The following is a 72,089-nucleotide window of genomic DNA, read 5'->3' as shown; positions in this document are numbered from 1 at the left end:
AATAATTTCTGAAAAGTCTCCCTTAATAAAGAAAAATCAAAAAAAAAAAAATTCCGACCTACCTACCCTAATTTTTTGAGCATGTTACAGGAAACAAAGAATTTTTTAGGCCTTAGTAATAAACAAGCATTTTGTCCAGTGCAACACACCACAAATTATGCAATGATTTGAAAACGTAATGAATAGTGTATTCTTAGTATGTTCTTAGAATTTAATTCCTCGATAATTGTTGCAATACAGAAAGTATAGAAAATATGGTACGGAATTTTATATTTCCACAATGTAACCTATTAAACGCAGATCAGCTCGATGCATTGTAGCGCTAATGTGCTCGTATGTAGGGAGATACGAATATTAATGTCAGAAAATATATGAACAGGCAATGTATTGTGTAAAATAAATACACCTAAATTAAACACAAATCGGACTACTTTTTGAAAACTAACGATTTAACTAGTATGAATGATATGTGCAATGTAAATGGTTTGGAATTTCTAATAATATTTATAGCTGTTGTCTGTAATTATGTTGCTTGTATATATATTACGCATATGACTGATGGTGTATGGGACGGAGGCCTGGATTATATTAAAGATCCAGAGGAGACGAAAAAGACGATGAAAACCCTGTATTTATTTAAGAATTCTAGCATAAAACTGCTGTTATCGTCACTTTTCGGTGGTGTTTTAACAGGAGAGAAAACGTGTGTTAACAGAGAGATTCTCGCGCTCACGTGCTGTTTTAACACCTTTTTATATATGCGAGTTCCGTGGCAAAGCGTAAACGTCATTCGGCCCCAAAACGGATAATTCAGAACGAAATGACATCAACGTAAAAAACAACTCAGACATTCCCACGCATTCATTGGAAATTTAATGACGTTGAGGTAGAATGTATTCATTTATTAGTTTTTTCCGCGTTTTATGCTAGAATAGCGTTAGCGCATGTTCATTTCGTTTATAACACGAAAAAACATGCGTTATCCCTACATTAGTATATAGAAAACCGTGTTTTAACGTAATAAACACACGGAAAGAGGTTAGACGTCCGAGGAATGATTTCAAGAGGGCTTAGTCCGAGTTAATTTTGAGTGTATTAATTTAGGTAAAACACGATTTTGCTGTACATTATTTCTATCCTAATATGCAATTAATCTAAAACAATAGATAAAATATAGAAGCGCTAGCGCTCTTTCTCGGTCGTAACGAAACATTGACGTCATCGCACATTAACGTGACGTCATTTTAGCGTAAGCGTGTTTAAGGTAGTTCTGCACGTTTGATAAACCGGAACTCATGGCGTAACGTCATTTATCCGGAAAACGTAGAATAATGTCTGAATTCGGCGTACGGAAACGAAAATCATTTTATGAATTAATGGCAAACAGTGAGTAAATTTATTAAAATGGTACTGTTAATATCTTTATAAAGTTAAAATATGATATTAAAACATCTGACACTTTAAATTATTCAAAATAATGTCTTAAAATTAGCTTAAAATAGGCGATTCACTTTAATCACAGCCAAATATCTCAAAAATAAGCACACGGACCTATACATTTTATTTCACCATATTATAGGCCATACATTAATTTACGACTGTGAGAAGTTTCATTAAAATCTACATTGTTGAAAAATTTCTATTTGCGAAAATGCTACGAAACTTGCGATTTTCCCATAGACTCCCATTATGAAAACTTGCATGAGGTCGAAATATTTCAAATCAGTCTAGCAAAAAATCAAGCACACGACCCTACCTTTTTTATTTGCTGAATTTTCTTAGTATATTCCGAAGTTTTAAAAAGTCAGAGTTTAATCAAATTCTACATTGTAGAAAAAATTTCGATCCTAACATGCAGAACTACCTTAAACAGAAACAAATATATTAGAATGTATTGTTGAAGACACATTCAGATAAAAAATGGTTTGTTTAGCAAAGCTGTTTCAATAGACTTTTTAGAAAAAAAGGTCAGATAATGAAAACTGACTTTTTTCCGATCATACAATTGTTCGTCTCAGGTGGCAACGTTCTGCTACTAAATATTAACCTTATAAGGGAAAATTTGTAAGAAGACTGCCTTTTAACCGTGAAGTGTTTTTAAAGCTGTAAGTATAGCCATGTATAGTGGTTTTGAAACACGCATGCATTTTAGATGTAAACATGTAAATGGAACTCATCTCTGACTTAATGTGATAACCTTAAGGTATATAAAAGACATTTATCTGTCAGTTATATTGTAGTGTGTGCATTTATGTGATAAAAAGAAAAATAGAGATGTTCTAAATAATTTCATCACTGCTCTTGTCGATCGGTTTAGACGTATATAAAATTCCATGTGATCGGAAAATAAACATGTGTGGTTTAGGGTTAGTAGGTCAATGGTAAAGGGCACATTAACCTCGAAACAATGGTTTCCAGTCAATACCTGAACAACGGTAAGGTTTACAGCAGGTAACGTATGCAGATATTTACGTGTGATTAGTTTTAATTGCAATTTTGTAGTGTTTTTTTTTTCAGTGGATTAAATGTCAGTCATACAGGCCATGAAACGAAAACCAGTTTTCGACGAATTATTATTATTATTATTATTATATTGTTTCGGGGTCAGTACTTAAAATGCTATCGTTAAGAAGAACTTGGAACTAAATTCAAATTACGTACTCCGATTTTATAATCATGTGGGGGTGTATGTACTGCATATTTTGTATGTTTTATATATTATATGTAAAATGCACAAACTGTTCTACTGTATTGTGATAAAATTCTTAAAAAAACGCATTCGTTCTTGTTTTTCCTTTACAATGACGTATCATTTTTATACGCCCGAAGGGGGCTTATTATGTTATGACGCCGGTCGTCCGTCTGTCCGTTAGCAATTTAGTATCCGCTATGTATTTCTTGAACCTCTGGAAGGATTTCAAAGAAACTTAACACAAATGTTCACCACATCAAGATGACGTGCAAGGCACATATTTTCAATGCCTTGCTTCAAGGTCAAGGTCACACTTAAGTGTCAAAGGTCATATCTTCGGGCGTATATTGCTCCGCATTGCGATGCTCTTGTTAAGTATAAAGCGTTATTTGCTTTTCCCACCAATGGTTTGTTGTACTGTACGACTGAAGTATTTCTACATTCCCACTAAACGCCCGATGCACGTTATGAGATAAATGTTTCTCACATTCTACTAAGTGTCTGATAGGCCTTAGAGTATTACAAAGCGAATTAGTACATACTGGTTCGAGACGTAAATTCGGCCAGGTCGTAAATATTCGGCCACCCACTTTAAAGCTTTTTTTCGAGCCAGATGCTCGAGAACGCATCTGTGTCATCACAAGTATTTGCGTTAGCAACAAAGTCGGCAAAAAACAACAAGTTGAGGTGAGTCGAAAAAAAGTTGTCCTTCCCTAAAGTTGTGTAAAGTTGTGGCAAATATTTTGTCTCGCGGGTCGCGTGACGTAATAGCACGCGCTCGTTTATGCTGAGGCCCGGCAAGGGTTAATTCAAATCTAAACTTTATAACACGACAAGAACATGCGCTAACTAGCATAAAACGCGTTTAAAACAAAGTAAATGAATATATAGTCCTTCAACGTCATTGAATTTCCATGTCTACGTTGTTTTTTCAAGTTGACGTCATTTCCTTTTGAATGATCCATTTCGGGTCCGTAATACGTTTATGCTTTGCCACGGAACGCGCATATATAAAAAGGTGTTATAACAGCACATGAGCGCGAGAATCTCTTTACTCTCCTAATAAAACACCCCCGAAAAGTTACAAGAACAGCAGTTTTATGCTAGAATTTGTGATAAACAGTGACGTAAAAATTGAACTACGTCATGCTGCTGTGAGAAGGATGACAGGCGTTTTTTAAATCTCTGATGGCAAATATTTCCCACGAGGTATGCTTTTGAAAATTGATTGCAGTTTGTTGAAAAAAGAACGATTTTGGCAGTAGCATCGAGTTATTTCCAAGACAATGTTGAAAATATAACTAACTTTATGTTTAAAAAGTAGCCGAATATTTACAACCTCTAGAAGGTAAAATATGGAGGCTAAACCCGTCCGTTATTTTAAGCGCTATTTTATCGTTTACCATGCTGTAAAAGGCCGTTAATGATAACAATCAATGTTGCTTGTATTAAAGCACATACGGTAGAAATTTTGAACAAATCAATTGTATAAAGAAAGGAATGTTTATGAAAAACCGCAAAAAGTGGCCGAATTTACGACTCGAACCAGTAGTTAAAAAAACATTAATTTTCCCAATATACGCCTGACAAACTTGTGGTATTTAAATGCATAAATGTTTTTCGTAAGTTTGCAATATCGAATCTTAACCGTTTTCTTTGTAACTTTTTCTGCAGCAGAACTGGAAGAAGGCAAATTTGTATTTTGAAGTTGATACGCTATGAGTTAACTGTGCATTGGTGACATCCATTATGTGTCCAGTTACCATTATCAGTCTGATGTTCTTTAAACGTCCGAGAACTGCTAAGAGTCAGTCGGTTTTTATCAGTGTGTGATTATTAACATTTGGTAGTCATTGTAAGTCCTACACAACGTCATTTTGGTAATCGTAAAGTATCTGACTTCCGTTTTACGTCTGGTGGCAATTAAGCCTCTGACGGACAGTTTGTGTCTGGTTACCGTAAAGTATATGACGGTCATTTTGAGTCTTATGGCCATTAAGCCTCTAATAGTCATTTTATGTCTGGTTGCAATTAAATATATGACGGCCATTTTATGTCTGGTTGCAATGAAGCCTCTAATGGCTATTTTGTTCTGTCGGCCGTTAAGCATATGACGGCCTTTACATGTCAGGTTGAAATTAAATATATGAGAGCCTTTTTGCGTCTGGCGGCCATTAAGTACATGAAGCTAGGGATGCAATTAAACCTCGGATGGCCATTTTGTGTCTGGTTGCCGTGAAGCCTAGAGTAGCCATTTTGTGTCTATTTGCCTTGAAGCCTTTTATGGCTATTTTATGTCTGGTGGCCATTAAGTAAATGATGGTCATTTTGCGTCTGATGGCCATAAATACCTAATGGTATTTTGCGTGTGGCGGCTATTCAGCATCTGTTAGCCGTTTTATGTCATTCAACCTTTTTCTCTAGTAGCCTTCTTTCGTTCGATTACCAATTTTCGTCTGGTAGTACATCTACATCTGACAACAATTAATGTGTCAAACACCTAATAAACATCTGACACGTATTGTACTAAGAAGTTTGAAACTGAGTAACATATTTTAAAGTGATTAGTTTGAATAAAATAGAACTCTTCTCTGTGAGACCATATCGCGTATGGCAACGGTCAATGCCATACATTCAGTTTAGCTATGCCGTGTGTTTTCCTTGATCACGGTGAGGATGCGTACACCGGCTATTACCATTTTGTGATAAAGTGATTGCTTTTTGTCAACAAGGTAAATAAAAACCCAGTGTGCTACTAAAAAGGAACCAACTTATACAGTGGGCCCATATCCAAAAGAAAGCTCCTTCAAAAAGAAACTGAAACTGAATAATTTGATTAAACGCCTATTTCTGTACAATGACATATTTAATGGCGTTGTACATAATAATAGTAATAACAGTAATAATAACGGCAGTGATAATAATAACAATCATAACAGCCGTATTTAAACACAAAGCCATGATCGCACCCTTCCCTCTGAGGTTATTTTACCCCTATTGCAAATACCAGTGCTTAAAGCCTTACATTGTACGCCCAGACGGGCTGAATATAGAGGTTCAAACCCCCTGGTTAATGGTGCCATCACAGACTATTTGAAAAATAAAACAAATACTATACTCTACTCCACTCCACCTATAGAGCATGTACCAAGAATAACGTTAAACTAAACAAACAAACGGCAGTTCATTCCAAATTTTTGGACCAATAGTACCTTCAATGATACACAGAGCTCAATTCCATGAAAAGAAGAGGTTGTAAAAGAATTCAAACTGTTATACAGTCTTTGAAAGAAAGTACTCGTACATGAATACACGGCCTTTAATCAACTTGTTTGCCGAGGAAAGTTTCCTTGATATAGATTATGTCCCCGAACGTTGGGACATTAAAATCGCACTGTCCGTCCGTCCGTGCTTGCGCCCATATAAATTCTTGTACGGGCTGTAACTTTGCCATCCATCAAGGGTTTTTGAAATAACTTGGCACAAATGTTCCCTACAATGAGACGACGTGTCATGTGCATAACCCGGACCACTAGCTCCAAGGTCAAGGCCACAGAGGTCAAAGGGTAACAGGGTCTGTTTCGTGTCCGGTTCATTACTCTGTCATCTATAAAGGGATTTTGAAATAACTTGCCATAAATGTTTACCATGATAAAATGACGCATCATGCGCAAGACCCAGACCCCTAGTTCAAAGGTCAAGGTCACACTAAGAAGTTAAAGGTTAACAGGGCCTGTTCGTTGTCCGGTTCACGACTATACCATTCATCAAGGGATTAGGAAATTACTTGGCATAAATGTTTTCCGTGATGAGATTACGTGTCATGCGCATGATCTAGACCCAATTAGCTCTAAGACCACGACCACACTTAGTGATTGAAGGTATACATGGTCTATTTCTTGTCCAGTCCATGACACTGTCATCAACGAAGGGATTTTATAATTACTTGACATGAATGCTGCTCCCTATAAGGTGACGTGTCTTGCGCAAGACCCAGTCCCCTAGCTCCAAGGTCAAGGTGGTCACACATAGAAGTCAAAGGTTAACATGATCTGTTTCTTGTCTGGTCCATAACTGCCATTTATCAAAGGATTTGAAAATGCTTTGACACAAATGTTAACCATATTTTGAAGGTGTGTCGGGCTTATTATCCGAGTCTCCCAGCTCAAGGTCAAGATCAAAAAATGATTCATTATCTTAAGTTTTCTGGCATATTTTGCGCAGAAAAATGTAGCATTCTTGGGCACGCTTCGGTGGCATTTGTCGCTAATAGTGACATCTCTTGTTCTGTTATGTCCTAACGTTGCTAGATGTTTCTCATCGACTTGGCTACTATGCGGTATAGTGAAGAATGCAAGTTGCTAGAAGAACCGGCTTATAACTCTTCCGAGGAACAAAAAAATATACTATTTCCTGCATAACAGACACAACATTTCTTACGCTAAATTACGAGGAAAGAGAAAAGCCAGACAGACGAAGACTGATTGACATTTAAAGAAACAGCTAATTACTACATAAATGTGATGAGAGTAACTCCCACATAAAATACTCGACAAAGATACTGAAACAGGTTATGTTCTGACAGATTTATTTCACTAATCAGTATTTGACAAGTAATATTTTAAAATGGAATCTCCACAGGTCGCTCAGCACAACAAAAACGAAAATGCTACAGGATCGGTTTGATTGAGTCCGTTCATGGACGGTAGTGGAAATGGATGCTACCATCCACGATCTCTAGCCCCGGGGTGAGCGGAACTGAAAATTTACAAATGCTACAAGTACAAAAACAATTTAGAGACATCTGCAGATGTGTTCTTACGGCGGTGAACAAGGAACATTCAATGATGCACTAGTGTGTAATCTATCTACCTGCCGTTGACGTCAAACCCCTTGCGGGAACGTAGACTTTTTGCGCGTCAAAATCAAAAAGAGAAAGAATATAGTGATAAAAATTTAGAGTGGAAGAAACTAAAAATAACTTTGGTGATATAAAAAGGTTAAAACTTGAGGATAACTAGGGCGAGACATGTTCAAGGCTGCAAACTGCAGCACTGAACTGCTCTAGGGTAGGGAGGTGGACGACAATGGTGGGAAGTTGGTTCCAATGGTACACTGTTCTCGGAAAATAAGAAAACTTGTAATAGTCAGTGGTTGCAGTAATTAACCTATAACTTAGGGAATGGCCATAGCGGACACAACGTGTCATTGGGGTCAGGTAATCTACAATTGGGATAGCAACCAGATAATGATGAATCTTATAGAATAGTGATAACCTAGAATCTATACGCCTTAAATCCAGTGGACGAAGGTTTAGGGAGTGTAGCATAACTGTTACACTGGAAGTACGGCCGTAGTCGGTCTTGATCCAACGGGCGGCTCTCCTTTGGACGCTTTCCGTATGGTCAATTTGAGTTTGGGTGTGGGGCGACCATACCTCGGAGGCATATTCGAGCTGGGGTCGGACTAGAGTCTGGTAAGCAATGGTCTTAATGGGTTGGGATTTGACCTTAATGTTTCTTCGTAAGAACCCTAGGGTTTGGTTAGCTTTCTTGGTTGACCTGTTTATGTGATTGTTCCATGATAGGTCATTTGAGATATCCACGCCTAGGTATTTAGCTGAGCTGACAGATTCAAGTTGGACTCCATGTAGGTAATACTGGGTAGGAACAGGATGTTTCCTTCTAGTGGCGTAGATCACTTGACACTTGGATGGGTTAAACTCCATATCCCACTCCAACTCCCACTTTTCTAGAAGTTTTAGGTCATTTTGGAGAGTGACAGATTGGTCTGCAGATGACAGAGTTATCTAACAAGCCTTTGATCCATCTTAGTGTTTTACCTCTGACTCCGTATTGGTGCATTTTTAGAAGGACTTTCTCATAGCTAACCTTGTCGAAAGCCTTACTAAAATCTAGTAGTATAAGATCTACTTGTTTCTTATTGTAGACTGAAGTGACCAGATCATTTACTAACATAACTAACTGAGTAACGCACGATCTTTTTCCCCTAAATCCATGCTGTAGGTCATACAGAATACCAAGGTTGGTGAAGTGCTTAACAATAGATGAGGAAACAATGTGTTCAAGAACTTTGCATAGGACATATGTTAATGAAATTGGCCTATAATTTACTGGATTTGACCTATCATCTTTTTTTAAAAATGGGGGCAACATATGCGGATTTACACTGGGATGGAAGTGATACTTCCTCAAGGGAATATGACCTCAAGGATGGGGGATAGTTCTACAGAGAGTGTTTTAAGTATTATAGGCTTGATTTTGTCAGGACCACTGGCCTTATGGGGATTCAGGTTGCTGAGACGTTTCTCAATACCATTGGTGCCTATCCTAATATCTGGCATAGTAGGGACTGATTTACAATCTGGAGTTAGTTTCATTTTGCTGAGCGAGGCAAGGTTTAGTGGTGATTTGGGGCTAAAAACAGACTGAAACTGTTTGTTCAGTACTGTTGCTTTAGCTTGATCATCCAGATGTAGTTTTTTTAAACTTAAGGGGAGGGATAAGGGAAGATTCCTGTCTCGAGTGTTTAATAAGCGAGTACAGTTTCTTAGTATTGGATTATTTGGGAGTGAGGCATCAGTGTTGTCCAAGTTTAGGATGTGCTCAAGATACTGGCTGTAAGCCTCTTTTTCCGCACTAGATGCTTTAAGTCTAGAAATTTCTTTCGATCAGAAGATGAGTTAGTTTTCTTAACCTTTATAAAAGCTCTGTTCCTCCTTCTGATTAGTTTCTTAATGTCCTGATTGACCCATGGAAGGTGATCTGTTGTAGTTACTATAACTTATAGTTACTCTTATAGTTATAGTAATCCCATGGTACCCAGTTAAAATAATGGGTTTGCCCTAATTTAGAAATCGATGGGCAGAACTAAAAGAACCGGATCTGATTTAATGGAGCCTGCATATCAAAGGAACTGCCAAACGACAAAATTAAAAAGTAGGCACCATATCCAAACGGTGATTATACAATACCCACAGCTATAAAAGCGGGAATACTGGAACCACCCAGGCCGAAATGTTCAAGCTGATCAACTAACCAATACCAATAACACGACATAAAAGTCGGCTGAACGATCTGAGAAGATCGAAATATAACAGCCCTCAGCCCTGATTGAATGCACGGGGAGACTTTTAAGGCCGCCAAACGGCACAAACAATGCTGCTGTGATAATAAAGTAGAAAAAGTGGAAACTCCAAGGGTCGCTTAACACGACAAAAACGAAAACGTTTCAGGCTCGGTTTGATTGAGCCTGTTCATGGACGGTAGTGGAAATGCATGCTACCGTCCACGCCCTCTAGTCCCGGGTTGAGCAGAACTCAACATTTCCGCATGCTGCAAGTACAGAAACAATTTAGAGACATCCGCAGATGTGTTCATACGGCCTTCAATGATACACTATTGTGTAATTCCATGAAAAGCGGTGTATGGTCCTCAGTTAAAATAATGGCTTTGTCCTAAATGAGAAAACAATAAAAAGAACTAAACAGACTGGAATTAAAAAAATGAAGCCAAGTTTTACTTTGATAAAGAACAAGTAGACTACTAGTCATGTTCATTAAAATGTATCTAACAAACTTAAAACGTTAACACAAATTCATAAAATAACAAAGATCATAAACATTTTGCATTCAACAGTATAAATACATGCATAAATTTCGGACTGATTTTCAAGCCAGTTCTTGATCATTTAGATAATTGTTATTGTTTTTGTTCAAAGTTCATAACATTCTTACCTTGACAAAAATATACTATTTTGACCAACAGGGAAGTTGATCACATAAAAGTAATAACATAGAAATGACATCTTGTAGCTGATTTGTGTAAAATATAGCATTATTGCACTACTTATAAAGACAATTGCTCAATGCATTAGACATCTATTTTCTTTCGTATGTAGCAAGCTGAAATTTGCACATGTTTTCTTTGTATGTAACTGAATAAATCATACTATTCAGAGTTGTCCCCCATTGCAAATAGATGACGACATCGGGAGAAATGTGTTCACGGCATGCATTTATCAAATGATAAAGTTGTCATGTTATCACAATTTTTAGTGTTTCTACTTAAGATTGACCCATTTTACGCTTGTCTGGTATCTGGTTATTAAAAGTAATGCCCTTTTCTTCTGTAGTAGATGTATTTAGCGGAGCCTGTTCTAAAGAAATATAATGTAGTCTATATAGACTTTGTCCGAGGACTGAGGAATCACATTTTTGAAGTTGCTTTATTTCTCTCACTCGACGTTAAACGTCAAAACGTGATGTAATCAGATATCATCTTTAATTAAACGATACAAATTCTTAATAAACACCTCAAACATACTTATCGCGCCAACATTAATTCGCCCCTATTGGATATACACGTATTGAGTGCACAATATACTGGCTACAGGTTAGGGTTAGGTTTAACATAGGTTATCAAGAAGGGAATATCTCTAAAAACCCTGATATCGATATCTTTCCTTAGATACCCCCGGTATTAAAAAATATAAACCTAGGTCTCATGACATTTATTAATAGACACAATGGTAATATTTAAGCGCAAATCAAAAGTCAATATATCTGTTGATATGTTGCAGATCTCGATTCTCTGCTCTGTCGTCTCACATATTTATCTGTTCAGTCTCTTAAAAAACTAGACGAGGAAGTTGAAGAGTACGTTATTCAAACAAATCCGTTTTACACTGAATCATACCTTATTCTAAGTTACACACAACACGTTCTCCGTCCACATATTGACACTCAATCTGATCATGACAGACATCATGTACTAGTATTTCATGAATAAAGGTGTTTACTTCATCGATGCACACAGTATATTTCGTGAAAGACGTCTCATTGATTCTGTGCCTTAATATTTCAGAAAGTTCTGATTATCTGTTATAAATATAAAACACCTGTAAGAAATGCTTTATTTAATTACAATAAAATTGTTTCCGACCTAGATGTTCAAACAAATACCCTTCTTACTATGAATGTAAAAACTCAAAATTTTGCTTTTCAGATGCCGGTCTTGTCATCACTGGTAATTTTGATATTATTAACGACAGGCGTATTCGAAATTTATTCTTTAAAGGACCTAAATACAGAATTCCTTCAATTATTGATTTTGATGCTTGTCGTGGTCGATTGCGGAATCTATAAAAACTTTGTGTGTTAAATGGTGCCGTCGTTAGAAGCTTTAACGTCTTGGAAAGGAAATATTTTAAGGTATTAGAAGCGTAATAGAGTACCTCCTTTTCGAAGAGTATTCAATTCCTACCATAAACCTACGTTTACTGCAATTCTCACGGGGGCGTAGGTTCAAGCCCTACTGGGACCAATTTTTTTCCTTATTTTCCTTTCTTTCTAGTAAGTTTTTACTGCTTTCAAGACTTATAATTGATTTATTATACAAAAATGGAAAAAAAAGATAATTTGATAAGCGATTTCTTGCTGTAAAAGTGAATTTACTATTTAAACAGAAGGGGTAGAGTTACACATCTTTAAAAATATTGAGTTATATGCGATAAAAGTTCTTTATTTTGCTTTCACTCTTTAGATTACATATCGTGGAAGAAATTTAGATAGGTTTTACGTCTGCCCCAAGGTTATTTTTTAATGAAGTAAGCAAAATTCAAAACAGAAACACAGGATTCGACCTTATTTTTTCAATGTTGAAGTTAGAATTCTGTCTCATTAAATCCGTTTACTTGAGGCACCCTAGAAAAAATGATATTGACATTTTAATTTTGTTTTTTTATAGTTGTTTACCAATAGTTTGATGTTCCTTTTTTTAAAGTCAATGGTGAAATGAGTTCTCTGCAAACGTTTTGGATAGTGGACATCACTTTGAAATTTGTCTCTACTTGAGCTCGAGGAGATACCATAAGTTATACAAAATTTATAAAAAAAACGGCACAGTAAAAGTTGTTTAAAATTTGCAAAACAGTGAGAAACACGGTCACCTTTTAGAATATACCAAGCAAATGCCATTTTGTAAACATTACTATAAGGCATCTAATACATTAACATTGTCGATTCTCGTATAAAATGTAAAGAATGGCGACGTAACGTCTATAAAGAATCGTGTATCCGAGCGTCGCGATCTCCAGATTCCCGTCTTGGAAAATACAAAAAACTCCGATAACTCTATCTAACACAATCGTTTAAGAGTAGCATAATACTAATGTAACTTATACTTACATTCATTTTGATTAAGAAATAAGCCACGGTTTAGTAATTTACATTTGGATATAATAGATATATGGGTCCGTTTAGTTTGTGGTCTGTGGGCCAGTTTCTGTAAGTCCTCTATTTTTTCAATTTTGTAACCCAGAAATTCGGCAAAGGTTCATCCACATCAGCCATTAATGCATTCATTTAGACCGGATGTCGCTTTCTACCGTATGTCAAACAAACAGTATACTCATTAGAGTAAACCTTGTGCATGAAAAATGCGGTATTCTCTCTCTTTGGAAGTATTATTTGCTACACATGAGTATTTAGTAGATTGTTTCAATACTGACTTTAAGATATTAGCTTTTTGCTTATGTGACTGTTCTAAATCAATTAAAAGCCAACTGTAACAATTTATTCCAAATTTTGACGATATCTACCAAAATTTAGGGGTTAAAATACCCCACCCACCCGATCTACATTGTTGCCATTTTTAATAACTTATGAAATTATCAAAATTACTGTATTTTTTAATAAAACATATTCAAATAATTGTGTTAAGATTCACAATCTTATATATTTTCATGAGAAATATTTTTTACATTCATTCAAAAGAAATACAGAACATGAACGTATTTAAGAATCAAATATACGTTACCTAGGTTCTAAAGGTCACCTATTCAATTTCATATTTTGTATATTGATATTCCAGGCTAATGCATGAATCATGTTTATTAGTATTGCAAAGCACCTTCTCAGTCAGCTTTAACAACATTACAAAGATGAAATGAAACATACTTTATGAAACATACGTTACCAAGATTAAACATCAACACAATTAAGTAACTTTAAAGCTAGGATAGGTTTTGGTTCGATGGACTGTGGTGGTTTCAAGAAGAGGTTTTCATATTTTCGTTGTTTTGATATTTATGGAATGTAAAATTGTATTCATTACTGAACTTGTCGGTTTATATGCGTTGTACGTTCAAAGTTGCTGATGTAATTCCTAATATAAATACATGCAAAGATGCATATGTTTATACTAACAGAGTCTGCACCATTTGTTTGGAACACGCCAGTGGTGCATTGGTGTCTTTATGACATATTTTTACAAATATAAAAACTCTTTTTAGTTCAGTGCTTTATTCCCTAGTAATATCATTTAGCTACATCATAAAATGGATTAAAACATACGTTACTCTAAATATTAATTACAACAAAACACTTTAATTTAGTATTACTCATACGACCAAACAACAAACAAATACGATACACGACTTCTTGATTCCAGAACTTGCTCAATTTAACGCTGTGAAGCTATGTACTGTAGGGATAACGCATGTTCTTTTCGTGTTATAACATCTTCAGAATCCCTCGGAATCGTTGGTACCCTCGCCCTAACGGGCTCGGGTGCCAACCAATCCCTCGGGATTCTGCAGATGTTATAACACGAAAAAACATGCGCTAACGCTATTCTAGCACAAAACGCGTTAAAACAGGAAAATGAATATATTGTCCCTCAACGTCATTGAATTTCCTTGAAATGCGCGGTAAAGTCTACGTTGTTTGTCACGTTGACGTCATTTCATTTTGTATTATCCGTTTTGGGGCCATAATGCGTTTACGCTCTGCCATGGAACGTGCATAGATAAAAAGGTGTTATAACAGCACGTGAGGGCGAGCATCTCTCTGTTAACACACGTTTTCTCTCCTGTTAAAACACCCCCAAAAAGTGACAAAAACAGCAGTTTTATGCTAGAATACCTGTTCAAATGTTTGATTTATGACGTCTTTATATTCTTTTTTTCTAGTTAGTTTTTACTTTTTCAAGACTTATTATTGATTTATTGTATAAAAGCGGAAGTTTTTCATTTGATAAGTGATTTCTTGCTGTTCAAAGTGAATTTCCCTCTGACACAGAAGGGAACAGAGTAAGACATCTTTAAAAATACCATGTTAAAAGTTCTCTATTTCGCCTTTACTCTTTAGATTACATATTGTGGAAGAAATGTAGGTATATAGAGAATAATAGGTTAGTGCCGTAGATGAGAAAGTTTATCTGGCGAGGTGGAGGAGGTTATCGGGTGAGCCGAAGGCGAACCTGATAACGTCCGGAGCCGAGCCAGATACTTTCTCCATCTTAGGCACTAACCTATTATTCTATTTATCTTGTCATTACTTCATTTTCCGATATTTGGCAATTTATTTTACAAAAATAAGTGTGCGACAACCGCTTTAATGACGTCATATTCGTAATGACGTCACTTATATAATGACGTGATTACCGGCAAAATCGCAATAACTTCTTCGTTTTTTAATAAAAACTCATTATTTGACCACTCATTTTCTTACTTCGGACATTTCCAACACAATGATGATGGTTTCGTTGCAAAATTTCTTATGACAACAATATCGATCATAAGGTCACATGATCAACTGACCGTATATCACTGAACATGATCAACTGACGGTATATCAAGAAAGATATACGGCACCCTGATATCGGGTCGAAAATATTACAAGTGACAGGATAAATAGAGAATAATAGGTTAGTGCCGTAGATGAGAAAGTTTATCTGGCGAGGCGGAGGAGGTTATCGGGTGAGCCGAAGGCGAACCTGATAACGTCCGGAGCCGAGCCAGATAAACTTTCTCCATCTTAGGCACTAACCTATTATTCTATTTATCTTGTCATTACTTCATTTTCCGATATTTGGCAATTTATTTTACAAAAATAAGTGTGCGACAACCGCTTTAATGACGTCATATTCGTAATGACGTCACTTATATAATGACGTGATTACCGGCAAAATTGCAATAACTTCTTCGTTTTTGAATAAAAACTCATTATTTGACCACTCATTTTCTTACTTCGGACATTTCCAACACAATGATGATGGTTTCGTTGCAAAATTTCTTATGACAACAATATCGATCATAAGGTCACATGATCAACTGACCGTATATCACTGGTCACATGATCAACTGACGGTATATCAAGAAAGATATACGGCACCCTGATATCGGGTCGAAAATACTGCAAGTGACAAGATAAATAGAGAATAATAGATTAGTGCCGTAGATGAGAAAGTTTATCTGGCGAGGTGGAGGAGGTTATCGGGTGAGCCGAAGGCGAACCTGATAACGTCCGGAGCCGAGCCAGATAAACTTTCTCCATCTTAGGCACTAACCTATTATTCTATTTATCTTGTCATTACTTCATTTCCCGATATTTGGCAATTTATTTTACAAAAATAAGTGTGCGACAGCCGCTTTAATGACGTTATATTCGTAATGACGTCACTTATATCATGACGTGATTACCGGCAAAATCGCAATAACTTCTTCGTTTTTGAATAAAAACTCATTATTTGACCACTCATTTTCTTAGTTCGGACATTTCCAACACAATGATGATGGTTTCGTTGCAAAATTTCTTATGACAACAATATCGATCATAAGGTCACATGATCAACTGACCGTATATCACTGGTCACATGATCAACTGACGGTATATCCATAGACACTTGGGTGTCAGAAGCTGTCCCCCCTCCCAATCCGCCCCTGCCAACCTTTAGCCAATATATTTTCGCCTTTTAAATCAAACTGGGCACATTTCCGTGAGCGCCAAATTCAAAATCTTATCGTATCGGTTGTGATCGGGGAGTTTATGATGTATTTACCAATAACATTATATTTCAAACTTGTACGTTTCATGTAAATCTTAAATAAACAATAAATTCTGTTTGTTCAATTTCGTACTCAATTTATTCGACCCACATTTTTGTACGTTATAAATAAAGATATTTGCGCAAGTATTCTAGATACAAAATATATAAGTCTATGTTTATTATTTGAGTACTCGTATAATCTTGGAAAAACATCACTATAGTCACTCTAGTTAAATATGTCCCTTTGAATTATATTTTGGCAGCATTGCGAAATAAAATGTACGTATTTATTTGAAGGTTACAAGAGCGGTTTTAAGTGACAGACTCTTCTGAAATCCGTCTAACTGATATCTATCAAAGATACCAAAAGGAAGGGGGTTCTCTTAAAAGCCTTTCGGTTGGAAAATTTGTGAATCGTGTTTTCCTGCAGGTAAAGTCCATCCGACGATTCAACTCTGCTACATCAAAGGAGGAAAAAATATATTTAGGTCTTTCAGAAAAAATCCGAATCTCTTCAAAATTAGCAGAAAATTTCAGTGATATAAAGAAGTGGATCCCGTTACCTTTTTTTGTAAATTTTGAAAATGAGCAAGAAGTCCATATTTCAATGATCACTGATACTTTAATTAATGGTAATCCAATCATTAAAAAGGTAGTTTTTAAAGTAAATAACACATGGGAGTTATTAATTGGTCAAACGGTGATAGATCTTGACGAATGCAATATTGAAAAGTCATTCGTTCTTACAAGAGAATGCATTCAAAATATTTGTAGTCTAGCATACAAGGTAAAGTTGTGTAACGGTAAACAGAAAGAAAATATTGAAAATTTAAAATTGAACAGCCATGTCACAGAGTATCTAGGTACAGACAAGACAGCAATATATAGAAGTTTTAAGTGTAGTCGGGCTTTACCATTACTCTATATTGGAGATTCTTGTCGTTTTTGCTCTAAATTCAGAAGATGCCATCCATCCTCAATTTCAAATCCGTCCAAAATGATAAAATTCCAAAGTGACACTCTTAAATCTTTTTCAAGTAAATCCAGTTATTTAGGTAAAAAAAACTCCATCCAGTACCGATAACGAAAATACAAATGCTTCTGACGATCTTGTTCTAAAAAAGAGTAATGATGAAGATATGAGAAAAATACTTGAGGAGGTCCTTCCTAAAGCAAGTGGGGAAATGTTAGATTTACTAGTTGATCAAAAGAAAAAAATTGACAAGAAACCCTTATGGTAGACGCTGGGACAAGAAGACTATCAGTCTTTGTTTATCTCTTTGGTGTAGAAGCAAAAAAAACTATGCTATCCTTAAGGAGAGCAAAGTATTAATCCTTCCATCAAGTGATACCCTGCGTCTTAATAAAGGTTCTGTAGATCAGAAAGCAGGTTTTAATAAAGATGTTTTAAAGTGGATGGCTGATTCTGCTAAGGAGTTTAAGTCTAAAGATGGTATGTGTGGTGGCATAGCAATTGATGAAATGAGCATACAAGAAGACCTTTGTATGAAACATAGCAATGGGGAGGTAAGACTAATAGGTTTTGTTGATATGGGAGACGAGGCCGACTCTTTTGAAAAGATTTGCTCCGGTAAATCTGAGAAAAAATTAGCAACTCATGTTCTGCAGTTTTTATATATTGGGCTGAATGGTTTCCGTTTCCCATTTGCCTGTTTTTCCGTTACACAAACCAAAGCAGGAAATCTCCATTTTCTTTTTTGGAAAGCTGTACAATATCTAAATAACTATGGTTTTAAAGTCTGTTTTGTCTCTATGGATGGAGCACAAACAAACAGGGACTTCATGAGAATGTTTTTCAACGAATCTTCTCCTGAAGCTGAAAACTTTTCAATAAAAAATATATGGTTTCCAGAAAACCCCCCAATTATATTTATAATGGACTATTCTCACGTAATTAAACGTATTAGAAACAATATTTTAAAAAGCGGCAAAGATAATAAGCGCCAGTTAACATATCGTAATCCAATACTGTGGGAACATTGGATCAATGCCTTCAAGTGGGATAGAGACACTAACAGTTTTCCAATACATCATAAACTGACTAATGAGCACCTTTTTTTAACTCAAGAGTCAAAAATGCGAAACAAATTGGCAGAAGATGTAATGGATAAAGAAATGCTTAATTTAATGCAATCATTTAAAACCTTCCTTGGCGAAACTGGGGACATTCTTGATGATACTATAAATTTATTAAGGGCTACTAGCACTATGGTTTCCGTTTTTATGGATAAAAGACCTATTGTGGATATCGAGGACATTCGCCTTGAACAACTGCAAGGTACATTAACATGGTTTGGGGATTGGGAAAATTTTGTAATGCACAGGGATGATATTCCATCAGGGAAAAAAGACAAACTGTTGATTTCTTATCAAACTAGAGAAGACATTCGCTTGTGCCTAACTGGATTTATAACACTTTGCAAATGTACGTTAACACGAAATAGGAGCACACTAGTAACTGCTCGGATAAATAGCGACGTGATTGAAAATATATTTTGTCAGCGAAGGGGAATTATAAATGGGAACAACACCAATCCTACCTTTTATCAATACGTAAAAAATATCAATTCTGTTATAATCGGTCAAAATGCTATATCAAAATCGTCCAATACTGGTTCAGGTCAATTTAAACCCGTGGATATTTTAAGTTCTAAAACATATGGAAAAAAGAATTCTGCAGCTTCAAGAACTCCTCTGAAAACTATTAATATCTAAATTAAAAATGCTTCTTTTTGGCAGACTGAACAATGCGCGTGTGGACTGGCCGTACCGCTTGTTCTTTCTGTAAATTATATGTATAACAGATGTAAATGACCGGAGATAATCAATTGTCTTGCTTTGCGGTACTTTTCTGTTTTATCATTATTAAAGGAATTATGTAAATAAAACCAAATCACGTGTTTTTCTATGCCACACATGCATACCATCTTCAGAAGTTACAATACCACATGGCTCATTTAGAGTGACTGGGCCTACATGCATTTTTCTCCGATTTAACTTTTGCAAATACAAATGAGCCGCGCCATGAGAAAACCAACATATTTCCTTTGCAACAAGCATGGATCCAGACATGCCTGCGCAGTCTGGTCAGGGTCCATGTTGTTCGCTTTCAAAGAAAGTATGTTGGTTTTCTCATGGCGCGGCTCAAATGATTTCACGCATTAATATTTTCATAAGATTGTTACTTTTACGCGTGCATGTTGTCGTACATTTGTGACATAATTTACTTTTCCATACCAAGGCTCTATTATCCTGTTCCGTTTAATATTTAGAATGGTTTCAACACATTCACTTTGAATCAACTAAATTTCTTTTAAGAATCAATTAAGCAGTGTCTTCAGAATCAGAGGATTAGGTAGACTGGGCTAAGTGCGTGTGGACTGGCCGTACCGCTTGCTCTTTCTACATACATTGAACTGGTAAGGCTTAGTTATTTTCATTCTCTAAATGTAAAAATTACGTTCACTTTCATATCTTAATAAAAGATCTTCAGTATATTATCTCTGTCTGATGCTGATAGCTACCCTTTTAATGAGTGGACCCTTCAAAACGAGTTTTTCATACCCATCGTGACTGTTTAATATTTTGGTTTGTATCTGGTAACGTAAAACCAAAGTTGAATACAATGATGGATGCTTACCTACTAATAATCTGGAGGATACTTTTCTACCTGTCAACGGCGTGAAGTCATCCGACGAGTATTACTCTCTCTGTTACATCAGCAAGAAAACGTACATACTATGAAACAAGTTCAAACAACCATGTTCAGTCATCAGACAAAACATCACCATTCTTGTGAAACCGCAGTTCTGGCTCTGCAAGGACCATTTGACAAACGATTAAATGTCAATAAAGAAAACTATTTGAGATGTTATACACTAAAAGTGTTAATATTATATCTGAATTATCATTAAAATTCAAGCTGTATCAAATGTGTTGAGCAAATTATGACCAAAATAGAAATTGAGCCGCGCCATGAGAAAACCAACATAGTGTGTTTGCGACCAGCATGGATCAAGTCAGGATCCATGTTATTCACTTTCAAAGCCTAATGCAATTAAGAAACTGTTAGCGAACAGCATGGATCCTGACCAGACTGCGCGGATGCGCAGGCTGGTCTGGATCGATGCTGGTCGCAAACCAACTATGTTGGTTTTCTCATGGCGCGGCTCAATTAGTTATGTTTTTGTTCACACTCATAGAAACATTATTTAAAAATAATTTGTAATTTATGATATGAAATAAAAAGTTTATATGTTATGTTAACAGAGCCTTCTACAATTGTTTATATGTACTTTTACTTAATAATTAAATTACTGAGGAAATTTGTTAAATTTTTTCCAGTTTTTCATTGCAAAGATTGCAACAGTCCATGATACACCATGATGTATCATGGACAGTCTCAGACACCTTACAAGTGTAAAAAAAGAGGTACTGACATACCTTTTGTAACACTGTGCACTCTCATGCCGTTTATCCCATCGAAGCACTCCAATAATCTTTGTTATACATGTAGATGATTCTTGGGATTTTTTTTGTGTATGTTGAAAGATTTTTAATTTCAGATCGAACAAAAATATTTTTATATTTTTAACAAACATGGGGAAAATATTCCAGAAATCGTCGAAATAAATGTACACAAGTTAAAAGTAATGATAGAAGGTGAAATATTTTAAAGCAGTTACTGACAGAAAAAGAACTATCTCTGCTTTATGCATGCAGTAAATATACAGAAAAGTGAAAAAAAATCAAAGGAAACAATTTGGGCATGACTGTAGTATCCTGTACTGCAGTTAACCTAAATAGATTAATTTTCCGTAGCAATGACATAACTTGGATAAAATTAGCTTGCATGCAGGAGAACTGAAAATACAAAACCAAAGTAGCCGGTAACTAACCAGTACTACGTTCCTAGCATCTCGTGCAAACCATGAACTTTTTGCATTAAGGCATAAAAAATATGCAGAATTGCTGTAACGGTCAGCTGTTTTTAAACAGAAATATGTAAATATGAACTCACTTTTAGCTCTGAGGAAAGTATGACATTTGTTTGTGGTGAAAATTGTGAAAAAGTAGACGATTTCTAAGAAATGATAAAACTGACAGAATTTCACAAGCTGAAATATGTTGAGAAAAAAGAGAACACCCGTAGATATGCGTGGAAGTACGAACATGGGAAAACAGCTAGCAATTTATGAAAATGAAAAAAAGAGAAACATTTTCAGACGGTTACACGCATGACTGTGTTGTCATGAATAGCAGGTAACACAGATAGCTATCATTTCCATTGCATTGATATAGTGTGGAAATGATTGGGACTGCAAACGGTGTTTATTCAACAAAATCCCTAGAATAAAGAGAGGTTAGCATAAGTTTCTAGATAAGATTTTCAGCAATATACACAATAAAAGGTGACTGTAGTGTAACGATGGTTGAGGATATGTCTTATAGCCTCAAAATAATAATCTCTACAAGTTGATGGACCTCTGTGGCCGAAAAGTTAAGGTCGCTGACATGAAATCACTTGGCCCTCATCAATGCGGGTTCGAGTCTCACTCAGGGCGCTGAATTCTTCGTGCGAGGAAGCCATCCGGGCGGCTTACGGAAGGTCGCTAGTTAACGAGTAGGTGCCGTGTTGTGAGATGAAAAACACCGATGACTAGGCTTTGTTTGGAAAATTGCTCATGGCTGTCCATTGCATGTGTGTCTATTTAATGTTATAAATGATGCAAAAAAATTAGATTAAATGAATTAATGTAGAATTTCAAACGAAGAGGTTCTGATACATATGAAGTCCATGTATTTCTTGTGAAATATGGTTTCGTAAGCGGTACGGCCAGTCCACACGCGCATTACTAACCATGACATACTTGAAACTATCATATAATCAGAACTCTGTGACTTTGTCGAGTAGTGTAAAATACTACAAGAGAAGTAACTTTAACAAAGTTCGCTAACTCTGTAAAAACAGAAATCAGGAAAGAAATTAAAACGACCAGAAACATTTCCTGATATCTACCTCTGTAATGAACAAATGTGTGAAATTACCCTTTGGTTAATTATGACAGAACAAAATATTTTTAAGTACCAGCTATGACTCTCGTGAAACTAGAGCATCTGGTGTTCACTCGTAAAAGATATTTCAATCTTACACTGAAACAAACAAATATTCTCTATATGAATTAAAGTTGCACATTTCATTACCTCTCATGAACAGGCTGAAATCAAACCTTGAACTTTAGAGGGATCACCAAACTAAACCTCGTGATACTGACTTAATGATTTGATACAGCCATTTCTGGGCTGCACAATCCAAAGGATGGATACCGTCGATAAAGAGATCACTGGTTAGGAATGACTTTTGTGTTTTACCCTTTTTCCTAAATTTCATGGTGTCACAAATAAATTCCGGAGAAACATAATTAAGCTGTTGATTGATCTGTCGGATGTGGTCATTTGCTTTTTCAATTTGATCGTTGATAAAGGAGTCCTCAAAGCATCCCCAGTCTGGATCATTCTTACTTCTATTCCAGATGGATGGAAATACTGGGGGTGCTTCGAGGAAACCAATATCAAACCCATTTTGATTGTGCAGCCCGATAAGTTGATCTAAACTTGGTTGAAGGGTGGCTAAATATGCCTCACCCGAGTCATAGGCCGGTCTTAAAAAACGTTGTGGACGTAACAAATTTGTTACGTCACATGTAGTATGCCAAAATAAAACAATTGATCTGGCATCGTGTTTCAGCAAAGGACAGCCGTGAGCAATTTTCTCTTCAAGAAATTTTACACCTTCAACTGTTGTCCTCTCACCCCGGTACCAGAACTTTAGTTTTGAGGTGTCGGCGTAATTGCTGACAGTATTAACCTCATTTTGAAGATATCTACCTTTACTGTCAGATAATAGAATGATGTTGTTATACTCAGGTTCAAGTTTGGCCTCACCTTTTAAGTTATCTAAAAAAATTTGAACACGCCTTATTTGAGAAGTTTCACCAGGATTAGAAGCCTCGGCCATATCTGGAATATTACAAAAATCGTGCGAAACGAAAAAAAAAAGTACTTTGAAATGGGATAAAGGTTGATTTTCTCAACGTATTCCAGAAAACTGAAAACAAAATATCCAAAGACTATATACAAAAATATGAATGTGATTCACATTTGGTCAGGGTGGCTGCTAAAGCAAGAAAAAATTAATGAGTTTTTTTTTAAACTTAAGATTTCAAGCATTTTCACAATGAATAAAGTAAGAAAAATAATAACAACAAAATCAATGGAGTACTTATAATACATGTATAACCCTTTAAAATAGTGCAGTAAGTACGAATATGAGGTTCTGGGGGTATAACACGTTAAAAAGGTAAACACCGTTAATAAGTCGTACAAAAAAGACACCATAGTTATATAATATAAAAGACGCCATATAATAGGTAACTTACAATATTTCTATAGTTCGGTAATGTTTGTTTAAAAAAGGTAAATATTTAAGAAAAACAACAAATGATTAATAAATCAATCTCATTGACTTGTCAGATATAGTTCTGCGGTACGGCCAGTCCACACGCGCAAGAACTAACTGACGTAACCCTTAATGTCATTGACAGATTCTGCTACTATTTTGCTTGGTTGCATCATATGTCTGTAAAACCCTAAACCTATGTTGCATTAGAAATTATGTCTGTAAAAAGATGATACGTCAATTTTTACACAAACACTTGGGGCCAGCATCCCCCACCTCTCCCAATCCGCCCATGCTTACCTTCCGTAAATATATTTTCGCCGTTTAAAATAAAAGGTGAAAATATACTGGCTGAATGTTGACAGGGGCGGATTGGGAGGGGGAAAGGGTGCTGACCCCCAAGTGTATGTGTAAAAGGTTTTAATCTATTCACAAAATTGACAAATTGAACATTTTCATCTTCATATTGATTCCATTGTTCTGGAGTAGTAAATCCTACACACGTTCCATGACCCCATTCGTTGCAAGAGTCGCATTGAATCCAGTCTGGGCTGTCGTCATACTTTCCAGAACATATTGGACACCCTTTTTCGTCTTCATCGTCTTCATTCTTTGTTGTTTTCTTCTTCTTACCCTTTCTTTTTCTTGTTGCAACTGACGACCTTTTACCTTTGCCCTTTCCTTTTCCTATTTTTACATTTGTGCAAGTAGTTACTGGATCAATTTCACTTGATGTTGCTGGTCGGTCCGTAATTTCTGTCGTTGTCTGATCTTGTAATTCTTGAAGTTCTTCAGTGTCTTGTGCAGAATTGAAAACAGCAGGCGTTAACATTGTATCACAGTTTTGGATAATGGTAATTAGATGGTCGTTCATGTACTTTTTGTTATGTTTTGACAATGTTGGAATTTCATAAGCTGCGCATAAAGTTTAAAATTGTTTTTTGGTATAAAATTTATGGTTGAAAAATTCAGGATCACTCAAAACACCAGCTTTTAGTTTTAAATGGGAAACAACTTTTCCTTCTGATTTATCATTTCTAATTTCATCTACTGACAATTTTTTCACGTTCTTATTATCTTTTTTCTCCATAATTTTTTTCTATGAGCTTTCGATTTTTCGGTTTTCATACTGAGTAAAAAATCTTTTCTAAAACGTGAGGCTGATACATTTAAAAACTTTGAAAGAACTTCCGAAAACAGTTCAAGTACATATTTATCTGTGTTGAAAATGAATAGACTTTGCCATTTATCTAACAATTCGCTGTCACTTAATATTTGACTTTTTATGAATTCGATAGTTCTTTCACCATATGTGTAAAGATTACCAAATGTTTTTAAATGTCTCAGTTTTGAATCTAAACTCTGAAAAAATAAATAGGCAGGATCAGTTATGTTTTTTAATCATTCCCTTAAATTCTGTTTTCTTGCTGTGGTTTTAATTGTGTTTCTTGATATGAAGAAGAAGTAGAGAGATCGCTATAAGAAGAAACAATTTGAGATAAAAGATCTACTTTTTCGCGGCTGTTTTCAAGAATGGACTCTTTGTTAGGATTAAATAAAGAATTCTGGACCTTTTTTTTGATGTTTGAATTTTATTTTTGCAATGCAATAACCACCAACGTAACGTATGTTACCCTTACCTTCCTCAAATTTTTCTGTTGGGACGGTTCTTTCTGTAACTTTGGAAGTAGAAACATCTTCTGACTTTTTTTTGATAATGATGCTTTGAATTTTAAAAGCTGTTGCTGTGAACAGACTGAAGCCTAGGTCAGATTTGTAATTTTCAATTTCTGACATGACATTTTTGCAGGCATCAAAATACGCGTCACTCATTAAATAAGAGTTGACTTTTGCGCAAAAATGTGTAACATGTTTCTGTTGGGACAGATCACCATCTAGAAATGTGTCGCAACTTATTTTATACAAATGTAAAAATATACTTGAAAGCCAAACGGAAAATGGGTAAATGTTTTTCTTAACATATTCCATTACGTAAACCATAGATTCTTCAAGTGGAGTTTCCATGTATTCTTCTTTTATTTCGTTCAGGATTTGTTCAGGATTAATGTAATCAGGGATAGGAGAAGCAGTATGTTCTTTACCCACGTTATGGTCTACAGCCGGACTATCACCTTTAGTAGTATCATCATCATCATCATCATCATCATCAAAATCTTCATTGCCATAGTCAAAAGAGAGGTTAGAGAGGGTTTCATCATCATCGTCATCATCAGCATCGTTTTCATTTGTGTTTTGTTCAATATCAAAAATTGTATCTGTATATAAATTGTCCCAGTCGGTAGGGATGAAAAGATTACTTATTGTTTCAGCCGAAATGAACTCATTTTTGCAACAACTGCAATCTGGTAAAAAAATCTTTCGAGCTACATTTATAAAAAAGATTTACTTGACGTGGATGTTCTTTAACTAAATGCGGTCTAAAATTTTAAACCTGTAGCTGCTTTGCATTAATTGCACGACCAAGTGCTACTCCAAGTTGGCCAGGTATATTTGCATCCTCGCAGTCCACAACAACAGATTCAAGTGACATGCCCTGTGATTTATGTATAGTTATACCAAATGAAAGAATTAAAGGGAACTGTAACCTTTTAGCTAATGTTTTTCTTGACACATGATCAATTTTAGTAAATTCATAATGATTCAAAGTGATGGTAAGATTTGGTTTTTGAAAATGAACAATAATTCTGTCATCAAAAAGCTGTTGAACTTTACCTGTGGAACCATTTACAAGAGTGTCGCTTAAATTTACAACAAGCATCCAACTTTCAAACCCAGCCTTTTAGGTGCTTGGAACCGGTGAAGGTAAAAAATATCCCCCTCATCCTTTGACTCATATACTTTTAAATTTCCTGGAAAAACTTTCAGTTTGTCATGGTTAAATAAATTTGTCTTATAATGTCGGGAAAAAAGGTACATTGTGTTTTCATTGATTGGTATATCTCTTCCAAGGCTTTTGATGTAGTTGATGTTTTTTTTCATCAACAATTCCATTTTCAAGGGAGTTCACACATGAAATTAAATCGTTGTCACTTTGTCGAAATATAGTTTCCAGGTTAATGTGATGCGGTAAAGCACTACTGAAATGATCAGATTCAAAGCAGTATTTTCCAGCTTCTCCATACAGTTCATCTGGGACTGGGGGAAGCTGGAAAAAATCACCTGAAAATATTACTTGTATACCCCCAAAATACCTCTTATTTCGTCTTACTGACCTACACAACAAATCTACAGTTTCAAACATTTTTTTACTTATCATGGAGCATTCATCGACAATCAGGATATCACAGGAGGTAATGCGCTGCCTTGCCTGTGCATATCTCTCATCACTACAGACAAGCTTAACGAGCTCTTTTGTCTGAATGCCACCATCCCCTAATCCACACCATCTATGCAGTGTCATTGCAGTACGATAGTGAGTTGCAGCAATACCTGTACTGCACGTAACTGAAACAATTTTACCACGCTTTCTCATATCATCCGCAAACTTTGAAAGAACAAATGATTTGCCAGTGCCACCCTGACCAGTTAAAACAACATTATGGCCATTGGATGCGGCCGCATCAAAAAACAACCTTGACATGCACTAAACATTATCAATTCAAAAATATAACTTAACACTTACTGTATAAAAATTACTCTGACAGGAGTGCTTCGACAACAGCAGCGACTGTAGCGAAAATGAAAACGCGGGAAATGACCGTCCGGTGCAGCATTTTATTTCGTTAGCATATTACACCAATTGTTTCCCGGCTAAATGAGCAGCGCAACGCAGGGCCCAGAACCATTCTCCAATTGCCTGGCCAAGTCGAGATAAAATAAATAATTGCTGATTATATCCTCGTATTGAAGATTTTTAATATTGACTCTTATTCCGTTCGAAAGGGAATTTAATTGCCTATTGATTGACCAAAGAAACTTACGGTAAGTGTTTATTAGATAGTTAAAATCGATGTGGAATTGTTTTGTTTACATTGCGAAGTAAGTTGTCTTTAGTATTTCTGAGCATTGATAGTATATGGGAGATTTTTTAAACATATTGAAATGGTAACAAAAGTTGTTGTATGATCGAGACATGTGCCCAGTTTGATTTAAAAGGCGAAAATATATTGGCTAAAGGTTGGCAGGGGCGGATTGGGATGGGGGACAGCTTCTGACACCCAAGTGTCTGTGGGTATATCAAGAAAGATATACGGCACCCTGATATCGGGTCGAAAATACTGCAAGTGACAGGATAAATATTACGTCTGCCCCAAGGTTATTTTTTAATGAAGTGAGTGAGTCCCATAGAAATCGACCTTAATTTTTCAATACTGGAGTTCAAATTCTGTCTCATTAAATCCTTTTACTTGAAGCACACTAGAAAAAATGGTATTGACATTTTTCTTTTATGTTTTATAATTACTAATCAATAGTTTGACGTTTCTTTCATCAAAATTAATGGTATATTGAATTCTGCAAACGTTCTGGACAGAGGCCATGACTTTTGAAATTTGTTTCTTTTTTAGCTTGAGGAAATATCATATAATTAAACAAAATTTATACATAAAAAACAGCACGGTAAAAGTTGTTTAAAATTGCAACACCGTGCGAAACAAGACCAACATTATGAATATATCAAGCGGATATGCCATTTTTTTAAACATTACCATTAGGATGTAATACCTTAAATATTTGGTTAAAGCATGTAGAAAAATAGTTTTTTAATATATCATATCCAAAGAGGTCTCAGATGGTTGAATGATTTAGAAAAATAGGTCTCTTTCTTTAAAACAAATTCCATCACACATTTTTGTAAACTTTTTAACCATTTGAGCCGCGCCATGACAAAATCAACATAGTGGGTTTGCGACCAGCATGGATCCAGACCGGTCAGGATCCATGCTGTTCGCTTTCAAAGTCTATTGGAATTAGAGATACTGTTAGTGAACAGCATGGATCCTGACCAGACTGCGCGGATGCACAGGCTGGTCTGGATCCATGCTGGCCGCAAAGCCACTATGTTGGTTTTCTCATGGCACGGCTCATTTAAAGGTATACTAGACCCTAATTTCGTATTTGAAAACGTGACAAATACTACCACATAAAATTAACACGTTTATATGTATTATTAGGTGACAGAATAGTACATGCTCTATACATGTATAACTGAACTCATGATAATGTGTACTACCACAAAAAACTTGAAGTGTTTTAAACGATCAACTGTGAAGTACTGCGTAACATTAAATTATGAATAAAGTACGAAAGACCGGTGGTGACATTTCAGTTTCAAGAATTCATGATTTTTGATTATGAATTCGTGAATTTCACGCAAAATTCATGTCAGAAATTCAATATTTCAATATTTCAATTATTCAATAATTCAATATTTCAGTAATTCACAATTTCAAAAAATTCTCGATTTCAATTATTCAAGATTTCAATAATGCAGAATTTCACAAATTCAAGATTTCAATTATTCAATATTTCACAACTTCATAAATTCACCATTTCCATATTTCATGTCAAAAATTCAAGAATTCATTTATCACGATTTCACGAATACCACTTCAAGAATTCTCGATTTCATTTAAATACTTCATGATTTCTACTTCACGAATTCATACTCAGAAATCGTGAATTCTTGAAATGGAAATGTCACCACCGGTCTTTCGTGATAAAGCTCTACATACACATTTGATTTAGATATCTAGTAAGGTGAGGATTTTCTACACTTTAAAGGTACTGAACTCCAGAATTTGGCTAAAATGATCTTTCTTAAGAATTGAAGTTTGGTCATATTATGAACATTAGAATATCTGTTTCTGTATCTAAACTATCTTAAAATGCCACATCAAGAAACAAAGATGCCCGCGTCGGGAATCAAACGCGGGCCACCTCGGCAATAAAAGTTTTCACTGTCTTAGCCTATTCCGTCACGGAAGACTATGGGTTAAGTTAAGGCAGGTTACCTCAAGTAAAGCTTTACAGGTGCTTTTCGATTTTCAGTGTAACATTAGTAAAAACAACTTATTCTCATGTGTTTCCATGATATGTAGCCTGTCAGTAATTAATTTTTTATGGTGTTATTGTTGTTGTCGAACAATCTGGATGCCAGTGCCTTTGAAGCAAATATCAAAATACAAAAGATGATAGCCATTAAATATTTGTAAAGTCTGAATGAGTGTTTTAAAGGCCATAAAGTTGGTAGATCCCTGTAGCAATTAACGTGTAAACAATATTTCTAGAACAATAGATTGAATCATGAATAATTGAAATATATAGCTATTGAAATGATAGAAATTGAAAGGTAGAAATTATATCGAACTTCCTCTAATCGATGTAACATTTTGATTTATGTAAACAACATCAGAAACAAACCTATTCAAATATTGCTTAAACCAACTAAACATTGTCCTAAATCACTTATGGCCAGTTTTTCAACTATTTAGTAATGACTTAAGCTCCAACTTAAGCCGTGTCGGATATATTTACAACGCTTAAGTCAGCACGTGAATAACGGGGCTAGACAAAAGTTAAACCTTCGATTGGATTTTTCTACTTTGAGCGGTGTCAGCAACGGCTTATCTTTTTTATTGTTATTTAAAACCTGTGGCATAGGTGGTTTAAGAAAAGATGGCGGCGGAATATCTACACATGAATTTAAATTTCCAAAATGATACAGAACATGTGAATATCTTTTAATGTAAATAATATAAAACCGAATTTTAAAATACAAAACAGTGTATTAACAGGAGCTGTCAGCTCGGTCGACTTTTCTCAGTGCTTGACTGAATAAAAGCTTGCAAGTAACAGTTTATAAAACATTACCAAAAAATTCTTGTTATAAAGGGGCAAAACTCTGTCAAATAAGAGTTATTGGGATTGTCCTCCTGATGTAGACTTTGATAGTACATAACTATGTTAAGTTTCAAGTCATAGTTTTGATAGTAACACAGATATTTGACTTAATAAAAAACTATAACTAAAAATTCTAAGTTAAACTGGGGCATAACTAGGTCAAAATTCAAATCAGAGTTATGGGGATTGTTTCTCCTGTTGTAGACTTTGATAGTACATAATTACTTTAAGTTCAAAGCCAACAGCTTTAGTAGTATTAGAGATGTTTTACTTTATCAAAAACTTTAACCAACGGCGACGCAGACGCCGGCGCTGGGGCGAGTGCAATAGCTTTATTTTTCTGCGAAAAGTCGAGCTAAAAATGTAACAGATTCAACATTTCACTTTTTTTTAGAATCACTGTGTTTTTACACGTTTCAACATATACGCGCAGGCATAAATATATAAGTACATGTGAATACTTATAATTATATGTAACGCATAAATATGTAGGTGAACACATATATGAATACACGTCTACTTTCAATGACGTGTGGATTTTGAAATTCATGCATTTACAACTGCAGTTTTATTTGATAATTGTATACTACCTATAAATTTAAATTTACGAATGCATTCCTAATTACAAGTGCATATTGCACGTTTTTTGTACATGAAAGTCGTAACATTTAGGATAATGAAAACAATAAGACAATGAACAAACATAGGAATGCTTGCAGTCTTACCTTGAATTAAATTCTTTTGTTTTTCATTCAGTAGACGGGCGCTAGCGCTTTTATTTTCCAACGTGACTTTGTATTTCACTTTTATGATTTCTATGAGAACTTGTTTTTCGAAAGCAGTAGCAAATCAAATCAAATTCTTTTTATTGTCGGAGAGTTTTCAACAAATTAACAAAAGCTATGTATAGCTTTTTACCGACATGCCTTGCACTTTGACATTGCCAGGCTAAATCACCAAAGTAACACGTTTTATATAAGTAAAAATACAGCGAAACGGTCTGATTACTGTGTGACCGCGGCTTAGCTAATACATCACAAATATAACCGCCGAGAATTATTAAAAATCCGTTAGAAAACAAGGATAAGCGATGGCTTAACTAATACTGGTTTAAGCGTTTCTTAATGCTAGAGTTGAAAAACTGGCCATTAGTTTCAAAAGGTTTGACAACTTCACTGAAACAAGTGACGTTATTCATTTGAGTAAATTAACAATTATCTGTTAACGTTCCCAAATGTAAATGTGATGGTTATTGATTTGACATCAGACATGAGAAGAAATTTGGAAAAATAGTTTGCTTTTTTACGTTTTATCGACAACACACACACACACACACACACACACACACACACACACACATTTTTATGCCCACCCGAGAAGTACAATACGGAAAGCTCAAATCTACGAATCGCAGGGCCGTGAGTTCGATCCCCGGACGAGGCGTATGTTCTCCATGAAGATTTAATGAAATATATCGTGTCTGAACCTGCTCGTCTTCCGCCTCTAATTCTTATAGAGAAGGTGGCATTTGCTTGCGGATAACAGGTAACATATTTTTAGTAATGGTTTAGAATCCAGGGGCAGTGTATAGGTAAAACGTGAAATGCTGTTGAAAAACGGCGTTAAACCCAAAATAAACAAAATCTGTTTTTTATTTTTTATGTAAATGGTACGAAAGTAGAGTGGGGACATCCGAGTTGATACGTTTTAACTCGCTCCTACGACATAATGTCCATTTTGCCAGTGTTTCACATAAAAAGCGCATCCATACTGAAATAATATCGAAGTTTCCTAACAGTCGAAACGCCTATGAAACTTGAAGATGATCTGTCACGTGAAATGGGGCTTAACTAGGGACGGAATTAGTAAGACATAATGCAAAAGTGCTAGACTGGTCTAGGCAGCCGCCTCGTCAAATGCACAATTTCACAACCAAAAGCCTATCACAAAGTTAAGTCGGCTACGCTTCCCTGAAGGCTAAATTAAACCACAAGCTTTGTTATTGCAAAGAATGGTTTTGAAAGTGACGATATAGCAAGCAATGATGCTGTTATTCAGTCCAAATACAAAGCGCCATTAGAAAGTTTAGAAATGCAGTTGCATTCGTTAGCCGATAGTTTTGGAGAAACGTAGACATATTCTGTGACTTAGGTAGCAGGATACACTTCGAATATTTGTAATAATTAGAACTGCTGCAGCTTTGTATGAATCGATGAGTCACCTTAGCGCGGGAAATTCAAATCACGGAAGGGTTCCGTGCTTGTTGATTGATACTCAGGAACATTTTTGCTATTTTGTGAAAAAAGAGATGGATGGCCACCCATTCCGTTTATATCCTGTAGTTCAGTAGGGACTATTAAATCGAGAAATGCAATAAAATTGGACATTGTTCCAGCGGCGGGATCATTGCAGGCTGTTCAAAAAGTGCAAAATTGATGCTTTTGGCATGCTTTTTTAAAGGATGGTGTAAAACTTTCGTTTTGATAACTTTCTGTATTCATGTATGAGAGTCCTGATCTTGCCACTAATTAAAAGCACAAAACATGCACGCAATTTATAAAATGGCCACCCTGATTCTGCTCATTAGGGAAGTGCAATATTGCGAGTCGCTACATGTAAGCCTGGCCGTGCCCAAAATTTTTGAATCTAAGTGTACCCTGCTACCTTAAGGGAAATCTGCCAAAATTAAATTTCGAAAGAACTCTTAAATGTGTGCGGTTTCACACTGGTATAGCCTAATACATGCTAATTCAATAATGCATTTTTATCAGTTTATACCTTTTCGAGTGTTGTTTCGTGGTATAGTCTGATACAATCGTGCATTATTCATTGTAGAGATTATATGCAATTAAAGATATTGACTTTCTTAATTCTGATTAGAATATCTATGATTAAAGGTTCATGTTCATTGCATTTTCTTTTCTTCAGTCATGCTGGTTAAACTATTACAATTTGTGATGAAGCTAAAGCTTCGTTAACATTTCAGTGTTTATATACATTGTAAATGTTCTGTGTTTGTTTTTGTTTTTTTTGTTTTTGTTTTTTTTTTGTAAGTTAAATAGTGTCATGTTTCACTGTTAACTTTTTTGTGAATATTGTTTGTAAGTTATATATAATCTTGTCTCATTATTCATACTCATTGAGAATATTGTTTAATATATATATATTATCATGTTTCATTTATTGTCGGTGATTTGTATAAATATATTATGTACCTTGTTCATCTCTTCATGTTATGGAGGATAAAAAGAAATGTATATACCCTGCTACCTTAGTTATCTTCCCTGGCGGTTGAAATGAAAACGTCGCGAGTTGGGCTAAGAGAAACTGTGTGAAAACATTTCTTCGATATTGACACTGAAAAACTGTTGTCTTTCAGTTAGCCTTAAAAATGCAATGACGATCAATATGAATTATTAATAATCACTAATGTAACTACAATCGTCACATTTCAAAGCGGCTTCGCAGTGAAAATATTACACTGAAGTTGGAAAATGCAACGCTCACGCGTAAGTTTTTTCTTATTTTTTCTTTGAATATTTGCATACTTAACACTGTTTTAAACTATAGAATACGTACCTAAAATTAAGTTTCAATTGATACAATTGGATTTACCTAGTATACTATAAAATTCCATTTTTGTTTCTTAAAATGGGTGAAAATATTGATATTGTAAATAATTATTAAAAGTCTAAACGGTGATAACAGGCAAAAGTCTATCAAATATTTTATATTTTTCATCAAAAATACTTATAAATTTCAGTCAATTTGAAAATTAAAAAAAAATTCTTTTGTTTATTAATTCTCCTAAAACAGGATATCTGTAAAAATGTGAAAATTTTGAGATTTTTTGAAAAGTTTATGAAGTAGATTTTAACACAAGGATTTTGCGTATAAAATGACCGAAATTAGTTATCGTCAAAATTCAAACGGTGCCTACTACTACTACTACTACTACTACCTACCTACTACTACTAATGGAGGCCATTCATTACGTTGAAGGAAAGCTACCTTAGGTATTGAAAATAAGCTCATATGTATTATTCCGAGAACTCTTATACATCTCTCTTGATGGGGCTGGGACAAACCGGACCAGACAATCCAGACCATATTCGCGGGACAACCGGACCACGTTTCAGAACGACCTAGACCAAGTTTCTTAAAGTTATATGCCATTATTAAAATTTTTTTTACAAATATTTGTTTCTTTATGTTTCATAATAACTTTATAGTACAGCTGAAGTTGAACAATGTTCATTTAAGTAAACCTTAGTTATAGATAAATGTTATAGACGAACCTGACCATATTATGGACGACCCGGGCCAAGTTTTAGGAAAGTCCTTCTAGATTTCATTATCTATTTTATACTAGTATTCTGAAATACTAATGTTCCAAAGAAACATAATGAGGTAATTAGGACTTGCAATTTACTAAGGAGATGGGCACATGCACGCGCAAACGCACACGCACACGCACACAGATACACACGTCTGTATTCTGTATTTTTTTAAGAATCTGTTGTTGTTATCTTGTTTTGTTTATGGTTGTTTTATCTTTTTATGTGACTGAAATAAATAAATGAAATATGTTTTTTTTAATTTAGCCAAAGGCATAGTGTATGCTGATTTTGCTAATAAAGTTTTTATTGTATTTTGCTTGTTTGTTTGTTTGTTTGCCTAACAGCGGTAATTAATGGTATTTAATTATTAATTTCTGATTTGATTACAGTTTAGTTTAATTGTGGTATAATGACTTTAAGAATTCATTTTACCAAATATTTTTATGCATTCTTTTCAGATAGCTTTTCGGTCAAGAATAAGTCATATACTTGGAGAAAATATTTCGCATTCCTTTTCACACTCAACTTTCCGGTCTAGAAATTAGTCATGTGCAATAAATGACAGGTTACATTACATCGCCGAGTTAATGCATTGTCCAGCAATGCATGTTTCAAAATTACTAATCGTTTTGACAACTGGCTAACTGGATAAATGACAGAGTAATTATAAACACCCGGTCTTTTGATCACGCCGCATGACTCAAGTCACGAATCATTTCTTTCATAAGCAGAAGTTTTGAGACAGAACTTTAGTATCATTCTGGTACTCATTTAGGTTAGATGCGAATGTTCGATACTAGCAAAATGAATTAGTTAGATAAAGACCGAGGCAATTAACGTTGAAGTAATTATGTCGAAGAATAGAAGTTCTTTAAATAACTGTGAAAATGTTAGAAAATTATGTTAGAGAATTATGAAGAAAGACATTGATGTTTATATATTATCGCAGCATAGAGAAAATATTAAATAATAGTTATTATAGTGAACAGTTGTTGTTGTTGATATTTAGTAGCGTGAACCCTTTAGACCCTGTTACACCACACAATTTACTGGCGAGGACTTGTCAGTAGTCAAAGATTTTGGATGTGTTAAGTAGGATAATTGATTGTTTCAGTTTAAAACATCAAATTATCTTTCACAAAATGAACATCATATGCAATATTTCCATCCTCATGTTGTATTAGTACAGTACCTTGGGTGAAAATAAAGTTATCTGTCTGCCTGTCTGTCAACGAGTGGTACATGTAGCATAATACTCAATTCTTGCGTACGGTTGTCAACTTCTGATTGATGAGAATGATAATGTATATTTGTCAAAAATATGTTTGTTATAAAATAACTCTATCTTGGTAGGATAGGAGAGTAATAGAAATCACCTCGATTGTAAAAACTGAGATGCATTAAACACTCAGTGAACATGATTATTTGTTTCAGTTCGATGAAATCTATCACTTGACCAATATAATGAAAATGAAAAAAAGGTCCATGATTGAATTATCACCTCTGTACTATCGCTAAAATGCAACATAGGTGATTGAATTATTATTTCTACACTATCGGTAAAATGCAACATCAGATATTGAATTAAATTATGATGAATAGAAAAAGTGGAAAACCAAAGGTCGCCCAACACGGCATAATCAAATTGTTGCAGGCTCGGCTTGATTGAGCCTGTTCTTGGGCGGTAATGGAAATGCAAGTTACCGTCCACGCCCTCTAGATCCGGGTTAAGCAGAATTCAACATTTACACATGTTATAAGTACCAGAATATAAGTTAGAGACATCCGCAGATGTATTCATTCCGCGGTGCACATGGAACATTCAATGATGCATGGAGTGCATTTCCATGAATAGCGGCGTATGGTCCCCAGTTAGAACAATGACTTTGCCCTAAACGAGAAAACAGTGAGCAGAACTAAAGAAACTGGAATTTTGAGAGGGGATCTGAGGTTATAGACACGTTTTTCGCACTTTTAAACACATGAAAAGGCCAATAGAATTGCATATTAGCATGTTAATATGTTAAATATACACATTATTTAAAACATTCAATTACAATGAAAGGATTCTAAAACTTCATTGAAAATATGTATTGAATAATGGTCGATGTCGTCTGCGAGATAATACGTGTCGTCCATAACGTGTCAGTAACACGTCGGCAACACAGTTTATTAACAATGATACTGTTCATCTAGACTCTACTAGTAATTCTTAAACATAAATATATTCCTAAGTAGATTATAGTGGTCTAGAACTTTTAAAGAAAATGGTCCGGGTTGTCCTGAAATGTGGTCCGGGTTGTCGCTGATTTGGTCCGGATTATCTGGTCCAGGTTGTTCCATGGTCCCGATTGTTTCCGAGTCTCTTGATATATTTCAGTGTTCGAGATAGTATTTCAAAACTTCTATATGAATAAACCCGCGTGATTTGTCCCGAAGAAGGCACCTTAAATTTCCCGAAAAGAAGTTCTTATGAATATTCCCTAAAAATTGTCTTAAAAGACGCATTTTGTAAAAATAAACCTTTCTGAGATATTCCAAAAATAAGGCCCAGTGAGATATTCCATAAATGTCCCTTAAGAAAGTCCCTTCGAAACATAGACATTCTTTAACAATCTCGGAAACACAGTGTTTATTCCTCGACGTTTTAATTTCATAATTTCAGAAAGATGTTATTGCTATTTTAAAAATGATGAGTGCCTATTTGATACTGGTCGGCTGGTGGATAAACGCAACTGTTTCACAAGGGGTAATCCAAAAGACGTGGCTCATGACAGGAAACGATTCCTACCGGAAATACCAGTGCTCCACGACACCTGTCGGAATGTTTTCGCCAATATTTTGTTCTCATTTGTGCTGCTTGCAAAACAGGTAAGTTGTATTGTCCTTCTATTTCAACGGTAGTTATGGCTTGACGTCAACCTAGACAAAAACCTAGACCCGACATGAGGAATAATAATACATGTCCAAAATAAATGGCAACTCTTGTGCTACTAGTATTTAAATTGGTAAATTTATCAACGTTACTTTCTTTTAAATATTAAAAATAATAATAGAAAGTTTAATATATGAATTAATTCTGCTCCTCATATTTTATGATGTTGATGTGCTATGTTTAGATATTTCAGACTTGCTACAAAATAAAAGTATACCATGTAGATTTACCAATCTTTTATTTAAGCTTCACTGTTAGCCAATTCAATTAACTCTAACTGCCCTCATTTTGATTCGGTAGTACTCTGACTTCTGAGAAGTTGTTGAGTACCTTAGACTTACCCTATGTAACTATTTTAATATGATTTGGTACATGTATCGTGGTACTTATGTTAGAGATTTTCTCTGCGGGGAGTTATTATATTTACACTTTCTTGTCTAACTGAACTTGTTAAGATAGGTTAAGTGCGAGGTTGACAGGCCTTAAATGCGTTTAAACTCACAGTTTCCTTTATATAGGTAACTGACCGTTCCAAGGCGGTGTCACTTCAATTTGTTTTTACTAATAGTCTATTTCGTATTTTGTGTTGCGTATGTTGTCTTGTTTGTTGGTGGCGTTTCATTCCTCACACCCCCCTCCATACCCTTGCATTTACACCCCTCTCCATTTACTATGAGTGAGTTATTGTGCCTACCATATTTTTGGCCGGCGTTACCCAGCTGTGTTGTTGTTTCCTGCTTATGCGCTGCTGTGGTTTACGGTGTAGGGAGACTGCGTTTTAGCCAACCCTTTTGTATATTCATCATTGATTTTCCCCAATATTCCACCCTTTTATCTACACCTTTGCCGCCTGTTTGTATTTTGTATATAATTAAAATGTACTTACTGTTGGATTTTAGAAACAACCCGCCTGCTATATTTTTCCGTTACAGTTTCTTTTTGTCGTGGCTCTACTTTGCAATACATGGCTCTTTGGTTGTGTTTGGGGTGCTATGTGCTTCCAGGTTATCTACCTGCACCTTTCATATCTCAATTTAATCACGCTTTCTTTGACCTAATTACTATAATATCAGTCTAACAATTTATGCTTTGTGTCCGCCCCCGTTTTCCGTTGGTCACCACGCCTTCAATTGTAATTGTGCGATGAGGCACATTTTGAGACACCCTAAGACAATTAGCTGTAAAATCCCTCAAAGGGATAAAATGGTCTGATAATTGCCCTCTGTCCTGCTTCGTCGTGTCCTAAATGGTGTTTTTCTGGGTTCTCTGACGTCATCTAATACGATTCTCTGGATTTTAATTGATATCTCAAGCACGTTTGAACGTGTCCATGTGCATAAAACTGGTATAATAATAATCTCTTTTCATGAGCGTATTTGTTTAATAGCACAGACAAGGGTACTGTTTTCAAATATGAATTTGATATTAAATTGCACACTAAATGTTTCACTTTCTTTAGATGCATCGGGATGTTTTTTAATGAGTTATCCTCAGAATGCTTAATCATCAACGCTACAGAAAAGTCGGAACCCTGTAGTGATTTAAATTGGGCTAACTGGACGCCGTACAGAAAGAACAAAGGTATATGACACTATCATTATACACTGTATATAAACTCGTTTTGATTGAGTCTGTTTGTAAGAGATTTAGAAATGTGGATCACACCTTGCACCCCCTATCACCGACTTAAGCAGAACTCTTAGTACAAAAATGACAGACTCAGTTATCACAGAGAACCAAAAACAATAACGAGATGGAGACTCGATTTATCTTGTTTTCGTGAGGAATTACTTCACATGTTGTTCAGAACAACATGAAAAGTCCATGCAGTATTTATAAAATGTAACTAGCTTCCGAAAGAGATAGCATACATTTCATTGGATAAATAATTACAGTCTGGCCCACCTTATCCGTAAAGGTTTACTTGATTTTTTCTTTCGATAAAAGGCAATACCAATATGATATTTCAACATTTAAAATAACCCTAACAGTGATAAAAGGGCCTCAATGACTGAGTGGTTAAGATTGCACACTATGAATCACTTGCTCCTTTTCGATATGGGTTCGGATCCTCGCTTTGGGTGTAGAAGTTGTCATGTAAGGAAATGATCCAGCTGACTTACGGAAAATCAGTAGTTCTACCCTGCAGGTTCCAACCAATTTTCGAAACAATGCCCGAAGTGGGTGGGGGTGGGTTTAAAATGAGGAGGATAAAATCATCATTTTTAAATTTTACGTTTCGGCTTCATTAAATTGTTGAAGTATTGGTCAAGACAGGGTATTTTAGTTAGCATCAAAACATCCAACATTTTGCATAAGTTCAAAAACATGTTTTGTTTTTAATGAAATTGTGATTTTGCTGATGTTTATAATTGGAAGAATAAACTTAACATGTAAAAAAAAAAAAAACAAAAAAAACCCTGTTACAGGCTATGTGAATCAAACAGTGGAATACTTTTTGTATAATGCCCAAAGCATTATAGAACTTAAGAAATTGATTGAACAGAATTTCTAACCGGCCACCTACTAAGTTTGATTTTTGTAGAGGGAAGACTAATAAATAGTCAATATCTACTTTATAACATCTTTTAATGCATTTCATGTAAAATATCAACAGAGAATATCATTTAAACAAATGAGTAGTCCAGTTGCAACAGTTGGTTTTAATAACGTCAACGTCACAAAATCATCAACAACGCACATATTATATTTTAGTACATGTACCTCGTATAGCCCCCTCCTGCACATTTCTTTAATCCTACTGACATAAGATATTCTAAACGGTAGAAATTTGAAAAAAAAAAATCCTCATTCTAGGTGTATTTTGGCGCCTAATACAAAAACGTTATGGAGAGAAACGGTGGAAAATTTGACTGGATAAGCTAGACTATAGGTCAGCGTATGTTCAACATATACATTGGATAAATGTGTTGGATGTTCTAGCTGTTCTTAGTGAGGAAGGTGATAATAGTGCCTGCGAGGTGTCTAAATACCGGTACGTTATCTCCCCTGACTTGATAATAATATAATCAACTGTTCCGGCTACTGGTATTTTTTCAATGAAATGTTTGTGTAAATCAAAGGTAAAATGTTTGTATCAATAGGGGTATGTAAGTGTCAGAACTATGAGTTAAATTGTTGTTCCAAATGTCTTCGTGTCCAGGTAGCAGGCTAGAAATGTTGTTGAGTCAATGTTATGAAGCATTTTGAATATATATTTCACAGGCTCTATCGACACATGCAGTGACTACCTCATGTTCTCAGGAAACTATGCTTATAGGAAAATGAACTGGGATGGATCTACTAATGGACCTACGGCAGATCTTTATTACACGCCGACCACCAGTGATGAAGTTGGGGGATATACTTTCGTTAGCGGTCATACAGACGACTACATATATGTAAGTTCTTTTTGTATATTTATATACGAGGGGCGTTCAATACGTAATGTTACTCCGTGTGTAGTTCCGTAACCGCTTATTATTTTTAGATGCGGTTTTCGGCACATTATAGAGCAATTTATTGGCAACACAATGCTATATAAGTTATAAAAATCGGTAGATTCAAAGTAAAAATATAATCACTTGAGTGAGGTGTACTCGGGTATACTGGACAATTTTATGTCCAAAATATTGAGATTGTAATATGCAATTCCTTGATTCTACTATTCAACAACTAGAACTATAGTTCAATTTTCAGTTTAAACGGATAAAACAAATCATGATCCTCACAAAAACACATGAAAACTAAAATAAAAAAGTTTATAACAGTTTTAAATTGAGTGTGTATATTTTTACTCGAAAAAAAATAAGGTGAGTACAATAAGCCTCTACAATTTTGTCAGGCGCGATAATCATCGTTCAAAAAATTCTTGTATTTTAAGTTGATACTAGTATGTTAATTCTCGATTGCGAAACTAGTTCTTACAATTTTGATTAATCGCTCTCAACACCCATTCCAGATGGAATCAAACTCGAGTTTAATTTTTTTAGTTGGGTTGTACAATTCAAAATGCAATAAATAGTTTAAAACAAACGCAAATTCATCACATATTGCTGAAACTCGTAGAAAAATGAAACAATTTTGTGATTTTACAAGTTATGCTATTTTTCTGAGACTCTGGATGCCCAGGACAAACCTAAATTATAATTATGGTCCGGTATACCTGAGTACACCTCACTTAAATGATTATATTTTAACTTTAAACCTGTCGATTTTTATAATTTATATATCGGCGTGAAGTTGGCAGTACAGCAGTAGCAGCAGTAGGAGCAGTTAACTGCTGTAACTGGTGGCAGTAGCAGCAGTTAACTGCTCCTACTGCTAAAAGTTAACTGTTCCTACTGCCAGCAGTTACAGCAGTTAACTGCCCCTACTGCCAGCAGTTACAGCAGTTTATTGCTTGTCGTAGTTAACTATCACCAGTTACAGCAATTGATCGTGTTTGCTAACAGTAAACTGCTACTACTGCCAGCAGTTATAACAATTAATCAAGCTGTATTACCAGATGATGAGAATGACATAAGGTATTTATTTTGTCAGTGTCCTACATATAATACTGCCAGCAGTTAAATTGTGTTATTAAAATCAGTTTTACAAGATTCCTTCAGATGTGTAATAGGCTGTAAAACTGACCTACCCTTCTCGCGTATCGTTTAAAGATCATTGAAGCGTTCTTAATATATTTCTATCATGAATTATCTGCCCTTGAAACCGACATTCAAGGACAGAAAATTCAGGATCAAGTCTGGGTACCTATGATCTTTAATACATTTTTTCGTTCTAAACTTGATTCTCAGTCAATATACAAAGTTTAAAGAAATTCTGCCAGTAGGAAAAATGTTTGCCCTATAGAAAATTTCCCATTCACCCTTAAATTCTCCTGTAAACCATGTAATACCAGCAGTTAAATGGTTTACAACTCTCATTTATGTTTCTGCCAGCAGAGTGGTCTAAGAGAGCGTGTCACTTCCAGCAGTGAAATTAGTCAAATGACGAATGAAAGCAGTTTTCTATGTGTTACTGGCAGCAGTCAAATAAGACCAGTATACCAGTTATTTTACATGTAACTACCAGCGATTAAATGTTTACAAGGCTCCTCTTACCGCTAGCAGTAAAATGATTATGACAGCAAATAACAAGGCTCCTGTTACAGCTAACGAGAGCAATTTACCACTTTCTTATGTATTTCTGGTGTATTTACTGCTGAAAGAAAACCACTCAAGTCGCATTCAGCCTCGAGTTCCTAAAAACAAGAGCTCTCCTTGGAAACATCGCCCCACCTCACCGTCACCCTCTACAAATCCCAAAGTCAAGGTCCCGTAGGGTCCTCCTATTAACTGCTGTAAGCATTTTAGGCTACCCCCGCCTCACATCTCACCCCGGGTTCCTCCCAAACAAGAGTTTTCCCCGAATGGCGGCCACCCGTGCCGTGTGGGGGACAACCCCCTCCACAACGGCCACCCGGTCCGATCCAAAAGTCAGGGTCTGGGGCGGAGCTGGGGACCCCCAAACTTCTGTCTTATTTAACAGTCATGAATGATTTTAATCTATACAATGTACATGGATGAATACATTGATGGATGATTGCCCTTTCCTGTTTTGCATGAGCTAACTCGCCATTCTATTTTTAGTCGGGAGCTGGGAAATTCGGTTTTAGCACACAACAACTTCCTTCAAACTGTTACTGTTGTTTGTATTTATACTTCATTTATCGTTGAAAATAACTATTTGAACATAAATGCCTATAGAATACATGTACTCATTTTATTCAGAAAACGTGCCTTCCTATTTAGACAAGGCAGTCTGAAAGACAGCTAAATCCCCCGCCACTGCTATGGATAGTGAAAGGGTAAACCTTTGATTTTAGCTGTGACCTTGACCTTGAACTGACATGGCTGACTCATGAATTCTGCACAACGTCTTGATGAGGTGATCATTTGACCAAAGTTTCATGAAAATCCTTCAAGGGATTTAGGAGATACAGAGCTGAAACCTTTGACCTTCAGTTGTGATCTTGACCTTGAGTTGACATGGCTGTTTCATGAGTTCTTGATGAGGTGATCATTTGACCCAAGTTTGATGAAAATCCTTCAAGGGGTTAAGGAGATACAGAGTGGACACCAAATGGAAGGCTCAAACCTTCGACCCTTAGTTGTGACCTTGACCTTAAGCTGGCATGGTTGACTCATAATTTCTGCACATCGTTCTGATGAGGTAATCATTTGACCCAAGTTTTATAAAATTCCTTCAAGGGGTTTAGGAGATACAGAGCGGACACGAAATGGAAGGCTCAAACCTTTGACCTTCAGTTGTGACCTTGACCTTGAGCCGACATGACTGACTCATGGGTTCTGCACATTGTCTTGATGAGGTTATCATTTGACCCAAGTTTTATAAAATTCCTTCAAGGAGTTTAAGAGATATAGAGCGGACACAAAATGGCAGGCTCAAACCTTTGACCTTGAGTTGTGACCTTGACCTTGAGCCGGCATGGCTGACTCATGGGTTCTGCACATCGTCTTGATGAGGTGATCATTTGACCCAAATTTTATAAAATTCCTTCAAGGGGTTTAGGAGATATAGAGCGGACAAAAAATGGCAGGCTCAAACCTTTGACCTTGAGTTGTGACCTTGACCTTGAACCGACAAGGCCGACTCATGGGTTCTGCACATCGTCTTGATGAGGTGATTATTTGACCCAAGTTTCATGAAAATCCTTCAAGAGGTTTAGGAGATATGGACCGGACACGATTTTGTTACGGACGGAAGGACGGACGCAGACCATTCCTATAATCCCTCCGCCATGGCGGGGGATTAAAAAGCGCGAGATTTTCTACTTTCAGTTTCTTAAGGTGCAATCCGGGGAGGTAATTACATCATAGTTAAGGCCAAAAGTCGGAGTTAAATACACTATACTATAAAGTGATTTGACATTTGAAAGTTCAATTTATAGGATCGTCTCTCGCGTGTTTTATTATATTCACTTCCTGTCTAAATAAAATGGTGTTGTGGATGCCTGTAGTATTGTCATGTTAGCGGTTGAGACTCTGTACTCTGTCAATTCATTTTTAGGAACCTTTTATGTGCGATAAGATTCATTCTTTCACTTATATGTTTTCCATTTTTCTTGTTATGTACAATAAATTTCATCTTAACGCAAAAAATCATGCATAATTTTCATTATCGGTAAGTTTCGCCAGCTTATTCGTCAGAGTACACAGTACAATTTTTCTAGGCAAAATAATAACTGATTCTATTTGCACATGCATGCATCTCATACATTGTGCATTATATAAAATATTTTGTACTTACTTGTAAAAAAAATATTATATTACGCATTACACTTCCGATCTGTTATGGCTTTACATAATACTATGTTAAAGATAAAAATTTATATAGATAAAAATACTGATGGATATTTAAGCAATGCTTATACCTACCATACTATCACAGCTATTTAGGCGGTTCATCTTTTTGTTGCTAAAACTAATTTATATTATCACTGATTATACAAAATAAATCTATACTACTATATTGTATATGCAAACACTATCTAAATTATAGACCGTTTCTTTATAAAAAGTATAAATCATCACTAACTTTAAAATTGAAAAGTAACTCATGCCAATAGTAGCACTTCACTTCTGTAAGTACAAACATTTAACTGTTCTAACTGCTGACAATAGCACCAGTTAACTGTTGTTTATGCTGGCACTTGATCATCTTCACTTGTGGTAGTACAAGCATTTAACTGTTCTAACTGCTGACAATAGCACCAGTTAACTGTTGTATATGCTGGCACTTGATCATCTTCACTTGTGGTAGTACAAGCATTTAACTGTTCTAACTGCTGGCAGTAGCATTGTATATGCAAACACTATCCAAATTATAGACCGTTCCTTTATAAAAAGCATAAAGCATCGCTAACTTTAAAACTGAACATTAACTCATGTCAGCACTTCACTTGTGGTAGTACAAGCAATTTAACTGTTGTAACTGCTGGCAGTAGCAGCAGTTAACTGTTGTAACTTCTCGCAGTAGCAGCACTTCATCTTCACTTGTGGTAGTACTAACATTTAACTGTTGTAACTGATGGCAGTAGCAGTAGTTAACTGCTCCTACCGCTGGCAGTAGCAGCAGTTAACTGCTCCTACTGCTGGCAGTAGCAGCAGTAGCAGTTAACTGCTCCCACTGCTGCTACTGCTGTACTGTCAACTTCACGCCTGTAATTTATATAGCATTGTGTTCCCAACATTACATATTGAACGCCCCTCGTATTTGATAAAGAATTCAGTTTAATCCAGAAAATTTTATTTCAGATTTGTTCTGACTGACATTGTCTTTGACCTCCATCTTTGATTCATACATTGATATACATTTTGTATTATGCTCGTTTCTTATCCTTAAAAAAGAAAGACCTCATTAAGTTCAAGGTCAAGATTTTTCTCTCTTAGAAATGCTGTTCTATTAACATAAAAAGCATTCGCTGCTAAATATTGATTAGATGCTTAGTCTTGTTAGGAATTATCAAACGTTTCTTTTTTCTTTTTCTTTTTTTTTTGTATTTTGTGAATGTGACTACTGATATAAAATTATTGAAATATGAATTATTTAAGTGTTCGGTACAAAAACAAAAAGAGACGTTTTGAAAGGAATGCCTAAAGGGTCGGAGAAACTTTTGAAATGAGGTATATAGTTTTTTTTTGCAATGTCTTACCAGTACTTACCTCATTTGTCGATATTGCTACATATGTATTATCCAGATCTGTCAGGGGAGTACCTGGATTATTTTGAGCTGTATGCCAGATATGAGTAGAATAATTTCAAACCAAGCACAGATGCTTCGAGTGTGGGGTAGGTGAGGGCGAGGGTATTTTTAGGTACTTTGTGCCTCCCCCTTTGAAAATTTTGAAAAAGTTTCGGTAAGAGATGCGCTCTCTTGCTAGATCTATATTCCAGAGTTGATATGTTTTGTTTGTCACATTTGTGCTATACACCACGCATTTTGGTGGTCACTATAAAATTTCGACCGGGTTTTGGTAGTGACAAAATGCATTGCAAGGGTAAATATAATGTTTTAAGGAGCATGGAATGGAACGTATTTTGGTAGTTTTTTCTACATCAGAGGCTATGCTCATTTTTACATTACGCACAAAAGAGAGAGATACAAGGAGGGAATGTCTACTATAAAAATGATGTGGGAGCGGGTTCGAAGTTCCCCTCCCGAGATATAGTTTTCGTATAAAACAACCAAAATGTAGATTCCTGAGCGTGTGAAAGGGGCCTCAAACGACACTTCCTATGCAATAACACCGTATTATTTTGTTGTTTAATGTGCTAGTGTTGTCGGAGGATAGTCGACAGAGATTTTTCAAAGCACAAAAAAGTTTAATTCTGTAAAACGAAGTATAAATGTGAGGATGACACATGGGTCCTCCACTTAGATGCGCAGGCTGTTCTGGATCCATGCTGGTCGCAAATGCACTATGTTGGTTTTCTCATGATGCGGCTCAAATGGTGAATTGTCCATTCGTCACAAAATATTCTTATGTTAATCACGAGATTATCATTAATACCGTTTTACGTTGAATGTGTACATATCCAATGCATTTTGGTACTACAGTTTTTAAACCACCAAATTGCATTTAGTGTAATGCATTATGGTAGTGTCTACCAAAACACGGCCTAATTTTGGCAGTGACTACCAAAATGCGTTGCTACCATTTTGGGGTGCAACAGTGCTATATATTACAAAGATTATAATTTAAATTCATAATTCATTAATCTGCTGATGCTTACTGGCAGGGATCCTGACAGGGTTTAAAATTGCAACTGGAACAGCCCCGGATATTTTGAGGAATATAACCATTTTTCGAATAGAATCCTGTGTAACTTTACCTTGGTGTTTCAATAGCTCGGTCGCTCTGGCACGATACTTGGCCCGTACTAGTATTCATTAATAATTGATCTAAGATTTTAAAATGTTTAACAGTCATTCTCTGTAATGACTTAACCAGCTATATAGGGGGTTTGGCAGGCATGACTATCAATTTTCCTAAAAATTTGCATATTGTCATTATTTGATGCGTACTATATCAATCTACTTCTTTTTTAGTGATACGTGCTTCTGTTTCCATGGTAACAAACAGGTACATTCTGTGCTAAGATTCCAGCATATTTTTGGCAAGAAATCCCACTTTTTAACCCTTGTTTATTTTTAGGAAAACAGAAAAAAAATGAAAATGGGATTATTGTGTTAAAATACATTGTTTTAAAAGAAAAAATTATCAGTCTGTATATAAATTAAACAGTTGTGATTGTCAAGCGTACACTCAGAATTGTGGGGTGGTCCTTGTATATGAAAAACTTTGATTTTGCGTAATCTTTAACTAACTGCTGTTATTTCCTGCGGACACATTGGGAACAAAAAGCCTTGGTCTATGAAAGGAAAATACTTGTTGTTACAGAATATGAAATAAAAGTTCTGGGAATCTACTTCCAAAATGTTGTTACCATGGAAACAAAATGTGCATATTTTCAATTTTCAAAAAAATTAAATAACGTTTGTCAAGACAATAACTTTGACATGCATGGAGCAATCTTGTTTATATTTGGCATTAATATTAACATCAGTGAGACAAAAGTTTCATGCACAAATCCCAGGTTCCAATCTCAAAGGTCAAGGTCACAGTTGGAGGTCAAAGGTCATATCAGATCTTGTATGGCCCATAACTTTGGAATGTGTTGAGAAATCTTTTTTAAATTTGGCATGAATGTTTAACTCAATGAGACGGAGTGTCTAGTGCAAATTCAAGGTTCCTATCTTAAAGGTCAAGGTCACAGTTAGGGGTCAAAGGTCGTTTTAGAGCTTGTCCAGGCCACAACTTTGATAAGTAAGAAGCGATCTTTTTTAGCTTTGGCAAAAATGTTCATCTCTGTAAGACAAAGTTTTGTGTGCAAACCGCAAGTCCCTATCTCTAAGGTCAATGTCATACTTGGGGGGTCAAGGGTTATTTTAGAGCTTCTCCAGGCTTTTACTTTGCTATGCATAAAGCAATCTTTCTTTTATTTGGCCTAAATAAGTGTAGACCTTGAGCCGACATGGCTTACTTCTGAGTTCTGGATGAGGTGACCATTTGACCGAAGTTTAATGAAAACTCTTCAAGGGTTAATGAGATTCAGAGCTCAAACCTTTGACCTTGAGTTGTAACCTTGACCTTGAGCAGACATGGCTGACCAGTGAGTTTTGCACATTGTCTTCATGAGGTGATTATTTGATCCTAGTTTCATGAAAACCCTTCTCAGGGGGGCAGGAGATACAGAGCGGACACAAAATGGAAGGCTCAAACCACTGACCTCGAGTTGTGACCTTGCCCCTGAGCAGACATGGCTGACCCATAAGTTGTGCATATTATCTTGATGATGTGATTATTTGACTGAAGTTTCATGAAAATCCTTCAAGGGGTTAAGGAGATATAGAGCAGACATAAAGTGTTATGGACGGAAGGACAGATTGACAGACACCATCCGTATAACAACAACTGTGGTGGTGGATGAATAATTACAGAAGACATTTTAACTTTGATATCACACGCCTAATGTCAAGGCTCTAGTTATTATTGATTCAGAGAGTACTTTCATGCTGTTGCATTAACACTACAACAATTTAACATAATTTGTAAATTAACTATAAAGTAGTGCTTCCCTATATTCTTGTTGACCTGAACCCATAATAGAAGAAATAGTATATTATGTTTCAGTATACAAGAGGGCCATAATGGCCCTATATTGCTCAACTGTCATCATTGCACATAAGGACAAGAAGGTAAAAAATCATTATCAAGTTTAATCAAAAGAATCATGAGAAGATATAGTTGAAATTTTCTTAAAGGTACAGATATGTCAAAATACACCTATAAATTGGAGGTACCATCCATTTGTACCACAGGAAAGTGGTCTCGGTTTTTCCCTATGGCCAATAATTAAAAGTTATAAATAAGCTATTTATAGTAACATAAAAGGGAAGTAATTAAAAAACATATTGTAAGTGAACAAAAGAAGAATCTGCCAAATACAAGAGCTGACTGATGACAGCGCGCTCGACTATTCGAAGAATTGATTGAATAATGAGGTCAAAATATTAACATAGATATTCAGACAAAAGAAAAAAATAGATTAGACATTGTTCCAGTATTTATGGATTTCGATAAGTCTTGCACTAAATGCCAATGTGTGAACCAATTTTAAAGTCCAAAAAGAGCCAAAATAGTTGTCAGAGTTATGTACTCTTGCCTACAGATGGAAATCGTAATGATAAACAAGTGTTCAAAGTTTAAAATATGTCAAATAGTTTTGACAAAACATGAGCTTGTATGAAAAAAGAACAGAGTTTTAAGTCCAAAAAGGGCCGTAATTCAGCCAAAATAGATGATAGAGTTATGTACTCTTTCCTACAGATAGAGACTATTATACTGAATAAGTGATAAAAGTTTCAAAGCCAAATGTCAAACACTTTACACAATATATGAACTGGTATGAAAAACTAAACCAAGATTTCTAAGTAGAAAGGGGCCATAATTCAGCCAAACTCCTTGATGGAGTTATGTACATTTGCCTATAACTGGTTATGGTGATGGTAAAGAAGTGTTGAAAGTTTCAAAGCTTTATCTCAAAAGACTTTGCCAAACTATGAACTGGTACAAAAAATTTAACCAAGATTTCTAAGTCAAAAAGGACCATAATTCAACCAAACGTCTTGATGGAGTTATGTGCTCTTGCCTATAACTGGAAATGGTGATAGTAAACAAGTGTTGAAAGTTTCCAAGCTTTATTTCAAAAGACTTTGTCAAAATATGAACTGGTACGAAAAACTTAACCAAGATTTCAAAGTCAAAAAGGGCCATAATTCAGCCAAAATCCTTGATGGAGTTATGTACATTTGCCTATAACTAGACACTGTGATGCTAAACAAGTGTTAAAAGTTTCAAAGCTTTATCTCAAAAGACTTTGCCAAAATAAGAACTGGTACGAAAAACTTAACCATGATTTCTAAGTCAAACGGGGCCATCATTCTGCCAAAATCCTTGATAGAGTTATGTGCTCTTGCCTATAACAGGCTATGGTGATGGTAAACAAGTGTTGAAAGTTTCCAAGCTTTATCTCAAAAGACTTTGCCAAAATAAGAACTGGTACTAAAAACTTAACCATGATTTCTAAGTCAAACGGGGCCATCATTCAGCCAAAATCCTTGATAGAGTTATGTGCTCTTGCCTATAACAGGCTATGGTGATGGTAAACAAGTGTTGAAAGTTTCCAAGCTTTATCTCAAAAGAATTTGTCAAGAAGTGGACTGGTACGAAAAACTTATTCAAGGTGTGATGCCGACGCCAATGCAGTGATGAGTAGGATAGCTCTACTTATTCGTCGAATAGTCGAGCTAAAAAACAAGAGCAATGCAATGCAATGCAAATGCAGAGCAATATACACACAAAACAAAGTCATATGACCTTTGACCCCTAAGTGTGACCTTGACCTTGAAGTGAGCCATCTGAAACATGCACTCTGCACATCGTTTCCATGAGGTGAACATTTGTTTAGGTTTCTTTAAAATCCTTCAAATGGTTCAAGAGTTACAGAGCAGAAATGAAATCGCTAACCAACAGACAGACAGACATTCAGACCAGACACCGAGGCGGTAACATAATACGTCTCTTAGGGCGTATAAAAAAGAATTGAAATCTTATGGTGCTACAAGCTGTGTGCAAATTTGGTTAAAATCAAATCATAAATGAAGGCGCTATTGTGCAGACAAAGTCAAAATAGCTAATTTTGGCCCTTGCAGGGGTCATAACTCTGGAACCCAAAATGGGATCTGGCCGGTTCAAGAAAGGAACCAAGATCGTAATATGGTGACACAAGTTTTTATGCAAGTTTGATTAAATTCAAATCATAAATGAAGCTGCTATTGTGCAGACAAGGTCAAAATAGCTGATTCTGGCCCTATCTGGGGCCATAATTCTGGAACCCATACTGGAATCTGGCCAGTTCAAAACAAGAATCAAGATCTTGCGGTGATAAAAGTTGTGTGCAAGTTTGGTTAAAATCAAATCATAAATGAAGCTGCTATTGCGCAGACAAGGTCAAGATAGCTTATTTTGGCTCTTTCAGGGGCCATAACCCTGGAACCCATAATAAGATCTGGTCAGTTCCAAAAAGGAACCAAAATTTTATGGTGATAGAAGTTGTGTGCAAGTTTGGTTATAATAAAATCATAAATGAAACCACTATCGTGCAGACAAGAAATTGTGGACGGACGAAGGGCAATCACAAAAGCTCACCCTGTCAGTACGTGACAGGTGAGCTAATAAAACTAAACTGTTAAATGCAGTGTTATTCGCCTGGGCCCTTGTGAAATTATTCTGCTTGGGTATAACCCCTTCATAATGTTTCTATGTTAATGCTGATGTCACTTCAATGGAGCACCATGTATTTATCAAGAACCAGCGCTTCAAATTTGATAAAATATTTTACTTAGAAAACATGTTTTTAAACAAAATGTCACAAAACACAACTTTCTTGATTAATTTACACATACCATGAGCTAGTTATTTGCTGTACACTTTCTCTTTTTTTACGTCTTAATGGAACTATTCTGCAAGATGTATTAATAATATATGTCATTTGTTATACGAATCAGATAGAAATATCCATCCCGAGGGCACCTGCACATTGGGCGGCAACTCTACAATCCTCGATACCATGCACCCATGCTCAGGTGGCCGAGGGACGGATATTTCTATCTGAATTTTAAACACATGACTGAAGGTTTTTCTTGCTTGTCTTATACATAAAAGTTTTATATTCTGACAGACTAGTTTCCATGCACTCAGTATTTTACAAATAAAAAAATAGATAAAGCAAATAGAAATACTTTCTTTGTAGCACTCTTTCTTAGAGTTTGTAAAGTGCGAGAAATAGATGTCTTTAAGCAGAAGTGATGTCATGACCTTTCAGTGATGCACAATAATAAAGTTCCACTTTTGCTTTATCATTTGTAGTGTAACGTTGTGTTATCATCATAAAGTAACATCTTTTGAATCAAGAAATATACTACAAGGAACGTAGAGAAACTATCATTATATCTGACTTTTTCGAATTTTACATAAACGATATATGTGCATGAATCTCTGGTTGTCATTAACAGCACGAAATTCATCTGGCATGGGGAATATCAGATGGGTTTTGCCAACATTGGAAACGCCAGTTCAATGTGCAAGCATACCATTTCTGGTACTGACAAAGAATGTGACGACCTAACATTTGGTGCCATACATGTGCAAAATAAACAGTTCCGTCATGTTTGATATAACTTTTACATACCAGATATACTAGAATAGCAATAATTTCTAGCAAGACATGTTTAAACACTATACAATCTGACTGTTGAACGTATTATGAAATAACTGCTCTTGCTTGACCTAAAACTCCCATTGTGAAAAAACAAAGTAAAAAACGGTTTTGCTATAAATTATTTCTTAAGTCTTCTGCTAACCTTAAATTGTCAGCCATGGAAGTAGTCATATTTTGTCTTTAGTGGCTGCTGTCAATTTAGACTTGAAAGAACTTTTTGACCGGATAGCTTTCTTTCCATCTTCTTTAACATCCGAGTCATAATCTTCAACATCTGTTGTCTTTTCGAGTTGATGAAAACGAGAGAAGTAGGAGCTGACTTGTTGACCTGACAAGAATTTATGTCTGGTAAACTTTCCCGACAGTCTCATTTCCTCCATTGCCACAAAGGGTTCGACTTTGTTCATGCCACTTTATCTGTTTTAAAATTCTTTCTCGAAGTTTTTTTTTGTTCGAACTTGAAGCTGATTCTACATTTTGTTTCTAAAATTACTCACTCTTACACAAGTGTAGTAATACAGTACTTTCAGCTATACTCTCATTATTGTTGGGCAAAGGCAGCATTTCCTTTGAGTGGAACATGTTGAATGAAGTATCGGCATATACATGCTTAGACTTTTTTATGTTCAAGTCATTTTGCTGAGTGTGGACAGCTTTTATTGTTGAAAAAGTCCTTGTGTAGTTGTCCTACAGACACTAGAATACAATGGTTGATAACTCCGCTACTGCTCCTGAAAATCAAATAAAATTACATATAATTTATAAAAGAGAAACAATAGTTTCCTAATTCCATTACATATACCACTTGAAGTTAATTTATAACATGGCAGGGCCTCTTTTTACCCTAGAGGCATAATTTGAGCATTCTTTGTAAAGTACCACTAGGCAATGCAACATACCAAAATTAAAAAGTCTAGGCCTTGCAGTTTCAATTTTTTTTCCTATTTAAGTCTATGTAAAACTTAGGACCCCCGGTACGGGCCTCTTTTCACCCCACGGACATAATTTGAACAGTCTTGGTAGAGATCTACAAGGCAATACTACATTCCAAACATTAAAGGGCTAGGTCTTGAGAAGATTTTTTAAGTTGTTTCCTACAAGTCTATGTAAAACTTGGTACCCCCGGGACAGGGCCTCTTTTCACCCCAGGGGCATAACTTGAACATTTTTCATAGAGGACCATTAGATGATGCCACATGCCAAATATTGAGGCCCTATGCTTGGTGGTTTTTGCCAAGAAGATTTTCAAAGTGTTCCCAATATAAGTCTATGTAAGCCATTTGACTCTCCCCCAGGGTCTGGCCATATTTGACCCAAGCGGAATAATTTGAACAATCTTGGTACAGGACCACTAGATGATGCTACATATCAAACATAAAAGCCCTATGACCTGTAGTTTTTGACTAGAGGATTTTTCAAATTTTTCCTTTTTGTTGGCATGGCAATTTCCAGAGTTCTATATGGAATTCAATTCTTTGAACAATTTTCAAAGACCATCCAAGTAACATCCCTGTGAAGTTTCATCAAAAGTAGGAGGAGATGTTGTTTAAAGGAAAGTGTGGATTGAAGGGTAGAAGGATGCCGGATGGTGAGCGAAAACAATAATCATCCTGAGCTTCTGGCTTGGAGGAGCTAACAAGAACTGGTAAAAGGCAGCACTTTCAACTGTTTGAAAACCTTCCACACAATATCTGCTTACATACAAAAGCTTTACAAAAAACTCCTACAATACTGAATGAATCCAGATGCGAAAGCCCAGGTGCAGAACTGCACATGCTGACCAACATTCCTGTAAACTTTGGTGACTCTAGGTCAAATACTTTTGGAGCTACGGACGACACAACATTAAAATGACCCATTTTTAACTAAGTCAGTGGCTATAACTCCCACACGACTGAATGAATCCGGACGCGAAACCCCAGGTGCACAACTGCATATGCTGACCAACATTCCTGTAAAGTTTTGTGATTCTAGCTCAAATACTTTTGGAGCTATGCGCGACACAACATTAAAATGACCAATTCTTTTACTAAGTCAGGGGACATAACTCCTACATGACTGGATGAATCCGGAGGCAAAACCCCAGGTGCACAACTGCACATGCTGACCAACATTCCTTGTAAACTTTGGTGACTCTAGGTCAAATACTTTTGGAGCTATGCGCGACACAACATTAAAATGACCAATTTTTACAAAGTCAGGGGCCATAACTTCTACAGGACTGAATGAATCCGGACGCGAAAGCCCAGGTGCAAAACTACACATGCTGACCAACATTCCTGTAAAGTTTTGTGACTCTACGTCAAATAGTTTCACAGCTACGCGTGACACAACATTTTCGGAAAGACGGGACAAGAGCAAATCTATATGCCCCCCCCCCCCCCCCCCCCCGCCCCCGCAAAGTGGGGGCATAAAAATAAAAATTGCAATGCTCCCATTGCTTTGTACACTTAGCTTACTGTGTTGTTTACAGTGAAGCTTACATACAATTAATGTTCTTACACACTGCACTTCCTCCCAATCAGTTCTATCAGTGTATGAAATTTGAAGAAAATCCCTCCAGTACTTTTGGAGTTATGCACCGGATAAAATTCTTTAAGAAAATATGATAAAGGGGAATAACTCAAAAAAAAGGCAAAGTAGAGTTACCGTTCTTGCACATTGCACTTCCTCCCAATATGTTCTATCAGTGTATGAAGTTTGAAGAAAATCCCTCCAGTACTTTTGGAGTAATGCTCAGGACAAAGAATGTTGCGGACGCACGGACGGACGGACGGAGAGCATTTCTAATATCCCCTTCGCCTTTGGCGGGGGGATAAATAAAAAACATATGGTCACACACAAAAAAAGAAAATGTGTAATGTGTGTATACTGTATATGTCAAAATCTAGGACATAACTTTAGCATCCTACCAAACAGGCCTGATTTGTAAAATATAAGAGTCCAGGAACATATTTTTCATCTTGAAATCATAGTCAAACTAATTTGACGCAATCCTAGGAAGTATCGAGATAATTGTTTCATATGGGCAATACCTCCACTTGTGTCAAGCACTTTAAGACCCAAATAGTGGAGAAAATTCCGCTGAAATTTTCATCACAGCTGACATGCTACAAGCTATATGTTTAAATGCAAATATGTCACAAGCTCGCCAAAGATTCAAACAAAACTTACTTGTAGCAAAAGGAGATTATATTCCTGAGAACTAATTTATATTGCTTTAAGTAAAATTTATCAAATGGATTCCAAAATTACGAATTATTCGGTGATTTAAACCAATGCAATGAATGTAGGTATGTACTGTACATGATTATTGTTTACCACATCAGTCATCTGCACAGCATAACGCGCAAGCGATAAAACCAATAACATTACACGACTGTGTATTGTGATATATCTGCCATTATTTTGGTGTATCAGAGTATTGACAGTTACACAGCTAAAATAATCCAGCTTCAGCTGTTAATGTTATGGATCTCTAATGGGTGTGACTATTAGAATATAAAATTGGCTTCAGTTAAGTTATGGTAGCCAGAACTAACGTTTTGACTTCCCCGTCACAACTTTACATACCAATCTGATCGTCAAATTATTTTGACTACATGTAATACAAAGCTTGAAATACTGTTCTTAGGTATTTCTGGTATTTCCTATGAACAACTCATAGAGTCTGAATAAAAAAATAAAGTCGATACATGAAAATTGTCAGATCATAAACACTGATAAAACATGTTAATTGTTATGCCAGTAATCAAAACTTATTACGAGTACCTTTCCTGTGCGAACTGCCTGTGGAAAATATAACTTCGATTGCTGAAATAACTGTCAACAAATTTTCTCCAGAGATCTGTCGCTCATATATTTCCGTAGTCCCTGAATGTGTATCCAGAATAGCACACGTTATGGTACGGAGTGTGTTTAAGGTTTCGATGGAGGCCTTGTGAAATAAAAATCAAACAACACTAAATCATAGAAAGAAAGAGTTGTTTGACATGAAAATTGAACAGCATGTAAAACATGTATATTACTTTACGAAACAAGTGTCAGTATACTGATATACACATTGAATTCCGGAAAAGGGCTGCCTAAAGGGGCTCCACTTCCGGACAGTTAAACGCCTTTAAAAACTCACCATTTTCAAAGAACAGCTACACATGTTCGTTTTGATGCATTTGCAATAGCGTGCGAGTGGTGAAATTTCGCATAACAAGGTGGAACACAGTTTTCAGCAATTGTTTATCTTTATTTCTTTACAAATGGCATTCATTTTCAAAGGGAGACAACTGTTCCCGATTATTTTAAGTACAAATGGCATTCATTTTCAAAGGGAAACAACTTTTTCCGATTATTTTAAGTAATCTCTGAGAAAAAGTTGTCTCCCTTTGAAAACGAATGCCATTTGTAAAGAAAAAAAAGATAAACAATTGCTGAAAACTATGTTCCACCTTGTTACGTGAAATTTCACCACTCGCACGCTATTGCAAATGCATCAAAACAAACATGTGTAACAGTTCTTTGAAAATGGTGAGTTTTTAAAGGCGTTTAACTGTCCGGAAGTGGAGCCCCTTTAGGCAGCCCTTTTCCGGAATTCAATGTGTATATCAGTATACTGACACTTGTTTCGTAAAGTAATATACATGTTTTACATGCTGTTCAATTTTCATGTCAAACAACTCTTTCTTTCTATGATTTAGTGTTGTTTGATTTTTGTTTCTCAAGGCCTCCATCGAAACCTTAACTTTCAATTCACGTAAATGATCCGGATGATGATTACCAAATATAACAGGTTTCGAGTACGAATTAAGATCAATGCAACCTGAATCTGATAAATATACACAAAGTTCGTCTTCTGCAATCATTTATTATGATTCCTAACGATAAACCATTTATATAGCACGACAATGACACTGAAAACTCGTGGCAAAGACAGCTCTCCGCCATAATTTTTTTTAAATGTTGGGTAAGGCTATTTTCCATAGGGCAAACGAACCACTGTGGCCATAGTCGACGTTGCCTATATCTCCTCTGTGAAGATCATCAAAGGGGGATAAATCAGTAGGAGAAAAGGGAAATAAGCTTTATATTAAAATCGCGTTTATGGGGAAACTAGATAGATTCCCAAATATGTTATTGATGTTTATGTAAGTTCAATTTTCTGCCAATTTAGCATTGGCAGAATATATATCAATTTATGCAAACCAGATGCATATTCAAAATCATTTAACAAAAGTAAGCACCTTTTAAACACTTTTTTGTTACATTTAAGGGCCTTAATGATGTATTATAAATCGTTTCGGCTGGTATCGTGAATATTGAGTGAATGCTGAACACGAGTTAAACTATTTTGATGCATATCAATATAAAAAATATAGATGTTAAATGATATTATGGATAAAAATCAAATTACTATACCAAGCGTCCGAGTATGGCAGGATTTTGTGACTTTCTTAAAAATACAGTTCGTTTCTATGGCAACCAGTTATCAAATTTAGGTTATAAATGATTTTTATTTATTACATCTATCCTATCATTGTATGGCAGGAGTTTGAAGAAAATGCTTGACTATGCGTGGCACAATTTTCTCAGTGGTTACAGAGAATGACTGTTAATATCTAATTTGAAGATCGTTTCTTGAATTATTTCGTTACAACAATAAATAACAAAATGAATTATGCTAAAATGTTGAAAAATCATAGTTATGTGAATTGCTGTATACAAACTCTCCAGGACACAACAACTTTAAATCAACAGGTACAGTAAATATATAGTTATGTTTCAAAATATTTGCGTCACTGAAACACTGTGTCATTCTATGACATATTTTATTGATCCAACTGCAAGACCCGTGCAGGCATATTGTGTATCGCCAAAGGGACCTAGCAATGTGTTAAGCGCTGTTAGGATAACTGCATCTAATCTCTTACCTAATCCCAACTGCTACACATGTGAACAAATCGCATATTCGAACCGTGTGCAACTTGATTTTTGTTGTTATCGTTTTTGAAATCTTCGTCAATGTTTAATTTAATGCAATATTTCTGCATCCGCATTTTGACAGGTTTTTGATAAATGCATTTACTCACACATTGCAAATATTTCAAGTTTTCTCATGCGAAACGTAAACAACATCTAATATTGGCAAACGCAAATTCAAACTGCATATATTGCTAAATGGTTTTTCGATATCTAGATTTGGATATAGATTGATAATTTAATTGCAACCATTAAAAGATATTTAATATAACGCCAAGAGTGTTATATTTAGCTAAACTGTTTTACTTACACCGGCCGATCATTTTTGTTCTCCTGCTGCTCTTGATTTACCAATAAAAGTGTTTTTTTTTTTATAAAACACATGTCATTTGAAACTTGAACAGCAGAATGAGACGGGTTTCCTGTTTTTGTGCAAATGGAATTTTTTTGACATGCCCATATGAGTACATCGAGGTTCAGTAGACATACATAGTGTTTTGTTGGTATGTTTTTAGAAACGAGCGCTCGATCGTTGTCGGAGAAACTTGTATGCACAATAGATTTGTTGGGTATGACTAGGCACCGACACAAATTTAGGTCATACGGGAACTTTAAGCTTTGATGGTGGAAGAACGCCCCAGGTGCCTCTCCGTGCATTGTTTCATCATTGGCGACCACCTATGTATAACCACTCCAGTAAGCCAGCTCCGATGGCTTCCTCACATAATATGCACAATAGATCTCTCTTTTTTTTGACAGAGTTTGGAGTTTGTGGCAAAATGATTCCTCTGAAGTGGTGCTCTAAATCTAAAACATACAATTAGTATACATGTATATTAAATGTAAATAATTGACTAGACTTTTTGTACTAGTAATAAATATCTGTACTGTTTTTAGCTTAACATGCATTCTATCTTATTTTTAACCTATTGCATGGTACTGTTAATTGTATGTTTACATAAACTATATGTAGTAATTTTCATATTTTCAAATCTAGAGCACCTTTAAGATATGGTCTGTAGCTTGTATCCGCTCGTATCTTTGTATGTTCACGAGGTGTCTTCTTTAATAAGAGTAAGCCATCAAGCTGGCTTTGTTATGTCTGAAGGAGACACCTGGGTCTTCCTCTCAGCATTAAACACTATTAAATGTTGGATAGTTCTTTTGAAACATAAACACGAACTTGTAAAATATTGCTAGTTTACTTTAATTGACAATCTTATGCGTTTCAGGGTGGGTTCACCTGCATCTTTCCCACGGCATTAATACACTTGCTTAACTTACATTGTTCGAAAGTTTCTACTTAAGTTTGCCACATGGGCATTTTGGTTCTTGTAAGACATATCTATACGAAATTTCTTCTACAGAAAACTTAAACCAAGTGATGCCCAATATACACAACATATGACATGGTTGTGAAAGCCTTAACAAGTTCAATTAAAAATATACTATATTTGAAACAATTAATAAAATGTTATCGACACCAGGTGTTATGTCCGTACTCACTTTTTCAGATTTGTTCACTTTTGCGCTATTGGTTACAATATTATTGATTCAACTCATGAAAACTGATGATCATAAGAACTCAAAATTAAAGTATGATATACGGAGAAAAAAATGTCAGTAAGACCAGTTTTATCTGTAAATTTGCTTCTTTGTAAGCGGCATATGATTTAGAAAGAAGAAAGATATATGTAGATGTATCGTCCGAATGTCTTGCCACTGGCTCTTCCTTGGCAGTGCCCAATGTATTCATTTATCCGTTCGTTTTGCCATCGCTGTCAGTGTGTGTACTTGTGCGTTCGTGCGTTATTCTATTTTCGGAATCTGTGCCTCTTGCTGTATTTTCTCCGTTCTATGCTTTCATGAAATCTACACTAACTTTTTATGTTTTTCTATATTCACGATTATTAAAGAAAAACACAATCGGTTTAACACTTCGCAAACGAATTTGATAATCTCATTCAGATGATATTGTTCAAATGAAGAACTTTAAAAATCCATCTAACCTCCTTAGGCTTTTCATTTTATTACATTTTTAGCATTTTAAGCCTTTTCATTTTCACGCCGCCGAAATTGATTTATACGCACAGGCGTATAGGCGTATGCCCAGGTACACCCTTGTCTGTGTACATAGATATATTATACAATTATTGCCTAATAGTGAGTTCGATATGAGAATTCATCGACCTGGAAAAATAATATCGAACGATGGGATAAATCTTCATATTCGACAGAATACAAAATTATATAATTCAAGAACTGCTTGAGAAAAATGAATCAGAGGCAAACATTTGTAGCGGTTGTTCACTTTTCAGCGTTACGCCATAATTTTGTGTACAAACGTCATATCGTCATTGCGTTATCATGTTATGACGTCACTGTCGGAGATCAACAAGTGTATTTGGTTTCGCCTTCAAGTCAGTACGACATTTAATCGCTAATCATGTAAATGTCTAGGAGTTTAAATTTAGATTTAATTACAATAAAAGGTAGCTTTAAAATTGAGTTCCCACCACAAGTTATTTAGCTGCGTTTGCTGTACATTGTACCTTCCTTTTCTTCATCAAATGTTTGTAATTTAACTAAATAGACGAATCAGTTTTGTATGTAGACTTACATTTATAATTAAGTATCATAAAATTGAATTAAAACAACTTCCAGTTTTTTTCGTGGCTGTACACATTTATGCTGTGTTTAACTATATCTGTATTAAGTGTGTATTGTTTTAAGCCTTGTAAATAGTAATGTTAATACACATAAACTTGCTGATTTTAGCTTTGCCAAACATTTACTCGTGGATGTTTATAAAATAAAAATGATTAATAAAGGTTATTTTTAACATTATGAATACTCAACAACTCATAGTCATAGTCTCATATTTAGTTTTTGAACAGTTGCTAAGAAATACTAATAAATCAAACAGTTACTTATTCTTGTATCAGGTGATATTTGATGATACAATGAGCGTGCGAGGGGTCGCTACTCAAGGTAGATGGAGAAATGAATCGTTTGAATCCTGCTGTGATGAAAGGGTGACGGCATATAGAATACATTATAGTGTGGACTGTATGGCGGACTGGACATTCGTGTGGATAGACAACTATAGGGTATTTTAACACTTTTTGTATCAATTTTATAGGTTTATAAAGAAAATTAACCGAGTTCTTTTATCGTCATAAAGGGGCCTCCGTGGCCGAGTGGTTAAGGTCGCTGACTTCAAATCACTTGCCCCTCATCGATGTGGGTTCGAGCCTCACTCGGGGCGTTGAATTCTTCATGTGAGGAAGCCATCCAGCTGGCTTACGGAAGGTCGGTGGTTCTACCCAGGTGCCCGCTCGTGATGAAATAATGCACAGAGGGGCACAGAGGGTCTTCCTCCACCATCAAAGCTGGAAAGTCGTCATATGACCTAAAATGTGTCGGTGCGACGTTAAACCCAGCAAAAAAAAAATATCGTCATAAAGGTAAGGTGTAATCTGTATTTTACTGCTTAATAATCATTACTATTTCACTAAAATGGGATGGCTTTATGCAGTAGAATTTTGCGTTATGTAATGGCTATAGGTTCGGAATTGTTCTTGCAGTTTGATAATTTGTACCTTTTGCGCACTGTTGAGAATTCTCGATTCGCAACTGGTTATGTTTTGAACATTGAGGTTTAATATGCGCGTCTGTCTTAAATGTTAGCATTTAAGCGGAAATTAATTCATTGTGAATGTTATATAATCTACATACGCAGTATAATATTTAGTTTGATATTGGTGATACCAATATAGTATAATTTAGTTATAAGAAAACATAATGTCTTAACACTTATCATGCTAAATAGGATTGATTCTATATTTGCGACTAGTGTAGATCTTGATCAGCCGGCACATCCATGCACTGTTCGCTATTCAGTCAGTATCTTTTCTCTAAGTACCCCTTTTAACAGTTAATGGTACTGTCCAAATTGAACGATGGACTTATTCATTATCAAAATTCAACAGGGTAAGGGTTAATAACTGTGCTTGGCGTTTGCGTTTCAGATCTTTGAAGCGAATGTAATACCTGATGCTGGAAACGAAGTTGTCGAGAATATGTTTGATGCGCCTGTGACCGGAAAATGCTTCGCGATGTACCCAGTAGATTTTCACGTTAGAAACGTTATCCGTTGGGATCTTATCGGATGTGGTATAGTTATCTCCCCTTGACACCTTGCAATATCAGACTATGATAATGTCGTCAAGAGATCTCTTTCCAATACAACTTAAAACAAGAAATTTTTACATGATTTGGAATAAAGAGAACATAACATTATAAATAAAAAATGGGACTGCTAACCTACTGATCAAATGACTGAAACCAAGTCAAGAAAGAATATTTATTGTTTTTGTCATCTCACAGAAATTAGCACCAAACAAAATGTTGTAAGAAGACTAAATAAATACCATATATTGATATATTTACAAGTACTGAGGATATGTTAATGTTATTTCTATTGTATTTTCTGCTTCATTCTTTAGGCTTAAAAAATGTTCGTTTCCGGTATCCCGAGCGACCCTAAATTTTTTGCCCGACCCTAAATGTTTTAATGGCCTTGGAGATTTTTTATTTTAAACTTTTTGACAAAAAGTTGCAGAACTGCACTTTTTATGCTTTAAACATGCTCAGCGATGTTAGAAATCAACTTACTGATGCTCTTAAGGCTTAACTCCCTTGTTTGTACTCATTTTTTGACACAAAAATAATTTCTGAAAAGTCTCCCTTAATAAGGAAAAATTAAAAAGAAAATTCGACCTACCTACCCTATTTTTTTGAGCATGTTACCGGAAACAAAGAATTTTTTAGACCTTAATAACAAACAAGCATTCTGTGCAGTGCAACACACCACAAATAATGCAATGATTTTAGAACGTAATGAATAGTGTATTCTTAGTATGTTCTTAGAATTTAATTCCTCGATAATTGTCTCAATACAGAAAGTATAGAAAATATGGTACGGAATTTTATGTTTCCACAATGTAACCTATTAAACGCAGATCAGCTCGATGCATTGTAGCGCTAATGTGCTCGTATGTAGGGAGACACGAATGTTAATGTCAGAAAATATATTAACAGGCAATGTATTGTGTAAAATAAATACACCTAAATTAAACACAAATCGGACTACTTTTTTGAAAACTAACGATTTTGACTAGTATGAATAATATGTACAATGTAAATGGTTGGGAATTTCTTATAATATTTATAGCTGTTGTCTGTAATTGTGTTGCTTGTATATATATTACGCATATGACTGATGGTTTATGGGACGGAGGCCTGAATTATATTAAAGATCTAGAGGAGACGAAAAAGACGATGAAAAACCTTTAAGAATTAGTGTATAGAAAACCGTGTTTTAACGTAATAAACACACGGAAAGAGGTTAGACGTCCGAGGAATGATTTCAAGAGGGCTTAGTCCGAGTGAATTTTGAGTGTATTAATTTAGGTAAAACACGATTTTGCTGTACATTATTTCGATCCTAATATGCAATTAATCTAAAACAATAGATAAAATATAGAAGCGCTAGCGCTCTTTCTCAGTCGTAACAAAAACATTGACGTCATCGCACGTTAACGTGACGTCATTTTAGCGTAAGCGTGTTTAAACAGAAACAAATATATTAGAATGTATTGTTGAAGACACCTTCAGATAAAAAATGGTTTGTTCAGCAAAGCTGTTTCAATAGACATTTTAGAAAAAAAGGTCAGATAATGAAAACTGACTTTTTTCCGATCATACAATTGTGTGTCTAAGGTGGCAACGTTCCGCTGCTAAATATTAACCTTATAAGGGAAAAGTTGTAAGAAGACTGCTTTATAACCGTGAAGTGTTTTTAAAGCTGTAAGTATAGCCATGTATAATGGTTTTGAAACACGCATGTATTTTAGATGTAAACATGTAAATGGAACTCATCTCTGACTTGATGTGATAACCTTAAGGTATATAAAAGACATTTATCTGTCAGTTATATTGTAGTGTCGTAAAAGAATATTTTTTAATCTAATACAGGATTCAACCAAATTATATTTAGTAAGATTAACACTATTTGAAAAAATGTATCTTTGTATACTATATGATATAGTTTTATAGATGTGTATCGACCTATACCAGGCATTTTTAATTTAACAATTCAGTGATCATTTACTGTATATTAATTTGTATTTTATTTATGCTATAATGTGTTGAATGTGTACATTGATTAGACTTATGTAAATTATATTATATGATAAACTGAAGACAGTTAGTATAACCAGTTTCACCTGTTACATAAATCATCTTAAAAGTTTATTATACGTTAGAGACTTAATCTCCCTATTAAAAAAAAAAGAGAGATAACAATTTGTTCAATCTGTTGTTGATACCGTTTGTCAATCCTAATCCAGTTTATGTTATATCAGTGCAATGGGAAAGTAACCTATCTATGTTGCCTGCTGTACAGGATAACATAGTCATGCATGTAACAACTCTGGAACTGTTTTGTTTGATTTTCTTACATTTCTAGATATTTTCCCATATGTTGCCGAATATGTATGGATAGCACAGTTATCCTCTTTCTTACAATAGATTTCTCGGCATATTCTTGTGATATTCTGTGGGTATTAACTTTTTAATAAAAATCACCTTTTTTTTTTTTTTTTTTTTTTTTTTTTTTTTTTTTTGCTTTTTTATATGATAAATTTCACCTAATAAATGTTACACTTTTCTCATTTTGTTTTTATCATCGAACAAACGTAACATAAAAATAATTATCTGTTTGCGATAATGGTACAATATAAACAACTAAACGCATATGTGTCCGATTATTTAAGATAATACAGGAATCAAACATAGACGCACATCTACCGTCATAAACTCCTTTAAGTTTTTTTAATGCAGTTGGATACACATTCTGGAATTTATGTACATTTATCTTAGCTGATACATGCTAAGTGCATTTGCATGTGAGTGTGTGTCAACCTGAGTATTAGTTTCAGCCTATTTAAATCTAGTATTTGAGTTTTATTGTACAGTATCTAGCATATTTGTAAGTTTTATTCTTCACTTTTCTTGCTTATTTGGGAGTTTTTACCAAGCGATTTTAGCTGGGTTTTTTTTTTCAGTTTTCGTCATTTTTTTACCTTCATTTTCAGCTTTAATTTATTCATTTCCCGGAGATCGAGTGTTCGAAACATAAGTCGGTTGATTTCATTTCGGATATATAGCCATCTACTGCCACACACACACACACACACGAAAAAAACAGATCATAGCTTTCTTCCGTATCCGTGAAAGGGACACGTCACTAGATTTAGTTGAAATTATCCGAAATTAAGAGTATACTAATTGTACTTTTATTAATTTGTAGAGGTTACTAAAAATTGAATGAAATGATAAGAGAGCGGTCAAGGCTGTAGTAATTTACACCACAAACATTCGTAGAGTCTGTAAAAATAAATCTGGTGAAAGGAACACATCATTTGAATAGATTTATTTCATAGTACTGACTTAGAACTTCAAAATAAAATCCTAATCGTCATTATGATACACCATTAAAATTTTAAAAATGTCTAAATACAAAGGAATAAAATTTGGGCAAAGGTTAATTTGTTAGTCTCCAAACAACAACTGATTAATCTGAAGAAAGCTTTATATATATATATATATAGCCTTTAAAGAAGTCAGTCAGTAAAGTGCAATTAATCACTTAGAAGCTTAACAAGCAAAGTAATAACCGATTTGGTTTGGTTTAAGTCTGTTCATGTAAGGTAATGAAATATACAATAACCCCCACGCACCCACTCCAGCACCGGCTCCAGCCCCGGCGTTATAAGCAGTATTATGTTATAAAATAACAGTAAATGGACTCCACAATCCCGAAAGACCAGAACTAATACTGAATCAAGGTAAAGGGATTTTTACGGCCGCATTATGACACGTGATATTGCTGTGCATATGAAGCAACATAAAACGTAAAGAAGCACTACATAAACAGACTCGACATGATAAAATCTAAATTTCCATACTTATACTTCAATAATCTTAAACCACAGTATTTCCACGACATTATATCTAAATACTAATGTTTTCTATATATGAAACTCTTAAACTGGTCATACATTACAGTATTTCCAGAAGTCATATCTCATTTCTAACATTCACCATAATTATATAAGATCGTTAAACTTGCTTTTGAATATTAAACATCACAGTATTTCAACAACATTTTGCTTTGAAATAAGTTGGCATAGAATGTATATATGACACTGAAAAAAAATGATAAAGTGATTTAAAATAAGTGTTAGATAATGGTAAAAATGAAAAAATCACAGATCGTCCAACACGACATAAATGAAAATGTTGCAGGCTTGATTTGTTAGAAAAATGATAACTTTTTCCCATTATTTCAAAAGCGTTGAAATGGTTTACTCCCTTTTGCACAATATTTTCGGTAATTTATTAGGATATCTTGCATTTGTCACTCAGTTTGTACCACTAGTCACTTTCAATGCAGTCATAATTAATATAATCGATTCTTGAGAGAGTGACAACATTTCCCCGAAAAATTGCGAAACAGTCTCTAGCATTTACATTTTAATATTGGCGGATGTTTTCCTACCTAGCTTTTTGAAGTCCCAGCGGCAGAGTGTTTGGCTTTCATTAGGAAACAAGAGCTGTCTCCATAGGATGACACATGCCCCCGATGGCACTTTGAATGAATAGTTATGGCCGATGTTAGAGTTTAGGAATTTGACCTACGGACCTGGGTCTTGCGCGCGACACGTCGTCTTACTGTGGTACACATTCATGCCCAATAATTTTAAAATCCATGCATGAATGACAAAGATATGGACCGGACACGCCCATCAATGCACTTTCATGAAATATGACCTTTAACGTCTAAGTGTGACCTTGACCTTTGAGCTACGGACCTGGGTCTTGCGCGCGACACGTCGTCTTACTGTGGTACACATTCATGCCAAGTTATTTGAAAATCCATCCATGGATGGCAAAGATATGGACCGGACACGAATGCACTATCATGAAAAATGACCTTTAACGTCTAAGTGTGACCTTGACCTTTGAGCTACGCACCTGGATCTTGCGCGCGACACGTCGTCTTACTGTGGTACACATTCATGCCAAGTTATTTGAAAATCCATCCATGGATGACAAAGATATGGACCGGACACGAAAATTGCGGACAGACTGACAGACCGACAGACTGACTTGGGAATATTCTATACTAAGTTTGTTTCACTGGGTTATAATTTACCCGTCTGCATCTATAATATTAATTAATAGGAGGAACTGTCATAGTTTTACCTCGACAGTTACAAAAAGAAATTCTTACTGTAATCTTAAATAGTTCCTGAAGGGGATGGGGGCGCTTTGGAACTAAAAATAGAAAAAACAAGGATTTAAATAATTTCTTCTCATCTAACATCTTGAAAGATCTACATCAAAATAATATCCTTGGTTTGACCTTTTAAAGTTTGTTTTAATGTTTAAAAATGAGGACCTGAAAGCAAAGAGTTAAAAATCTTTCAATAACTTGAAATAAACTGCGTAATGGATGTTCACAACAAGGTCAGATGGTTTAAATTCTGCACAGGTAAGCAAACTAGACCAATTCGGGCTTCTTATTGTGTTTCATATAGCAGATCTGATGACAGTTTTGACCATTTCAATTAGGTATCTTTATCGCTGGCATAGAAGCAGCTTGGAGAACAAATATTTTGATAAAGTCTCTTGTCAGAACGAATCCAATCATCTCTAGAAAAAAATCTTTGAGTCACTAAAATTACCCGTGGAATTAATTCAATATTTTCCATAGAAGCAAAATATAGTAAAATACGATAGAAGACTACAATGGGGCCAGTACACCCACGGGAGACTTGAATACTGGTTAATCTGTGATGCCTTTTTCATCATTGTAAGAGAAACTAGTTACATGAAATGCAAAAGCAGTTAAAAGCATCATTCATTCTGACTATTAGTACAAATTCCTTAAAGATAAAAACGAAAAAATAAATACTTGTAAAGGACCTACTATTGGACTTTATTTTTTCAGACCATTTTCAGCCGCCTGCATGGAAAGTTTTGAACTTAAACATTTAATTTCTGTGGTTGTCCATGCATAGGCCAGCCTGCTTAGCAGTTTAAATTGGAGCTTGACTATTTAAAGTATGTAGAGAGTTATCCAACTTGCTCCAGTGTATGTGTCAGTGTCATCATGCAAAGCTTGATTAAGGTTTGGTGCTCTTTCAATTTATTTCTGATATTACTTGATGTATCTTTACAAAACTTGGTTTGTAGAATCTTTGTAAGGTCTTTTCTCAAATTTATTCAAATGAGAGCACTTGGCCCATTTTAGGGCCATTAGAGATAGGTAAAAAGCATCAAAAGGTGAAGAATGGTAATTGGTTTCTAAATTATTTATTTTGTACCGAGAATGGAAATCAGTTACGAGCAGTTATCTTAGCAGTTGGGTTTTATAAAATGACAAGAAATGCAAGGGGAATAACTGTATTGAAACAGCAAAGATTTGCTACTGAATTACTGTTTCTGTCTACTGAAGTATACACTTTGATGTTTCTAGTTTAAACATATTTTATTGCTCATTCAATATTTACAAGCATATACAACATTTTTTTACAGACACAAACAAATAAGCAAATGGGTCGGGCCACAAGTTCTTACAACATCAGATGACGGCCCTCCCCAAATTTTGATGTTTCTGTTTAGAAAGCCTGTATATTATAATCCTATTTTTTGTTTTTACATTTAAATTGTCTTTTTGAAACGCAGTATGTATTTCACGAACGTTTATATAATCCATTGGATACAGAAAAATATTCCATAGTGGGACCGCTTAGGTTGTGATGTAAATTTTGACTGTTTCAAATGAGTTTAAGTCTATATATTAGTTTTTGGCTGATGTTACATTAGAAAAAGCTGTATGTATATGATAAAAGGATCATTAAAACATTACCTTGATTTGCAATGATGCATTAAACTATCGCGGATTTTGCCAAGTTGGATCACACTCGGAACATTTTTTTGTAGTCAAAAATGTTAAAGTGGTTGATTAAATTGTCTGGGTTTTTGTTTTATTTAAGAAATAAACTGTGGTTTAGTAGTTTAAATTTGATATGAAATACATGGGCATGTTTCCTTTGTCGTTAGTATTTATTAAAATACATTTGTATTACTAAGTCATAATTATTATGTCTTTGTTAATAAAATTTTGTTTAGCTTTTCTTTCACAATATTTAGTTTTATCCAATGCTGCATAGATTTGAAAGCATGGATCTCTGAAAACTAATTAAAAGTTGTTAACTATATTTCAAGAGATCGTCTTAAAGGTTTAGGGGTATATCATCAAAACACAGTAATATCTGATAAACAAGAAACATCTTTATCAACAATCTACCTGACCATTACATTTTCTGCCGTAATGTCCTGTACGATGGATACTTACAATGTTCTCAAAAAAGTTGTCCCCCTTTAAAAATGAATGCCATTTGTAAAGAAATATAAATAAATAATTGCTGAAAACTACATTCCACCTAGTTAAGTGAAATTTTAGCACTGAGACATTATTTCAAATGTATCAAAATGAAGACACGTAACAGTTCTTTGAAAATGTTCAGTTTTTAAAGGCATTGAACTGTGCGAAAGAGCGGCCCCTTTATGCAGTCGATCCTTTTATCGATATATATATCATTCTAACAAGACCAGCAAATAACCTACATACATGTAGAGGAAAATCTATCTCGGGTTATTCTGCATTAACCCACGCGCGTGCAATGACGTCATCCGATCCAGGTGCGAAAGTAGTTACCATTTTTTCTAACACTGTTGATACTAGTATGTCGCGTTAGAATCGATATAATAAGTTCCCAAATGTGATTTATCGTAGAATAACCCGAGTTTTTCGTTCTTATGCGAAACAACATATCACTCAGGTCTACGAGCTTCGTGATATATTCTTACGCATAAGAACTCAAAACACGGGCTATTCTACGATAACCCACGATTGGGAACTTATTATTTCTTAAGTAAACTGACTATTGTTTTGTAGAGTAATATACATGTATTATATGCTGTTCAGTTGTCATGTGAAACAACACTTTCTTCCTATGATTTGGTGTTTGATTTTTTTTTGAAAATATTAGGCTAAGCATTTGCTTATTTTACCGTAAACAAAGAAATGTTTCCTGTGTGATCACTGTACCACAGTATCAATAAAAAGCAACACTCGCACAGGCGTGTCGCGAGGTTTTTGGTATTGGGTAGGTGTGAGACATTGACTGGGTTTGTACATGGGTACGGGAAAAGTTAATTGCAAATTGCGCACCATATATGACACAATTTCCTTGCATTTAGATACCATATAACCAATTATATAAGATATACCAACACATTGTTTTAGTAGCTCTATTTTATAGTCCGAATACTGAGGGACGTGTTTGGTTTAATTTTATGAATTTGTTTGCTACTTTTGTCTAAGTCCACAATGTCCGTGTGTTCTCTG

The 72,089-nt window shown here is 35.3% G+C and overlaps 1 protein-coding gene across 2 annotated transcripts; it reads left to right on the top strand.

The window, feature by feature from the left end:
- The first annotated feature begins 27,803 nt into the window (after positions 1-27,803).
- On the top strand, positions 27,804-66,146 carry LOC123559215 (uncharacterized). Of its 2 annotated transcripts, none has more exons than XM_053544260.1 (6): positions 27,804-27,964; positions 37,889-38,094; positions 39,618-39,739; positions 41,384-41,559; positions 62,488-62,652; positions 63,574-66,146. In XM_053544260.1, the coding sequence occupies exons 2-6, from the start codon at positions 37,913-37,915 to the stop codon at positions 63,736-63,738; spliced, it is 810 nt and encodes a 269-aa protein (XP_053400235.1). In that variant the 5' UTR covers positions 27,804-27,964; positions 37,889-37,912; the 3' UTR covers positions 63,739-66,146. The 2 variants fall into 2 exon arrangements, with proteins under 2 accessions (XP_053400235.1, XP_045206960.2); XM_045351025.2 differs by lacking the exon at positions 27,804-27,964 and adding an exon at positions 34,262-34,392.
- Positions 66,147-72,089: the final 5,943 nt, after the last annotated feature.

Source organism: Mercenaria mercenaria, chromosome 5 (assembly GCF_021730395.1).
Source record: "Mercenaria mercenaria strain notata chromosome 5, MADL_Memer_1, whole genome shotgun sequence".
Lineage (NCBI taxonomy): Eukaryota > Metazoa > Mollusca > Bivalvia > Venerida > Veneridae > Mercenaria > Mercenaria mercenaria.
Note: the sequence above shows the minus strand (reverse complement) of the source record. Positions and strands in the feature narration are given on the sequence as shown.

Bases quoted from the DNA above. Each gene is read 5' to 3' on its own strand.
- LOC123559215 (XM_045351025.2), top strand. The intron at 39,740-41,383 runs GTATATGACACT...TATATTTCACAG, and splicing joins GCCGTACAGAAAGAACAAAG to GCTCTATCGACACATGCAGT. The intron at 41,560-62,487 runs GTAAGTTCTTTT...TTCTTGTATCAG, and splicing joins ATACAGACGACTACATATAT to GTGATATTTGATGATACAAT.